At 44.2% G+C, this 72089-nt stretch overlaps 2 protein-coding genes across 4 annotated transcripts in view; both read right to left on the reverse strand.

The window, feature by feature from the left end:
* Nucleotides 1–23255: 23255 nt before the first annotated feature.
* On the reverse strand, nt 23256–57811 carry RBM46 (RNA binding motif protein 46). 3 transcript variants are annotated; one of them, XM_060246612.1, is made up of 6 exons: nt 57550–57811; nt 51895–52052; nt 43486–43657; nt 42726–43193; nt 39680–40459; nt 23256–24097 (listed from the first exon to the last, which is right to left on the reverse strand). In XM_060246612.1, exons 3-6 carry the CDS (start codon nt 43634–43636, stop codon nt 23901–23903), a joined length of 1596 nt encoding a protein of 531 aa, XP_060102595.1. In that variant the 5' UTR covers nt 43637–43657; nt 51895–52052; nt 57550–57811; the 3' UTR covers nt 23256–23900. The 3 variants fall into 3 exon arrangements, with proteins under 3 accessions (XP_060102595.1, XP_060102597.1, XP_060102596.1); XM_060246614.1 differs by having other exon boundaries at nt 42726–42908; nt 57550–57698; XM_060246613.1 differs by lacking the exon at nt 23256–24097 and adding an exon at nt 31319–31420 and having other exon boundaries at nt 57550–57698.
* Nucleotides 57812–71147: 13336 nt separating this feature from the next.
* LRAT (lecithin retinol acyltransferase) overlaps nt 71148–72089 on the reverse strand; it is a 5527-nt gene continuing 4585 nt past the window's right edge. The window contains exon 2 of the mRNA XM_060246622.1: nt 71148–72089. This exon is cut by the window's right edge and continues 484 nt beyond it. The gene's annotated coding sequence lies outside the window, so the exon portion shown is untranslated.

Consider the following 72089-nt stretch of genomic DNA (forward strand, 5'->3'; position numbering starts at 1 on the left):
GGTACGGGCTTGGGTGTCACCAGTATGCAGTCAACACCCAGCTTTATCTGCTAATGGAAGGCCGACCTGACTGCGCCCCAAAGAACTTGGACCCGGCACTGCAGGCTGTGGCAACTTGGTTAAGGCTGAGCGGGCTGAAATTGAATCCGGCGAAGACAGAGGTCCTTTGCCTAGGTCGGGGCGCTTTAGGAGGGGAAATATCTCTTCCGGTCTTTGACGGGGAGCCGCTGAAAGCGGCGCACCGGGTTAGAAGCCTGGGAGTTGTACTGGAGCCTTCATTATCAATGGAGGCCCAGATAGCAGCCGCTGCCAAGTCAGCCTTTTTTCATCTGAGGCGGGCAAGGCAGTTGGCCCCCTTCCTGGAGCGTCAGGACCTGGCAACAGTGATCCACGCAATGGTCACCTCGAGACTGGATTACTGTAATGCCCTCTACATGGGGCTGCCTTTGTGCCGAACCCGGAAGCTGCAGCTAGTGCAGAACGCGGCTGCCAGACTGTTGCTGGGGCTCCCAAAGTGGGAGCACATACAGCCGGGGCTGCGTGAGCTGCACTGGCTGCCAGTTGTATACCGGATTCGCTACAAAATGCTGGTAATTACCTTTAAAGCCCTATATGGCCGAGGACCTGCCTACCTTAGGGACCGCCTCTCCCCGTACGAACCCCAGAGAGCACTGAGGTCAGCAGGGAAGAACCTGCTGACTATCCCCAGGCCAAAGGAGGTAAGACTCCAAAGTACCCATACTCGGGCCTTCTCAGTTCTGGCCCCACAGCTGTGGAATCAGCTCCCAGAGGAAATGCGGGCCCTGCAGGACATTGAACAATTCCGCAGGGCCTGCAAAACCACTCTGTTCCAAATGGCCTTCACCAGCTGATACTACTAAATTGCCAACTAAACTTACTGATGGAATAGCACTAAATGTATTAATGTTTTTAGAATTTTATGGATTTAATTAACTGTTTTTAAATGTTATTTATTACACAATGTATGTATCGAATTTTATGCTGTTAGCCGCCCTGAGCCGCTTGGTCGGGGAGGGCGGGATACAAATAAAATATATCTATCTATCTATCTATCTATCTATCTATCTATCTATCTATCTATCTATCTATCTATCTATCTATCAGCTAGGTGGATCTGCAATACACTCTTCCCTACCCTAAGGACCCAGGTAAAGAGTTTATTTCAGGAAAACCTTTTATTTGCACTTGCTCCTTTCCCTCTTCCTGGTCCTGACTTGATTTGAAATCAGTACTGTCCTTCAGTGGATGTCTGAAGCGCTTAAATGCTCATCTGGTAAGTGATTCAAAAATGGTGGGGGCTGGAATCTATGAATGATTTAATGGTGCCATTCAAAGCAGATTCACTTTCTTTGACTTTGGTGTAACCGGTTAGAATGGCACTGTTAGTAGGTACACCTGCTATATAAAAATGTGATCCAGAAGTACAAAAGAGAAACCGAGAGATAAATACTTCCTTAGGGAAAATGATAGATACCCACACAGTCACTTTTTAAAATTACTGAGTGGGAAGAAAGAAAAATCATCATTTTGACACAATACGTAAATGTAATTTTTGCAAAATTTTCTTCCAATTTGCTCTAACAATATAAGTTATAAATATTCTACAGAAATTTCTTTGCCAGTGTTTGAGCCTATGCTCTTGAAATACATGATTAGTAATCTATGAACTACATTATTAGTAATAAAATATTAAGAGCAGTGGATGTGAAATTAGAAAAGTATTCAATGCTGTGGACTTTTATTTGAGAAGGGGAATTTAGTATACACTTACTTTGAATATTCTCCCCTGCCCTGTTTATCTGTTCCTTAAAACAAGGTACAATTAATGGATTATTACTACCTTATTATTTTCATCAGAGATTACAAAACAATTACATAAAAACCCAATACTGAATCATTCAAAGAATCATGGGAAGAGGGACTGGGCTGATTTCTTCTCCTCTCCTTTTCCTTTTATCTGATGCTTAGCTGAACTCAGCATTCTGCCCTTCAGTGCTCCTCAGACTAGTTTCTGAGAAGGATTTTCTTTAATTCCTTAATGACAAGAACCCCCACCTCATATTAGCCTCTTTAACTAGAAGGATTTCCCCTTGCATGATTCAGTACTGGACAAGTGAGAGCTGCTTATAACATCCCACATTCTGAAGAGGCAGCCATCTTTACTTCCCCTCTTTTCCCATGTTTCCTTCCTTTAGTTGGAAAAGTTCTCTAGACGGCCACATTTCTACAAATCAGGAAGCAGCTTGATGAACTCACCTTGTTTCCACTTCCCTTTCCAAGCACAAGTGAAATTAATCTTTTATTCCCTATTTGAGTCCAAGACCATAACAAAAACCAGAATCTTTCCCAACATTGTTTTTCAATACTAATATTCTGTTGCCTTCTCCCCTGCCATTTGTCCTGAGTTTGACTTCCTTGCTGCACTTTGGTCCTGCCCTGTGTGACAGAGGTCACATTCCTTCTACTTCTCTTCCATTTGGAAAGATTTGGCTTTGGTTTATGCTTCTGACTCTAGCAAAGCACCCCGAAGTCTGACTCCAAACCTTCCTGGTTTGTGTAGATTCAGGTTCACTTTATGTCAGCAGCATAGACCTGGATCTTGTGCTTGGGCACCATGTGGATAGGTAACTATAACAAGTTTTGATTCCCCCACTGTGATAGAACAGCCCAGTGTCCTGCAGGTCTTCTTCTGCATTGCATGCTGAGGCTCCATTGGCCATCCAAGGTCTCCACCTGGCATGTGCCAGCCACCTGGCTTTCCCAGCACCTGGACGGGCTTCTCTCTCCCTCTTGTGGTGCAACCACTGCCACCACTTGGCTTCTTCCTATGTTGCCATTCTAAGGCCTCACCTTGCCCCTGTGTTTTCCACTACCCAGCATCTGGTTACAACAGGGACAGCTTACTGCCTTGTGCACCACTAGGGGAGTAGCCACTTGCCAATTAACTGCTACTCCCCTTCGTCATGGCATTCCTTTAAAAATAGGAACAATGGAGGTCTATGAGGTGCAAAGAACTGCTACCACATCAAAAGTTATAAAGCATTGATTAAAAAGAAAATGTTCACATGCATACAATTAGCACAGCAACAGATGGAGCATGGGATCCAAAGGAAAAAATGTAAAATGTAATTCCTCTGTCCCTCCCTCTGTACATGCCCTATCGGATGCTAACATAAGGCAGGCTTTCAGCTTAAAAGGTTATGTTGGTTCTAAAGGGTTCCCACTATCTTGGAGCCTCTTGTCTAGGACTACAGTCCTGTATATGGCAATGGCAGCCTCCAGCAGACCCCAGGTGAGAGCTCTGTCTGCTGCGATGGAATCAGCCCCAGAGACCCTCCTCATGCCCGGAAGTTTTATCATCTCTCTTTTTCCTCCCACTGCCCAGGTCAGGCCGGGTCAAAGAAGCTTTTCCTGAAGCCTTTCTTGCCCCTTACATCTTCCAAATCTGTGTTCCCTGCTGGGTGTCACCGTTCTATTTGGAGGCTGTGTGTGTGACTTGACTGTCTCACTGTATTCAGCCAGACCTCCCACTTGCATTTGCATTTGCCTTGGAAGTGAGGCTGGCAAACAATTGACTCCCTCCCACCTGTACTCCGCCAGGAGAGAGAAAAACTTCCTAAAACTCAAAGTGAATATTCTGTCCACTCCAACCAACCTCTAATAAAAAATACATTTTTCTATACCCATTTTCTTCCTTCCTTTCCTTTTGAGCAATAGATGTTTCACCAGTGAGTGTAATACTTAACATTTTAATGTGGGGATCCTGCTATTTGGTGTTAGTTCTGTGTGCCTGATATTCTTGTGACTGCATGAATGTATTGATTATTCCCCTCAATAAAACCTCTGTTTCCACTGTATCCAGGTCTCAGTGTCCTTGCCAAGCTTGCCTAGGAGCCTCATCATCGATCCTTTCATTATTATAGTGCCAGGTATAAAGCATAAGCCTGCAACTCATTTGGAACATAAATGAGAAGCAGCAGAGGAAAGATGTTATCATCACACAGTACGATATAAATGGGAATGTGGCTCAGCCTGATGCCTGTACAGACCATGTGCACTTTTCCCATTGTTTATTAACTTTTCTATATTCTGAATACCTAGAGCTTGATCTCTGTACCTGCATCATACCTAATTTGGTCCCACTTCCCTAAGAATGGTAAAGAGGAGAGTCAGTGGTTAAGCTCACTATCCTTAAGTACAAGAGTACAATGGATCAACCTCCAAGAACAAGCTAAGCAGCAGATGCAGCAACTAGGCAGATGCTGTAAACAGTGATCACTCAAGAGTGCTAGAAGAATTAGTAATTTTATCAGAAAATACTCTTTCAAAATAGTTGGTGGCAACCATTGCTACACAGAGAGAAGTTGATAAACCCAGAAGTAAGGACAGAAACAAAGGACTATAGTGGGAATTTTCCCAGATTCCAGGTGAACAGGAATGCGGCTTGTGAGGCTGTTTCCTAACAAAGAACAAGGAGGAACCTTGTAGAATCCCATAGTTCAAAGATTAAAGGATCGATCAACAAACCCTCAGCATTCTCTTCAGAAACCTACCTTCCAGATAAAACTGAAACCACTGCAAAACAAAGTCTCCCAGTCCAAGCCCTGAAAGGCAGACCAGAAGGATACTATAATCAATAGTATCAAAAGCCACTGAGAGGTCCAGGAGAATCAACAGAGTCACACTCCCCCCAGCTTTCTCTTGTGCAGGTCATCTAGCAAGACCAATGCCATTTGTCCCAAAACCTGCCTGAAATCTGATATTACACACATGTGGGGATGGCATCCAGTCAGTTTCAACTGTATACTACAACATCCCATATGGCTTTTAATATGTAAATATCATAATCTGCAGCATAGTGGGGGTAGCACATCTTCCTTTTTCACCAGATATGTTGGTTGGATAAAATCTATGAATTCTAGTCCAAATAATTTTAACTACAATAGGTTGGAAGAAGAGAGAAATCAAAGACTGGGCCATGATGAATTTAAAAAAGACAACCCTATTTTGGTTGATAGCTTATGGAGAGTTTAATACATAACAAGCAGCACATGGTGCAGAGTGGTAAAGCTGCAGTACTGTAGTCCTAAATTCTGCTCATGACCTGAGTTCAATCCCAGCAGAAGCTGGGTTCAGGTAGCCAGCTCAAGGTTAACTCAGCCTACCATCCTTCCAAGGTTGGTAAAATGAGTACCCAGCTTGTGTCAGTATTGAATCTATCTTTACACAGTCTGACAGCTCTATTGTGACAGCAGATGATCTAGTTGGCAAGCTAGGTCACAGTGACCTTACCTACAAGCCGGTTCTAGTCGGCAGAGGACAGGTGAAAAGGACCTGCTGAGTCAGCATGACTGTGGACTGCCAGGATTGGCTGAAGGAACTATATATGGACTGTGCTAGCAATGCACAGGTCTCTCTTCGAGTAGACACATGCTAGCGGAGCACTTTGGTCCTGTATTTGATGTATCTTTCTGCACTAGCGAGCACGTTGTATATATATTGTAAATACACTGTTTTAGCACTAGCTGCCGGTGTCTGGCTCACTTCTGTACTGGGGCTCACCGTTGAACACATCACACCGCTCTCTCTACTAACACCCGCACCGACAGGGTTATGGGCCCAGCACACTTCCGCTGCGCGGAGGAGCAACGTGAGTGTTGAGCTGACCGAGAGTTGTGAAGGAGTCGAAGGCGAGGAATGCCATTGAAGGACAATGCATACCGGCTATCTCGTTCCGAGAGCCAGAGGGAGGATGGCAGCCAGCTGTGTGGAGGAGTCGGCGTCATGGCTCAGCAGCAGCTTGCAGTGGCCGTCGAGAAGCTTAATTCAGCCAACTACGCGGTGTGGAGCCTACGAATGGAACACTATCTCAAGCGTGAGGGGCAATGGCTGTTTGTAAGTAATCCCCCTGCCGTGTTATCTCCTGACGAGACTGTGTTGGCCGAGAAGGCGCTGGCAAACATTGTGCTAGCAGTGGGAGATGACCAGTTGATATATGTGCGTGGGAAGGACACTCCCAAGGCTGCCTGGGACGCGCTCAGTGGGGTTTACGTTAGTACCACTGCAGGCTCCCTAATGGCCTTGACCAGGAAGATGTTACGCACTTTAATGCCGGCTGGAGGGTGTGTGAGGCAGCACATCAAGAAGCTGACAGACTGCTTCGTGGAGCTTGAAGCCCGGGGCAAAACTGTCACTCCTGACGACAGAGTGTATATTTTGTTGTCTTCGTTGCCGCCGGAGTTTACACCACTGATTACCTCCCTGGAGACGGTTGATGTCGCTACTCTGACCATGGAGTATGTGTGTGCCCACCTGCATGATTTCCAGGAGAGGATTGCAGCTGTGAGCCATCCGGGAGTGTCGGCTGGAGAGTGTGTGGCTATCAGCTCGTCTGGGAAGGCATCCAAGCAGGAGCCGGCTTGTGCTGCTGGCAGACAACCAAAGGCTGAAGAGGAGCCGACTGCACTGTCGGTCAGGCGTTGCTTTGGTTGTGGCTCATCCTCGCACCTTTTGCGCGTTTGCCCAGAGAAAGGGAAGCGGCGTGGACGGAGGCAGCGAGAGCAGAGGACCACCAGCAGATGTGAGGAAGAAGCCCGGCTGGTTATTTCTTCAGGAGAGAGTACCGGGTCTGTGTGGATATTAGACTCTGGTGCAACAAGCCATCTCTGCTGCGACAAGGAGCTGCTGAGAGATGTTGACATTCCTGAACTCACTTATGTGAGATTAGCCGACGGTGCTACTGCGGCTATTACATGTACTGGAAGAATAAACTTTCCTGTTTTGAATTGTACATTCCAGCATGTATTGTGTGTCCCCTCGTTAAGGTCTAATTTGCTAAGTGTCAGCATGCTAATTGACGATGGCTATCAGGTAATATTTGAGAAAACCTGTTGTAAGATCTTAGGAGGTGGGGGGAAGCTGCTTGCTACTGGTAAGAGAGATGGGAATGTGTATGTGGTCCAGAGTAATTGTGCCCAGGCTGCACAAGTGTCTAATGTGCCAGTGCACGACCAATGCATCCATCTGTTCCATAGAAGACTTGGGCATTGTGGGTTTCACGCATTGAAAAAGACCCTACAGATGGTGCCAGGTCTGAAGGTGAAGCCCTGTACTTAGACTGCCAGGTCTGTAAAAAGACCACGAGCAGGGCTTGTGCAGTAGCTAGACAAAGCAACAGAGAAAGCAAGCGTGCTTTAGAGCTGATTCACCTCGATGTGATTGGTCCGTTTCCAAAGAGTCTGTCGGGGAGGCAGTATTGCCTAGTGGCTACCGATGACTATACAAGGTATTCCTGGGTGTTTGCCATGAAGCACAAGTCCGAGGTATACAAAATGTTTACTAAATGGGCAAATGCGGTTGAAAGGGAGTTGGGCTTGCATATCAAAGCAGTTCAGAGTGACCGCGGCGGTGAGTTTCTATCAAACGAGTTCAAACGTTGGCTGGAATGCCAGGGCATTGCTCACAGATTAGCTAACCCGGCCACGCCCCAGGAGAATGGGCTGGCCAAGCGGCATGGAGCTGTATTGCAGAACTTGATGTATAGCATGTTGGAGGATGCCAGATTGCCAATTGCTTATTGGGCCGAGGCCATGTACTCCACAGTATATCTGTACAATAGAATTTGGAGCAAGGCTGTGCATGACATGCCTTATAGAAGGCTATATGGTAAAGTCCCTAACTTGCGTTTTCTAAAGGTCTTTGGGGTGAAGGCATGGGTTAACATTCCCTCGGATAATAAAAGGGAGGGAGCTAGCCGGGCAGTACGCCTAACTTTTCTGGGCTACAAGCCAGAAGCTAGGTGTTATCGCTTTTGCGATAAGAGGGCAAAGCTGACTTTCAGTAAAACAGCTAGGTTTAACGAGCGCACCAGCTGGCCTGAGTTACATGCTACTGAAAGAGAAGTTGTATTGCTGCCAAGTACTGATAACAGTGCTGGAGTCCTGCCAAGGGTGATTAAGCAGGAACAACAATCTCCCAGCCGAAAGCTGGCAAGCAGGCAGCCAGAAGAAGGTGAGCCCAATGCTGGCACAGAGCCTCAGGTGCCAAGTCAGGAAGTGGAACTTCCAAGTCAGATGGAGGAACCTCTGAGCCAGGAGGTGGAAGCAGCCCAGGAGGTGGCAAGCAGACAGTCTGGAGAAGACGAGCCGAGTGCTAGTGCAGGGCCTCGAGTATCTGCCAGAGCCACAAAGGGTATCCCTCCTGTCAGGTATAAAGTGCCATATGTAACCCTAATAACTAAACCAGATCCTCCAGGGTTTCAGGAAATGCTCAGGAAAAAGGCTGAAGCGTGGAAGGTCTGGGTTGCAGAGTGTGAGGCACGTAACAAGGAGGCTGAAGCCAAACGCCAGAGGGAACTGGCTGACCAGGACAGCGATGATGGGTTCCTGGATTGGAAAGTGTAAATCTGTAAATGTCAAAGCACAAATGTATAAGTGTATGATACTGCTGTCCAGGAAACAATGTGTAGGCATGTGTGTGTAACATTGCATAACATTGTGTATAATGTAAAGTTGTCAAGTGTGTATGAGAACTATGGACAATACTTAGGTGTACTGTGTATGATAGATTAGGAGGTATGTCAGTATTGAATCTATCTTTACACAGTCTGACAGCTCTATTGTGACAGCAGATGATCTAGTTGGCAAGCTAGGTCACAGTGACCTTATCTACAAGCCAGTTCTAGCCGGCAGAGGACAGGTGAAAAGGACCTGCTGAGTCAGCATGACTGTGGACTGCCAGGATTGGCTGAAGGAACTATATATGGACTGTGCTAGCAATGCACAGGTCTCTCTTCGAGTAGACACATGCTGGCGGAGCACTTTGGTCCTGTATTTGATGTATCTTTCTGCACTAGCGAGCACGTTGTATATATATTGTAAATACACTGTTTTAGTACTAGCTGCAGGTGTCTGGCTCACTTCTGTACTGGGGCTCACCGTTGAACACATCACACCGCTCTCTCTGCTAACACCCGCACCGACAGCTTGCTGGGGGTGGAGAGTGTAAATGAATGGGGAAGGCAATGACAAACCATTCCGTAAAAGTCTGCTGTGAAAACATCATGATGCGACATCACCCCACAGTCAGAAACAACTGGTGCTTTACCTTTACCTTTAATACATAACAAGTCCTAGACAGCAGTATTCTCAGGTAACACAAAAAGCTGTCCAGAGCTTGCTACCCCTTAAATCTCAACAGGCACCAGCCTTCTTGTAAGTCTCTAGGAGGACAGTACACAAATCTTTTGCCTTGTGCACACGTGTTTTAAGTTTCTCAGTTTGTTGTTGTTAACCATTCAGTCATGTCCAATTCTTGATGATTCTGTGGGTCGGTTTTCTCCATGTTTTCTGATCTTGTACTGTTTTTTCAAGTTGTACCATGCTCAGGCTGGTGTTGACTTTTTATGGTGTCTAGCCATAGTGTTCTTTGGCAGCCATGTTTCCTTTTGCCCCATCCAAGCATAATAACATGCCAATGAAGCCACCTAAGGAAAATGGATCCCCTCCTATCCTAGGTATCAACTTGATCAGATGTGCTGACACCCCCGATCTTGTAGGGTTCTCCACAGCTTTTCATGATTGACACATTCTCAGTTTAGGAATGCATTATTGCTTCACCACAAGCAGCTCTCCCCCACCCCAGATTTGTGAGGAAGTGGAGACTGAACTCATAGCAGCTGTTTGAGCTGCATTTTGAAACAGCACTATCAGGCTTGTTCTGGTGCCTGTGCATTAACAACCCTTCCCTCAAATGCTTTGATGAAAGCAAGAAAGCCCAATGCCCACTAGGACCACTTGTGGTATGCGTTGCCCCAATGGAGAGGTTGTCTTCTGGGCAATCAGGTATGTCTTTATGAGTGCAGCCTGTGGCCATGCCACAGGCACATACTGCGGGTGGTGCCAGAAGGTTGCAGGCCTTCTGACTGTTGATGCGCCTGTGCTTAGTGAGGGTGGTCTTTAGTGATGCAAAGCATGAAGGCTTGCACACAGCAGTGTTAAAACCAGCTGGTCGTCAGACACACTCAAGATGATTGTGGCTAGAGCCTTCTGGTCCTGAACGGTCTCTGCCAGCATGGGATCCTCGGGAGGAGCAGACACACAGTCCTATAACCCCTCACGCTTCAGGAAATGCTCGAGCCTTAATGACCAGGTATTATAGTTGGTGGTAGTCAGTTTATCCACCAGCACAGTAGCTGTTGCTGTAGCCATCCTGCTCAGCCTCCGACGTTCAGCCACTGCTGGTCTCACCTCCAAGACAGCTTCTGGAGCACCTCAGCGTCCTTCTTCACCACTTCTCACAGAGCTTACAGGCACAGCGGAAGCATGCTGGGCCCATAACCCTGTTGATGCGCCTGTGCTTAGTGAGGGTGGTCTTTAGTGACGCAAAGAATGAAGGCTTGCACACAGCAGTGTTAAAACCACTATATAAAATTTATTTACACCTCCACTCTCCAAACCAACAGAATGCGCCGCTGCAACTCCACCATACATATCCCACACACAGTAAAGTGTCTTTGTACATTTATACACATCATCCACCCAGGTAACCAATCAGCTTGCTGCTGAGTCATGCTGACATTGCCCAGGCTGATGCAATCTGGCAACCAGCCACCTTCTGTCACTTAGATGATCTACCAGGCAGTTCTGTTACTTTCACTTTCCCAGCATGTGCATAGAAACTGCTTGGCTTTGCATACAATGACAGGTGGCTTCAGCCCATTATGCTGCTGGTTTTATATCTTTAGGACATAACTATTTAGGTGATGTGGAATGTTGTATCAACTATGTAGTTTTGTGGTTCTTAGTTAAGGAAAGTTAAGAGCATAGATCTGATACTAAATTTATTACTTTACTACTACTATCTTGATTGTGTGTCTTATAAAAGAAGCATTCAATTAGTGACAGCTAGTAGGAGAACGTTGAAAGATGCCAAAAAAGAAATATAGTGAAATGTCTCCAAGCCAGCAGCTTGCCTCCAAATACTCCCTTCTTCCTGAAAGATATTAGGGAATTACTTAGTGAATTTAAGAACTTTGAAGCCCTTTAAAAAAAAACCTCTTCTTCTATAACAAACCTCAGAAAGGAAACTTAGATTTCTAAATAAATGCTTAAAAATTAACAAGAAAACAGTAAATAAATTTGCATTAAAGGAACAATTTCTAATCAAGAGTGACCTTTATGTTCCAAATGAAATAAAAACCTTTCTGAGATATTTTGATGAGATCTTGGTAATCAGCAACAGTTTAGATAGATAGATCCAAGCGGACAGCTGTGTTGGTCTGAAGCAGTTGAACAAAGCAGGGGTCAAGTGGCACCTTTAAGACCAACCAATTTTTATTTAGAACATAAGCTTTCGTGTGCTCTTAAGCACACCATCAGATGAGGAATCTAGCAAAGTGAGCAAAGCTATACATAGCTGAGCAGAGCCATACATAGCTGGTAGACAGTGGCCCAGAATGCAACATGGTACAGATTTAAGAACCAATGACAGTGAAGTAAAATTATCTGGTAGGCAGTGGTTTAGAATGTAAAATGGTACAATGACAGAATAGTAAAATTAACAAATTGAGCAAACCTTTGATCTGAGTAGCATGAGCATGCGAAAGCAACAAAACAGCAGTATGCAGTAAAAATAACCAATTGACCAAACCTTTGATCTGAGTAGCATGAGCATGCGAAAGCAACAAAACAGAAGTATGTCAAAATATGAGATTGTCTGTCAATGACAATGGGAGATGGGTTCAATATATGTAATGGGATAAGCAACCAAAGTCCCTGTTTGAGTGTGTCAATACAGCTAAAAGAGAAATACATTGGATAGTGATGTTCCTGTCCACCTAATTTACTTTTTAACATGTAAACATAATTCTAGTTTGCCATAGGAAAAAGGAATACAATAAAATATAGCAAAAATGGGTAAAGCATATGTAATGAGATATGCAAAGAGATCTTCAGGAATTTTTCTTCTAAATAATTCTGATATTTCCTCGATTGCTATATTGGAAGCTGGTAAAGCCTTCTTTAGAGGATTAGCAAAATAAGTACTTCAGCATATTTTAAGAGGAAAGAAGGGATTAGGTGAGGCATAATTATTTAGAACAATTAAAGCTGCTTGAGGCAAAACATACAAAAAAAGACCACAGCTCCCAAACTTACAAAGATATAAAGAAGGTGGGAGGAAAGCTCTGGAAGAACCAGAGACTCAGAAATAAACATTTAGAATTTGTGCCCCAAAGATTTTTTGTATTAGGGAAAAAAGTTAAACATACAGGAAGATGTACAATTTCCTCTATGTATAGTAAGAAGGATAATGTAATATCTCATATTGAAGAAATTGTACAAGAATTCAGATACTTTTACACTAATTTGTACTCTTAAGAGAATTATCCCTAAATTTTTGAGGAAGATAAAAACTTCTTAGACTAACTAATCAGTCTACAAGAAATTAAGAAAGCAATTTCAAAATTATCAAAGCACAACTTTCCTGGGTTTTCTGGTTCTACATCACAGTTCTACCAACTCTTCACCAAAGTGGTTGTAAACCTTTTACATGTTGAAATAGATGAGATTTCTGCTAAAAAAAGGCTCTACCAACTCTCTCTGTGTGTCATGAGCCCTGATGAGGAGGAGCTGGAAGGGTTAAAAGACCTGGAAGAGTTGCCAGCCAGTTCCTCAGCTGAACAAACAGCAGCTGGCTCACTCTCCAGGCACCAGTGTCAGCTGTTGATGATCAATCTCCTCCTCACATCTCAAAAGTTCAAAGCAGGCTCCGGAAAGAACTTTCTGAGCTAAGACGTGATGCTTCAGGTCTCTCAGCCCTGAGTTCTAGCAGAGTCACTGCCACCCAGGGAACAGGCTGATTGAGACTCCCATATAGCTCCCACCCAGGACCTGGTAACCTTATGGAAGCAACAAGTCTATTCTCTGGCTTGCATCCATGCTCCTTCCTGATCCTGACCTGCTTGATTTCCTTGGCACCCTGACCTTTTGGCTTTTGGACATTGACTTCTGATTCTGGTTTGTGATTCTGCATTGGTGACTTGGCTCCTGCTTGACTTCCTGGACTTTGACCTTGGACTGGCTTTGGACTCCTGCCTGCCTGCGCCCTGAGAACTTGACATATCTATCTCTCTCTCTCTCAAACTTAACTCTTTCCTTGAAGTCTCTGGATGAAAGCTAAAGATGTGTGTGTGTATGTATATGTATATATAAAACCAGTGTGAGCTCTTATTATCCCATAAGTTTATTGAACTATTACAAAATAGTGACTTCTGTTCTTGCCAACAGGATTTATCCCAGGCATTCTGCTATGACTAATGTTAGGAAACTTCTCAACTTGACTCATCATGTTAATAAGGAAAAATTAAATAAGTTTTTCTATTTTTTAGACACTGAAAAGGCATTTGGTTCTGCGGAATATCAGTTCTTCTTGAAATATTTAAAGGCTTTTGGTCTTGAGGGGGGAATTTAGACTATGGGCCAATATCATTTATTCAACTTCTATCAGACCCATTTTTTATTAATCAAGGGGCAAAAGCAAGGGTACCCTATCTTAGCCTTGCTATTTAATAGAGATATGAGCAATAGCTGTAAATTAATCTGATCTGATAAACTAGTTTAAAGCTGGGCAATATGAATTATAAATAGATGCTCTGTGTAAGTGACATTGTAATATTTTTACCAGCAATAGTGAATCTATACTTAACTCCTTCCTTGAAGTCTCTGGATATAAGCTAATATGGAAAAAATAGTAATGTTGTCTTTTAACTAGGCTTTGTCTGATCTTGATTCTTTTAATTGAATAAAGATGAAAATGATTGGTAAACACACTGCTTACTTAGGTATTTAAAAAGTCACAGTGATATTGGAGGCTAATTTCAAAATAGTAATATTTGAAGAAAAAAAACTATTGTTATTGAAAACCTTTAATATTTCTGTCTTGGAATGCATTAAGGTCATCAAGGCGACGTTAATAGCCAAACTTGTTTTTGAATATTCCCTTTGTTACTGGGCTGTTAGAAGGCTTTGACAAAACAGAATAATGTAATCTCCTTTGATGGTATAAGCAGAAATAGTGGTCAAATATCATGGTTTGAATGAGGAGTAACTTCCATGTAAAAGACATACAGAAAGACCAGGACTAAGGAAAGTGAATTTGTTTACTGATGCAGCAACATGGGACCAAGTTTTGATTATTTTGAGATCTTTTACCCCACAAGTAGGCTCAGGGTGGCTTACATTATTTTATACAGCAACAATAATTTATAAAAATATTACAGCATTAAAATATTAACCAATTTAAAATTAGATAACCCAATTAAAACCTATTAACAGCTCAGTAATAAGAAACCATTAGTAATTAGAAACCATTCCAATGACCATGTTGCTTATGCCAGGAATGGGGTCATAGATTATAAAGTTAGAGGACATTTGGAAATTTGCTCTATCCTGAGGTTCATCTGCTTTTGTACAATTGAACTTTAAATATTTATAAAATGGTTATATTTATTAATATAACACCATATCTGATGGCTAAGATCTACAATTCATGTTCAGTGGACTGCTGGTATTGTCATACATTAGTGGATTTCATCCATAGGTGGTGGCTTTGTCTGACAGCAGTGAAGTATTGGAATAAGGTAGGAATTTTGTTAAACTCCTGGAGCTTTGTTATTAAATACTATTCCTTTAATCCAGAGTAAATTACAAACTTTTATTAAATCTGATTACAACAACAAGATTGATGTTTGCAAGGCACTAGAAGTCAAAGAATGGAGACATAAACTGAATGACATTTTATTTAATAATTAAACATACGTATCTTTTGAATGGAAATTTTTTTGATGAAATATGGTCCAAATGGTTGTAATTAATTGCATTCAGGCAAAACCTGTTATGTTCATGAGTTTGTGGTTGTTGCATGTTTTTGTACATAGTAAAGAAAAATAAAGGCAAGTTTTTCAGCAATAAATCACATTATCAAATCATGGCCCTGCAACTTTCTGAGGCGATTCAAGTCTTGCACATGCAGGCTGTCTAAGTGATTCAGTCTTGAGCTACCAGTCTGGGATGCCTTCTTCAAATCTGTTGCCTCCTAAATTTCTCATATGTGGGAAAAAGCAGAGCAACAATGACTGTGTGGTTCAGGAAAAACAGAAAAGTGCAGAGGACAGAAGCTAAAGGCAGCCCTAAAAAGAATCCATGTTAAGTATGTATCTTCTTTTCCTGACTAGTGTGAATTGAATGTTGCTGATTTGTGGTGGGAACAGGTACCTTTTATTTCTAGTCATACCTTATTTTTGAAGTTACTAGTTCCAAGCATGACAGCAGGGTAGGATCATTTGCTTTTAGCAGCATCCCCATAGAAAACAATGTCTTCTAGCCTAAGGTGGAGCATACCGAGTACTTCCTCCACTAGCACCAGGACCTCTAAGGAAAGGGAGATGCTATTATAGGGAATCCACGCGACACAGATTCTAAATTACTTATGAAGGCAAGGAACCAGTCACGCCTCCTGTTTTGCAGTTATAATTATGAGCTGAATAGGAAACTGCTATGTAACAGTTTTTCCCAGCACGAGACTAGGTTGAATTTGGATGGCACAGAGAGCTTTGACAAATGATTGCTAACTTTCTTTCCTCATATTGCCAGGCAGCATGCAAGAGGCTTTTATAACCTGCCCGTCTATATTCCCCAGGATCCTGTTGGTAAATGGATGTTTTGTTGTTTTGGATTCAGAATGTGATAAACAGGTTTCTTTCCATGCAGTATATGCTCCAATGTTAAGTTGTGAACTTGCATCACTTAAGTCATCTTTAGTCTTAAAATTCTATGGGTTAAACTGGTCTCCTCTATTTGTGTAAGTTTACAAACACACGGTATGTCACACATTTTTTTAGTTTGTTCTGTTGAAAGGCGGAATATAACTCTAGAATCTATTACCGCAGCATGTTGCTGCCACCTACAGTCCAGAGAAGAAAAATGTCTCAGCTGGAAAGCAACTAAATTCAAAAATCAACTTCAGCAGCACCTTAAAGACCAACAAGATCTCCAGGGTATAAGCTTCCGAGAATCAAAGTTGAATCTTACTGCAGACCCACTTGAAACTGATTTCAAAATATAATTATGCATATAATCATGGGTCATTTCATAGAAAAAGAGGTGCCAGAGCACATTAGCGCAACTTATTTGCATAACTCATTTGCATATGCCACAACACTTGGCAGCCCTAAAGTCAGCAGGTTGGGTAAGGACATCAGCTAGTTGTGAAGAGCACAGCCTTTAGAGTAGCTGGTCCAAAGTGTTGGAATGCCTTCCTAGGTATGGTCCAGAGTTGTTTTTTTATCTTCAGGTGCGGCCAAAATCTTCAAGTGCATGTGAGATGTTTTTCTAAGGAGACAAAGGTAGAAAACTTGCAAAACCACTTAGTTCCCCCCTCCCCTACAAGAACTAATATGCCCAACTGGAAACTGCTGCCTGTGACATATGTTGTTTGTTTTATTGTATCCTAGGGTTTTAGCTTGTAGTTTTTAATTGTTTTAACTTTTGTTGTTTTCCGCCCTGAGTCCACTTGTGGGAAAGGGAGGAATATAAATTAACAAAAATGAAATAAAATAAACTCAGCCCATATACAGAAGAATGACCACACTTTATTCCCCAGCTTTTACCACCTCCATTTTCTCTTCCCTCTGTCACCTTTCTTTGTCTCAGCTTTTAGACTGTAAGCTCCTTTGGACAGGGACTTGCCTTTTTGTTCTTTGCAAAGTATCATGCATATTGACTGTTCTATGTAATGAAAACTCCACCATTTGATTCAGCTGAATGTAAATGAAGTGGGACTAAATTAATGGGTTAGTCATAGTAAATTTGTATAAACAAGAACCCTATCACCCCTGAAAGTCATGTATTACAGCATAAGTCTTTGCAGATTCAATTCTTTTATCTTTAAGCTGATGCTGTAAGGCAGGCCAACTGCTACCAGTAGATTTCTAACTCAGGGGTGTCAAAACATATGGTCCGTGGGCCAGATCAGACCCCCAGAGGGCTTCTATCAGGCTCATGAGCAAATCTGCTTCCTTCTCCCTCTCTCAGGAGCTATAAAGCCTCTATTTTCTCCATTGGCTAAGGATCCTCTCTTGGGGAGAAAGCTGGGGGGGGAGAGGGAAAGCTTGCTTTGATACTGACCACAATACTGCAAGAGAGCTAATATTTTAAGCATATTTTATTTTAGGGTTTTTTTTAATAAAAAACTTTGTTTTTTTGTCCTTTATAAAGTTTATCTCTCTGCTACCTGACACTACATTTTACGACACACATGGCCTGGCCCAACAAGATCTAATTTAAGTCAGTTCCAGCTCTCATACAAATGAGTTTGACACTCCTGATCTAACAAGAAAGGAAGAAAAAAATACCCCAAACTTATTCTTTTCAACTGAAGCATGGGGGGGGGGAAGAGGAACGCGGCTAGCCGGTGGTCCCAATCGCCTTGCACTATCCTTCCCAGGGCCTCTTTTGTTGTTCGGACCATCCGCTCGGCCTGGCCGTTGGTGGCCGGGTGGAAGGGGGCTGACCGGATGTGTCTAATGAGGTACCTCTGGAGGAACGCCTGGAAGTCCCCCGAGGTGAACGCTGCCCCGTTGTCCGAGACTATGGTGTCCGGAATACCGTGGGTGCACAGGACCCTGCGTAATGCTCTAATGGCTGCTGCTGACGAGGTAGACCCTACGGGAACGACCTCTAACCATTTTGTGTATGCATCCACAATGATTAGGAAGATCTGTCCCTGGAACGGCCCGGCAAAATCAATGTGGAGCCGGGACCACGGTTTCCTTGTGGTCTCCCGTGTAGCCGGGGCGCTGGGTGGGTCCGGCCGCGACTCCTGGCATGTGCTGCATCTCCGGACCCAGTTCTCTATCTCCCCGTCCATCCCCGGCCACCATACGTAGCTCCTGGCCAGGGCCTTCATTCTCACTATGCTTGGGTGTGTTTCGTGGAGTGATTCTAAGACCCGTTTCTGTAGAGGGGGGGGGACCACTACCCTGCTCCCCCATAGTAGGCACCCTTTGTGGGCTGTGAGTTCCTCCCTTCGCATTTTGTAGGGTTTGAACTCTTCCCCCATGTTCCCCTCACCACCCAGTCGAGCACCCGTGCTAGGGTTTTGTTTTTCCCGGTGGCTCTAGCCACCTCCGCCGCGTGGAGGGGCTGCTCCGGAAGCGACTCGATCGACATGACCTGGTGTGCTGGGGCTGGATCGGGGCCTGTGTCAGGGAGCGGCAACCGGCTGAGAGCGTCCGCGTGACCCATTGCCTTGCCCGCCCTGTGTACCAGCGTGTAGGTGTACGAGTTGAGGAATTGATTCCACCTCAACACCCTCTGGGACAGGATTTGGGGAGTTTGTCGGTCTGGGGCCAACAGACCCAAAAGCGGCTTATGGTCCGTCGCTATCGTGAACCGGCGCCCATACAAATAATCGTTGAATTTATGGACCCCCGCTACTATGGCCAGGGCCTCCTTGTCGATTTGTGCGTAGTTCCGTTCTGCCGAGGTCAGGGTGCGTGAGTAGTATGCGACCGGAACCTCCCGGCCATCCGGTAACTGGTGCCCCAGGACTGCGCCCACCCCGTACGGCGATGCATCGCAAGCCAAGATGACCGGAAGGCGCTCGTCGAAGTGGTGCAGCACCCCGTTGGAAACCAGAACGTCTTTAACTGCCTGGAAGGCGGCGGCTTGCTTCTTCCCCCACACCCATGGAGCTTTTTTGTCCAGTAATCGGTGTAGGGGTTCGGCGAGAGCCGCCTTGTGGGGTATGAACGTGTGGTAGAAATTGAGGACCCCCAGGAAGCTCTGTAGCTCCGCTTTACACGTGGGGGCTGGGGCTTGAACAATGGCCCTGGTCTTTTCCTCGGTCGGGTGGATTCCCTCCGCGTCCACTGCGAAACCCAGGAACTCCACCCGTGGCACCCCCAGCATACACTTCTCCCTCTTAACTTTTAGTCCAGCGGCTTGGAAACGGCGGAGCACCTCTCGCAGGCGGTTGTGGAATTCCTCAGGGTCCGGGGCGGCGATTAAAACATCGTCGAAAAACGGCTGGACTCCGGGGATCCCTTTAAGGAGAGCATCCATTATACTCTGGAAGATCCCCGGAGCCACGCTGACCCCAAACTGCAACCGGTTAACCCTGAACGCCCCCCTGTGGGTAACTATCGTCTGCGCCTCGGCCGTTTTAGCGTCCACTGGGAGCTGCTGGTAGGCTTGTGCCAGGTCCAGCTTCCCAAAAATCTTTGACCCCGCCAGGGCTGCCAGGACGTGGCTGACTACTGGCACCGGGTATGGGTTGTCTTGGAGCGCTTTGTTAATTGTGCACTTGTAATCGGCACATATCCGCACGTCCCCATTTGGTTTGACCGGGGTCACTATGGGGGTCTCCCACATGGCGTAATCAACTGGCTCCAGGACCCCTTGGGCTACTAGGCGGTCCAGCTCTGCCTCGATCTTGGGCTTCAAGGCGAAGGGGACCCTCCTTGCCTTGAGCCGGATCGGTCTGACCGTCGGGTCGAGCGGTAGGGAGATGGCCGGGCCCTTGTAACTACCCAGCGACCCATCGAATACGTCGGGGAACTCTCCGCACACCTCCCCGAACCCTCCTGCTGTGGCTGTGCGCGCCACCTCTACTCGGATTCCCAAGGGGCCAAACCATGCAAGACCCAACAGGGTGGTAAGCGGCCGCTTGACTACCAGGATGTCTAGGGGCCCTCTGAAGGACCCCCGCTCCACCAGCACCCGTGCCCACCCCGCTATTTGGACCGGGTTTTGCTGGAAGTCCCGCAATATGAAATTTGCCGGTCGCAGCTGCAGCCCCTGGCCGGGGCGTAGCCTTCTCAGGGTCTCCTCCGCAATTATGGAGATGGAGGAGCCTGAGTCCACTTCCATGGTGCAGGGGGCCCCGTCTATGAGGACCGCCATCGTTATCTTGTTGGGGGTGGTCAGGGGTAAATTCAGTACCTGAAGTGAGGTGGAGGCTGTGGAGTGGGACTCGGCGGCCTCGTGGTGCGCGGTCGGCCGCGGGCGGTTGGGCTTGGCTCGGCAAGCTCGCGCGATATGGCCGGTCTTCCCGCAGCTCCTGCAGTCCCAGGTCCGGTACTGGCAGTCCCGCCGATCGTGGGGGTCGCCGCAGCTGGCGCATTTAGCCCTTTCGCTGGTGCGCTGACTCTGCCGTTCGTGGGCTCGGGGGCGCTGTGGAGCTCGGGCGGCGGGTCCTGCGGCGCGTTGCGTCTGGAAGGCTTCTCCCTCGTCCTGGTGCTCGGGGTCCAGCTCCTCGTGGTGAGCGGTCTCGGTCTTGGCCCGGGGAAACGTCCTGGTGGTCCTCTCCCACGCTACCGCCTCGCTGAAGGCGCCCTGGAGGGTGAGCTCTTCTTTGGCGAAGAGCTTCTGCTGGAGCCTTTCATCGCGGAGGCCCCACGTGAATCGGTCGGCCAGGGTTTCCTCCAGCGGGGGAAAGTTGCAGTTCCCGGCGAGTTTGTGGAGGGCCGCCAAGTAGTCCGCTGCTGACTCTCCTGCGGTCTGGTCCCTTCTGTGGAACAGGAATCTGCGAGCCACCCGTGAGGGCTGCGGCAAGAAATGGCCCGTGAGGAGCCGGATGATCTCCTCGTAGGATTTCTCTGCCAGGCGGGCGGGCGCCGAGAGACCCTTCGCGATCTCGAACGTGGCTGGCCCGCAAACGCTCAGGAGAACATCCCTCTTTGCTCCGGCGTCGGTGATCTTGTTGGCCCGGAGGTAGAACTCGACCCGTTCTGAGTAGGACTCCCAGCCCTCTGGATTTGCGGGGTCGAAGGGCTCGAGGTAGCCGGTGATCCCGCCCTGGTTGGCCATGGTGGCGGCGGCGGTCGTGTCCGGTCGTTCGTTGCCCAAGATCTCCGTCGTAGCCGATGAGGCTAGGATCCCATCCTCGTCGCCACTGTAAAGTACCAGACTTGGAGACGAGCGTAGGGCAACATAGTTTATTCCATGGTACTATACAAGATGGAGAGAGCGAGCACGCGGGCCGGATCCCGCATATATACAGTTGCCGGACTATTCTCCCTGCTGGCCGGTCCAATGCCGGCCAGCCGTATTTCCCGCCACGAGCTGTGATTGGCGGATCGTTGCGCCCAGCGCGGAGGCACCTGGATGTTTCTCAGTTGCCTCCGCGGCTGATGTCATTCTGCTGTTGTGGCCCTTATGAACTGGTTGCGTTCTGTGAACGCCATACACTACAAAAACAAAAATAAAAAATAATCCTGTGCATACAAATTAGTACATCGAGCCTGAATATAAAACTACTCACAATCTACTATTTGTGCTCTGAATGATTCTAATACCACTGAAAGTTGGCTTGAAGACAAAGACTTGTTACTTCCTTTCAGGCTAAGTTTCTTAGTCCCCTCTCCAACCCTTGAGGGAAAAATCCTTTACCTTTGCCCATCCCACCCCAAGCCCTGCCTTCAGCTTTCCCCCATCTATAGCAGGAAAGAGCAAAAGTTCCCAGACAAGGCAAAGGACAACCAGCAGTGACTGAGCTCTTCACTAGAAGTTCTGAAGGGCATTGCTTTTTAAGAATTCACTGCCCCTTTCCTTCTCCTCCTTTTAAACATTGTAACAGAGTCTACTGGAGCTTTAGGCGCCCCAAGCAAACTTCAGGTCACAATGGCAACCTGGTACCCAAATTATTGTGGCTTGCCTTAGACAGTAAATACGGACTATTTAATGAAAAAATAATTTTTGAACTCACTTCAATGGAATAGAGTGATGGCCAGTAACTTTGATTTTTTTTAAAGGGGGATTCAACAAACTCATAGCTGACAGATCCATCAACTGCTGTTAGTCATGACTTAATGGGACCTCAGTGTTTGGAGGTAGCATACCAGTTGCTGTAAGACAGTAAGAGGAAGCAGCTTTGGCTTGTGTTGCCCTACTTTTGGACATCTGAATTGCTACTGTGTGAAACAGTATGACTAATTAGGATGGAGGCTCACTGGGTGGCAGAACATCTTCTTTGCATTCAGAAAGTTCCAGTTTCAATCCCCAGTTAAAACAATCAGGCATCATGAACTACACATACCTGAGCCCTACAGAGCTGCTGCCTGTCACAGTAAACAATATTGACCTTTGCAGACCAAGGGTATGTGTGGACCAGATGAACCCTTGGTCTGATCAACAAAGCTACTAGTTATAAGATCTTAATTTACAGAAAATAGAAAATGGAGATGTCTAATCCCTCCTGTGCCCATGCCCCGTCTGCTTCAAAGTCTTCACATGATAGGATAGACACACAAACACTTTCTTCCAATGGGGTTAAAAATGGGCATAATTAAACTATCATGGGTACTTTTTGTAAGAAAAATTAGACTCAAAGATGGATAATATGAAGTAGAAAGACAACTGAAGGACATATATACTTAACTCATCTGGGCCCACTTTTGTAAGCCCAAGTGATCAGAGGAAGAAATTTGCAGAACAGAAGCAACAAGATGTTACTTCTAAAGTTGTTTCTTTTTACAAAAAAATTCCATATTCATTTTTACCCTGCATTTAACATTTAGTGGGGCCCTTATTTTTGAGTAACAGTATTTTGAAGTATACATTCAACAGTATTTTCCGGGATCACTTGTTGCTACTATTCTACTTTTGTACTTGAAGAACTCAAATGAAGCCTGTCATAATAAAAACTGAACAAAGTATGACTCCAGTGGTACCTTTAATACCAACAAAGTTTAATTCTGGGTATACAGAATTAAACTTTATTGGTCTTAAGGTCTGTTCTATTGCTTCAGACCAACAAGGCTACCCACCTGAATCTATCTTCGTACTAAAAATTAGTTTGAAAAAGCAAACTTGAACTCATACCGCAAAGAAGTTCTTGCCATAAGAATCAGTCTCTTGGATACTTGTATGTTAGCAGCAAAGCATACAATTGAACCGCACAGAATCAACTTCCACACCATTCCAGTAATTAAAATAACTGGATTTTAGTGGCTTGACGCTGTATATTGTGGTTTTGCATATTTTGATTTTTTAAAAAAATTGTTTCCATTATGGATAAACTAAGAGGGCAACTTTCTTTTCTTTTTTACACTTCTGCATGTGATTGCTGTAATAAAATTATCTCAACTCTAGTTTTAATAATAGTTCCAATATCCTGACAAATTTGATCTTCCCTGAAATATAGTAATGCATTTTAGTATTAAAGACAAACCTTACTATTTTACACAGTAAGAATTTAATGGCAAAATCTTTGTATTCAATTATGGAATTAAACACATGATATGAACCTTAAAACATGGCAACACCAAATAGAACACCGTTAACAAATGAAGCTGAACAATTTAAACAGTAATAAATTAACACAAAAATAATTTATAATTATTAATAAAACAAATATTTACCATGCAACTAAAATATGCAAAGTGATTTACAAGAATCACAATAAATCTTTCATTTGAAGTTAAAAAGTGTTTGGTTTTAAAATGTTATTTCCATTTCTTTCCTACATAATACACTGCTTATTTTGGCTAAATAATGTTTTTCATCTTAAAAAAAAAGGAGTGATCCTTGGTAACAAGATTACAACCAACATTTGCATGCACTTAAAATATGTTAAAGATCATATTCAGCAAGGTAATTATTTACATTTAGACAAGAAATAATAAAATGCTATCACATTTGGGAAGAATTCCACTCTGGCTAAGTGAAAATACATCTGGAACTTTATCTTCACACGTATTCAGCAAATATATAACCAATCTCTAAAAATGAATATTTAACTCATCGAAACTATGGTGTAGATCCGACTTAAACTTAAAATTTAAAAGAAAATGAATATCATTCACGTTTCCCCCCTGTTCCTCAAAAGAATGAGGCCTGATTGGAGATATACAGACGCTGTCCAACATGGTTGCTATTAGCAAGTGGAACTGTTGATGACAAAGGATAACTTGGATAAGAATAAGGTCTTGATGTATACGGTAGCACACTTGTCCCTGAAGACAGAGTAGCACTAACAGGAGAAATGCTATTTACTGAACTTCGACGGAAATTGTAATCTGTAAAAGTAAATAAACAGGAAAACATTTATTTTAGACACAAAGCTTAAGATACAGGCTGCACTCATATATAACAAAAAGACAAGTTTATTAAGGAAAGGCAACCTAGCTTGTTGTGTTTGGATGCTGTTCCCTACCTCATATTCATAGGATGACTTAAAAATTCCCAAATTTCAGAAGTGTTCAATCTAATTCCATCTTGTAACATGCAAATGAAGCCACCTAGGGAAAACAGACCCCCTCCCATCCTAGGTTTCCTGGTTTATGGGAAAAAATAAACCTCAATTTGACCAGGTACCTGTACTCAAAAATCACAACAAACAGGAGTTAAATGGAAGAATTCCAAAATAAGGAAGTCTTCAATTGAGCTCCACACATAAGGGGGAGGACAAAGGAGGATGTGAGAATGACAACAGGCCAGATTTGTGATTGTCACAAACAAGACAATTTGAAATACCTAACTATACCCTGATTCCAAGCTCTTACTACTCTGCAACAGTGGGAACCACTGGGCTGTTACATGTGCTGTTACTGGAAGCCTCTCCATAATGCACTGAGCAGAAAAATGTCCATACACAACTCTAGTGCTTGTAGTTCTAGCCTGCCAGGGGGATAGATTACTAGATTCCTGCATACCTCAATAGGTATAAGAACCTGGTAGTGCTGGCAATAGGATGATGCTCACCCAGCTGTGGTAATAGTGACTCCTACATAGTTTTCATACCTTGGTTTTCTAGGAGATAATGGCCAGTTCTTTTCAGGACTCAAGAATTATGAAAGCAATGATTTCATAAAGGGTTTTTAATGTATAGATTTGGGGGGAGGTTGCACAAATGAATCTGATCTGCCTTGTTGTCACACTAAGTGTTTTTAAAAGCTGGTTTTCAATAAAGAAGGCCATGATATTAATCACTGCCCTTGAAATCTGATAAGCAAATTACAGTTAAATCAGTCACAGAGGAGGAAAAACTGAGATTAATTACTGAAATATATATTTTAGCCAATAAAAACATACATCCTTGCAACATTTTATTTTGTAACTCAAGTATTCTTATATTCAAATATTAAAACTGCACTACAAAACAACAAGCTTGGTTACACACACACACACACACACACACACATATATATACCTTGCCCTAGTGAATAAAGCTTTAATAAAATTGTACTTGTATACAAGGGAATGTCACACAGTTACAAACATCATTCTTATGACCAGGTACATTTCCAAACTGCATAAAATACACATAAACCAAACAAAACCTTGTAGTAGGAATGATGTGGTGCCAACACAGTCTGGACTACAAATTTATTTATTTGATTTATAGCCCACCCTCCCCTGAACAGCAGGTCTCATGGTGGGTAATACCAGTATCAGAAACATTAAAACAATAAATATGAACTAATAAATTAAAACCCTTTACAACATCAGTTAATACTATTCAACCAGATAGCAGCCAATATTTTAATTAGCGCATCTTCTCTCAAAGTGGGGTTCCAGGTAATGTATGTTGATAGGTAATGAATCAACACTGAAGCAGAGTGGGCAGACTAGAAAAACAGGAAAGACGGGGGGAGGCCAATCTAGATGAAGTACTGCTGCCTCAACCGTAGGCCTGGTGGAACAGCTCCATTTTGTAGGTCCTGCGGAACTGCATTAGGACCCAAAGGGCCTGGATCTCACTTGGGAGAGTGTTTCATCACGTTGGTGCCAGAGGTGAGAAGGCTCTTGCTCTGTTTGAGGCTACATGGATATTTTTTCAGGCTGGGGAATCACCAGTAGTTTTTGCTCTACTGAGCGTAGTGCTCGGGGGGCGGGGGGGGGAGCGGTTAATACATCTCCAAAGCAAGGCCAGACAATGCCATCCAAACATTCTAAAGTAATATCTAATACAGCACCTTAACTGAAACTATACCTCCTGAGAAGTCTGTGTACACCTCTTTTTGTTCCATGACAAGTGGGGGCCCCGCAAGACTCACAGGTGGGAAATCCCATTTATCTCCACTCTCTTGCCAAACCTGGCATGATCCCTGGCCTATGCAGCAATGGCTGTCAGGCCTGGTGCAGTACCCAGGCTGCTTTGTTGCCACTGTGGCTCCTGGGCTTTTCAGCAGCCATCACCAGGCCCAGTGCAGATCCCAGGCTTTCTGACAGCCATTGGCAGGCCCAGTTCCTGGGCTGCTTTGTCACTGACAAAGCCCTTAAGCTCTCATATAACTGTCGCAAGGTCCAGCACAGCTTCTGGGCTGATTCACTGCTGCTGTGGCCCTCAGCCTTTCCAGCAGCCACTGCTATTTTTCTTCTTTTTGGTTATTGGGATTTAAAATGCAACATAAATTAAGAGCTGAAATGTAACATTAGTAAGTTTATAGAAAGTGGTTGTCTACCCTTTCTGCACAACTGCTTGTCTTCCAGTGCTTTAAAGCAAAGACATCTGCCTCCTTTTGTCTAACATTTGAACATCTGCCTATTCTTACTTGCTTTCTTGAGTTGCCAAAGCATGCCACTGTGCTCATTCTCCTATGCTACCTACACCTTGTTAAGTTGCCAAAATCTTTGTAACACCTTTATAGTCCTGGCTGTCATACAGCTGCTAAACGCCTATTTGGCCATCTCTGTTTTTCTACTTATCTTCTAGACTAGCAGATGCAAGCAACAACAAGAAATCCTCTTTTTGCCTGCTTTCTTGGTATTTTCATTGCTGCAATGTGGCTTAGCTTTTTCTTTCAAATACATTTTATTGTAATTTTACATAATATATAGAATACAAATATGAGATGAACTGATGTAGTATAAGATCACATAGTACTTATTGCAGATAACCCAATATCATTTACAAATAATCAATATGTTCTAGTTTTTCCAAGGGTCCCAAATGCATTCTCTGCCTTTTCTCTTAAACTTTGTATATGCTGTAATTTAAAACATAATGTATACAAAGGAAAATATCTGTACCTGAAGAAGAAAAGTAAAGGGATTCTTTGCACTCTCTTATACAGCTGCTGCTATTCCAGCAGGTGGAAGCAAGCCATCTGCCACAGTCTATAACCCTTCCTTGATTCCTTCAAGTTTTCTGAAACCTGGCACTACTGAATCTCCCAAGGGTCAGCTCCACACACAGTACAATCCTGGCATCCTTAGAATGCCAAACAAATTACTTTAAGTGCCTTTCAAATGCCTCCCTGTTTCCACTGTGCAGTATTATCTGCTTTCTTGGGTTGTCAAATGCCTTCATGTCTGCTAATTGCCTATACAATTCAAATCCTTTCTTTTAACCTATTGCAATTTGGCAGGGGAACTCTGGGGAGGAGGGAATAGGGAATATATTCAAAGTATTTAATCCACAATGAACAAGGGGAGAATGCTACATATATGTTTTGCCTTAAAATGTCTATAAATCTGGCATGCTTTTTAGTATCTGCCTGAAATCTGACAGGAATAACCATTTGGGTGGGAATTTCTATCTCTCAATTTAAAATCAAAATTGGATAGAAAATATTAATGTTTATGTGGAAATGTTTTTTACCATGAAACACTGTGGAAGTAAATACCAATGTGATGATGAATTATATATCTAAAGATTGCTGAGAAGAACATTTTTTGAAATTACTTAATGATCAAACCCAGGACGGTGACATAGTTGAACTACCCATGATAATATAACCAACCAGTTCACCTGAGCAGCCAGTGAAATAAAAGCTCTACTTTTGGAAATCAGGAATAAAAAGTTCTAGGGGAAAATTTTACTCCTCTAAATTGCTTAAAGCTTTCCAAGAGTGATGGGCACCTGTTTTAGCTACCTAATTTACTTAAATAGATAAATCCAAGTAGATTCCTATAGGAATAGAGACCTTCTATTGCGCCAGTCCATAAGAAGGAGCATACTAATTCAACTAACTGTAGACCAGTAAATCTGACTGATGTAACAGGAAAGCTTCATTCACGACATCTATTTAAGCTGGAGATGCAAGTAACTAAAAACGACTTTTTAGCTCCACAGAAAATTGAATTTAGACAGAAACATTCAACACTAGACCATAGCCTTCTGTTAAAACATCTTATTAATAAATATCTAAACAGATTTCCAACCCATTAAACATTTTGAAAGAAAATATTTTTAAAATTGCAATCCTTATTTCAAATATGTTCATCTTAGTATTCAAAGTACTTAATACAGCATACAGCATTAATTATCTTTTTTATGATTGATCAACACAACAAAACAATACTCCTAACATTCACTCACACTTTTCAAACTATATTAGTAGGGATGAGCATGAATTAAACCCCAAACCAAAGGCCCCCCACCTGGACCAAACCAGTAAGTTTGGTTTCCCTTTTCTCTCAACCATGGCCATGGCCAGGAGAAAGTGGGGATCACCCAAGAAGGGTTAAATGGATAGCAGGCATTTATCATGTCAATTTCGCTCCTCCCCCCTGCCCCAACTTCGAAGCAAAGGGGAGCAAAGCCAACAGGTTTAATGGCTCACAGTCATTTAAAAGTCACAGCAGGGTGGATTGTCCATCATGGCTGGCACCCATTTAAACCTAACAAGTCAGCAGGATCGGATCTACATGTTTTTTGAGGGGGGGGGGCAAAATTTAAAAATGGCGCCCCCTTATGGGCCATTTCATCTTATGGTCCCATAGAATACAGTGGACTCCATACCCAATTTGGCGCCCCCCCTCTGTCAGTGCCCAGGGCAAGCACCCCCCTCTGCCCCCCCTAGATCCAGCCCTGCAGGTCAGCTACAGACCCACAATGATCAGCTGTTAGGTTTCAACAGCCCCAAACAGCTGAACTGAACTGGACAAAAGTCTGGTAAATGTTCAGGGAAGGCACCTGAATGGTGGATTATTTTCTCTGTGGATTAATATTTGGCTGCCTTCTTCCCCTCCCATCTTTGCTTAGTGGGGGAAAGTGTGCTATGTTAGAGGAGCTATTGTTACTTCCTCGCTCTCAGTGACAAGACAGGAGAAGGATGGGACTCTAAGAGGTTACTGCAACCAAGCCAGCCTCCAATAAATCAAGGAAGCTAGAACCAGATTAGGCTCTCAATTCCAAATAAACACAAAAGCTTGGAATGCTAGAATGAAAACATTTCAAATGCTATTACAATACTGATCTTAAATTTATTCAGCACTCTACATCTGTGCCTAGAATTGTATACCAAAAAACCCCATTATCGTTATTTCTTTTTATTTTTTCCTTTGATTAACATATTAATTAACAACCAAAGTAATTAAGACCACTCATCTCCTTTTGTATTTTGTGACCATATTTTAGCAGTATAAAAAGATCAATTAAAGTTTGGCTTTCATTTCTTGCTACATTGAAATCTCATAGCACCAGATCAGTTGTAAATCATTCTAAATGCCTAAAACTCATAAAATCAATCAATTATCAGTAAGCAACCAGCATATGCATCAACAAATAACTATTAAGAAATTATAAAGAAAATTTCATTAAAAACCGTATCAGACACCCATAGAAAATTCTTCTACAAATCTATTTTGCATCTGAGATACAAATGCAGACTGGAAAACATCCAACTTAAAATAGGGAACAGAGATATAAAAATGAAACACATAGGGCGTTTTCGCACTCACCTTCAGCCGGCGCGACCCCCCTCTTCACCGCGCAGGATCTGCACGGATTTCGCACTAAACGCTGCGGAGCAGCCGGAAGAGCCGGAAACTCCCGGCGCAAAAGCCGCGCAAACGGAAACTGCTTTTTGGCGGTTTCCGTTTGCGCCGCAAAAGCGCCGGGAGTTTCCGGCTCTTTCGGCTGCTCCGCGGCGTTTAGTGCGAAATCCGCGCAGATCCTGCGCGGTGAAGAGGGGGGTCGCGCCGGCTGAAGGTGAGTGCGAAAACGCCCATAGATAGAACCTACTACAGAGTTTACTAATGACAAGTAAGAAGCAGAGAAGCTAAGGTATAAATTTAAATTTTAATACTGTTATAGTACTTCAAAGCTAGCCACAAATAAAACAAGAGATATTCTTTCAAGAGATTCTACTAGGACTTCAACAACTTTTACCCTGCCACCAACCTGAGCATGGACAAATCCACACAACAGGCACATTTCTACAATGACATGATACATAGGCACCATCATGTGCTGGAAATCCATTGACCATTATATATATAATTCATGCTACCAGCTACTACACCATTTACCAAATCCATTTAAAATTATCAAAATAATATGGATCACTCAATATCTTTACTCAAATCAACAAATGACCCCAGAAACACTTTAATGAACCAGTTAACTACAGGAATTCTCACATAATACAAGTTATTCAACTTAAGAAAAGGTAGGAGGCCAAAGAAAGAAACACAGCTACTAATCAGAGAGACTATACAACTATATAAAAGATATGCTTTGGTGCTGGCCAAAAATACACAAGAAGAATACAGAAGACTACAAAGCACAGCAGAGCTTAAGATATGTGAGGATCAATTCTGGTTCCAGTTGTATGACAAGCTACAGAGTTAAAAAAACACAAATAAGATTATTTTATTTCTATGCTTTGATAAAGGCCAAGATGAGGGTTCAGGTATGTACCCTAACTAGCCAAAGAGGCAAAAGGGTCCTGAGAATAATCCCAAGTAAAAAAGTGGACTCCAGATTGGGAGAAGGTATGGTCTGAAGACAATTCTAGCTTGATCAACCACAGTCAGAGTGGACTAGTAGAGTTTCAGATGTGGATCTCAGAGACCTAGGTTTGAATCCTCATTCTGCTGTGCAAGTTCACTGGGAGACTTTGTGATAGCTGCACACTTTCAGCCTAACCTACCTCATATGGTTGTTGCAGGGACAGGATGGAAGACAGGAGAATGGTGTATGCCACACTGGGTCCCTGTTGTGGACAAAATCAGGGTATGAATGAAGTAACTAAATACAGCTAAAGATGGGGAGGTGGACAAAATTTTGGTTGGTTGATTGGAAGAACTGCAACACCTGAACTGGCATAGAATGGCTTATTGGATAGAAATCTTCCTTGCTCGTTCTTAGGCCATCAGATTAATTAAAGATCAGCTTTTAATCAATGTGCTTCTAACACACACAAAACCCAGCCATGTTAGTTCTCTCATTTCAGACCAATCTAATTTATGTTATATGGAACAGCCCACAAAAGCCACACTCACCAATCAGCCCAAGACTGACCCAAGCATACAACATCCTTGCCAGCTTGTATACTTATCGATTTTACCTTATTAAGATGTTATCCCAGGACTCTGAACTGCCATGTTCCTTTTTACCAGTTAGGTGACATATCTGAAATCCTGACATAACTCCTCCCCTATTTCCAAGTCTGGAAAGAAAAGAATTTTCTTTTGGGACCTGCCAACTGGCCACAGTCTTTGAAAAAGTGAGTTTTTGCCTGCTTATAACCACCCTGCCTTGTCAGCTACAGAGCACACATTCTGGGCACATGGCCCCCTAGATTCCCACCAGGAATAGTTTAAAAAATATTTTAGTAAAAGCAATACATATTTTCGGAATAACTGAAAAGTCCTCATATAAAATGTTCTTTTAGAATGATGAATTAACTGTTTTTATTTTAACTGACCTTTAGTCCCTTAATATATTTTAACTATGTAATAAAGGTAAAGGTAGTCCCCCTGTGCAAGCACCAGTCGTTTCCGACTCTGGGGTGACGTTTCATCATGACGTCACATTTTCACAGCAGACTTTTTACAGGGTGGTTTGCCACTGCTTCCCCAGTCCTCTACACTTTTCCCCCAGCAAGCTGGGTACTCATTGTACTGACCTCAGTAGGATGGAAGGCTGAGTCAACTTTGAACCAGCTACCAGAACCCAGTTTCCGCCAGGATCGAACTCAGGTCATGAGCAGAGCTTAGGACAACAGTTCTGCAGCTTAACACTCTGCACCACAAGGCTCTTAACTATGTAATACTGAATACCATATATTGTGCTACATGATTACAATTCTAATAACAATTAAAACAAATGAAACAAATAAACACCAACCCACATAAAACAAAGCTGGAGTCCAGTGGCACCTTTAAGGCCAACAAAGTTTCATTCAAAATGTGAACTTTCATACACACTTTGAATAAAACTTTGTTGGTCTTAAGGGTGCCACTGGACTCCAACTTTGTTCTATTGCTTTAGACCAACATGGCTGCCCACTTGGAGCTGACCAGCATAAGTTTTGGGGTATCCCATCTTCATTGGGCAATGTACAGCTGTATTTGCCTAAGGAACCTTTCTTCTATTTTTATGCTATTTGTCTATTTTCCTTTAAAAAACAATTTTATTTTTAATTGCAATACTGTACTTAGGTTTTATTAATCAACCTCATTTTTAACATAAATTTAATCATGTAGTCACACTTGAGATGGGATTAGCTTGCCCAGCAATTACAGTCTTACTGCTGAGATATGTTATCCCATCATTCCCCAGCCTTTTCTACAGTTTCCCATCTAATGCTGACAGGTAGCTGTTTTTCAAATCCTATACCATATTCTGCATGAACTTAAATTTATCAAAGAAACTGACTCACCAACTGTTTTGTCGGACAAATTGTGTAACATAAAGAGACGATGTATACAGTTTATAAGTAATCATGGTGTGATTTACCAAATTTAACTGCATACCTTAGAGGGATTTATGAGACCTATCACCTGTAATGATAACTAGCAACGTTCTACCAAGATTTTTGTGAGGCTTTGGACCTTGCTTGAGAAAACTAGATGAGGCAAAATGTATAGGCTGGGAAGCAACTCTACCTGCCCACTATTTCTATATTAACTCCAAGCAGGGCTTTTTTTGTAGAAAAAGCCCAGCAAGAACTCATTTCCATATTAGTCCACATTCCTGATGCCAAGCCAGGCAGAATTGCTTTCCTGTATGTTCCTGCTCAAAAAAAGCCCTGCTTCCAGGCAATCGGGGGGGGGGGGTTGACCCAGGAAGTTATGGGGAAAAAACTGGTTTACCCATTTAAAGCTTTCTACAGGTATCAAACTCCTGATGAATCTTCTCCACAATCAACTGCACTGCCCTGAAGTCCCTCTCTACCCTCCCCATTGCCTTTCTTTTTTTATTTTTAGTTTCATCAAAATGGTAAATGGGGTCCATCTGTCCCTCAATAGACTTGGCTTGAAAATGAAAGCATTATGCATAATTGTTACTGGGGTTTCTACTGAAAAAATGCCCCCATGTTTAAATATATGGACCAACACCTACTATCTCCATTTTACTGAAAGGTAGTGAAAGTCATAAAAAACAAACAAAAAATTCTCATAATTTATATCTAGACATTTTTTGGATTTGAGGTATTATACCACTTTTGGAATTGGAAGTTGCAACAATCCCCAAGGGAACCAGTCTTCGCAACCTGAATTGTTGAGTATATAGAAGAAGTAGGTAAAAGCCTTGTGTTTGTGCTGTCAAAGGTTCTCATGCCCATAGCCATATGGAAAAGCTCAAACTGAACTGTATTGCAGTTTTGGAAATGGGGTCGTTCTGTCCCCCAGCAGGCTAAGTCTGGACATGTTTGAAGGCATCCTCTGAACCTCATATTTTCCAGATTTGAAGGAGTCATGAAGCCTGGAATTCTAGATGACTCCTGGCCACCTGTTTTCTGAGAGAATTGTCCTTCAAATTTTGCAAGCCTCAGAAAGATCTCAACTTTACATATCTGTCCACTGAGCTGACCTTTGCACTGAACTGTTCACCTTCAAATTTTTCAACTTCTGATCTGATCATCTCAACTTTACAGGGGGGAGTTACTTTAGATAACCTGTGCACTGAACTGTTCCCCTATGACCCCCAGCCACCTGTTCTCTGAGCTAACGGCTTCCTTTTTTCCTTATTTGTTGTTTCACTATTATCGCATTAAGTTTCAATTTTGTGAGTTAAAAATGATTGTTTTCTAAAAAAATGAACTGTGTCTTCTGCATTAAAAATGGTAGGGTCAATTTGGCCCCATTTACGTTTTTGTATTGTTTAATGTTTTCAATGAGAGGAAGGTATTCTTGAGTCCTGATTTTTTTCTTAGTAGCTAATGCCATGTCTGAGGGAGCTATCAGGTTTCCATTGCTTTTTGCCATAATGTGGGGTCACTTTGACCCCTATGCCAAAGTAGCATAGTTGGGGGGTTTTCCTTGGGATGGTTAAAGTGTATGCCACAGTAACAAGACATTGACAAAAGGTTATCTCAACACAGATTTCTTTATTCCCACAACAAAGTTCTCCACCTATCCCCCTGGGAAGTATCCAGAATTATCAAAGGCAATATCAAAAGTACATAATTCTCACCCAAGTATTTCCCAAAGCATTTATTAAAAAGAAAACGTTTACAAGCATACTTTTGGCAGAGCACCAAATTGAGCAAGGGATTCCAAAAGCAATGGATAAAATGCAAATCCTCTGTCCCTGTCTCAGGGGTGGGGAACCTCCATCCTGAGGATCATATACAGCCCTTAAGGTCACTTGGTGTGGCCCTCGGGGATTGCTGGACAGATACATTGCCATGTGGCAGCCTCCCTGGAGCCTGACTGACCAGTGAGGATCGTGGGGTCCAGCCGCGCCGTGCAGCAGCCTCCCCAGGCCCAGGGATCACAGGGCCCAGATGTACTGTGAGGCAGCCTCCCTGGGGCCTGGCTGGCCAGCCAGAATTGCTGCAGGGCCTGGAAAAATTACTGTCACAGTTCAGTTTGCACTTGATTATCCCATATGGTGTGGCCTAATATGCTAATGAGTGTGTGACCTAATATGCTAATATTAGGGGATGTGGTCTAATATGCTACTGAGAGAAGTTAAGTGCCACCTCAATTGACAGGAGACTTTTATTCCTGATCCAGGCATTAAATTAAATTGTGGAGTGCCCCAGGGAGCGGTTCTCTCCCCGATGTTATTTAACATCTATATGCGACCTCTTGCCCAGATTGCCCGAAGGTATGGGCTGGGGTGTCACCAGTATGCGGATGACACCCAGCTCTATCTACTTATGGACGGCCGACCGGTCTGCGCCCCAGAAAACCTGGACCGGGCACTACAGGCCGTGGCTGAGTGGCTCAGACTGAGTGGACTAAGACTGAATCCTGCGAAGACAGAGGTCCTTTGTTTGGGCCGTCGTGGTCCAGGGGGGGAAATCCCCCTACCAGCTTTTGACGGTGCGCCGCTGATGGCGGCGGACAGGGTCAAAAGCCTGGGGGTGCTACTGGAGCCGTCCCTAAAGATGGAGGCTCAGATAGCAACCACTGCCAAGTCCGCGTTTTTTCATCTTAGGCGGGCAAGGCAGTTGGCCCCCTTCCTGGACCGCGACGACCTAGCAACAGTGATCCATGCTACGGTCACCTCGAGGTTGGATTACTGCAATGCCCTCTACATGGGGCTGCCCCTGTGCCGGACCCGGAAACTGCAGCTGGTGCAGAATGCCGCGGCCCGGCTGTTATTGGGCCTCCCAAGGTGGGAGCACATTCGGCCGGGTCTTCGGGCTCTGCACTGGCTTCCAATAATATACCGGGTCCGGTACAAGGTGCTGGTCATTACCTTTAAAGCCCTATATGGCCTGGGACCTGCCTACCTGAAGGACCGTCTCTCCCCACACGTTCCCCAGAGAGTACTGAGGTCTGGGACGCAAAACCTTCTCACCATCCCCGGGCCCAAAGAAGTCCGTCTCAAGACAACCAGAGACAGGGCCTTTTCTACAATGGCCCCCACATGGTGGAACCAGCTGCCGAAAGAGGTGAGGGCCCTGCGGGATCTTACTCAGTTCCGCAGGGCCTGTAAGACAAGTCTCTTCCGGCTAGCCTACGCCTGACTAGATTAATGTAGCTTATCAGATTTTAGTGAAATATACGGTATAGTTTTAATGTTAAGATTTTAAGGTTTTTAAATGCTTTGACTTTTTAATTGTAATAATTTTGCACTTTGTTTATTGTTTTATCATTTGGTGTGAGCCGCCCTGAGCCATTTTATGGGAAGGGCGGGATATAAGTCATAGAATAAATAAATAAATAAATAATAAATACCAACACGTCTATTAGGGTCAGGTGCAATAAGCAAGGTCTCCTTACTGACCCTATTCCAACTTTAAAAGGAGTCAAGCAAGGCTGCGTGCTGGCCCCTTCCCTTTTTGCCATCTTTATTAATGATATGATCAGCAACCTCCATCTAGTCGATACTCATCCCCCCTCCCTGGCAGATAGGCAACTGGTAGCCTTACTCTTTGCAGATGACACAATCTTGCTGTCTAGAACACCAGTAGGCCTTAGAAGGGCATTAGCTCAATTTGGTCTTTATTGTGATCATAACCTCTTAGAGATTAATTATCAGAAAACAAAAGTAATGGCTTTTGGCCCAAAACCCAGGCTAAGGAGATGGAATATAAATGACCATAGTCTACAACAGGTAACAATTTACAAATATTTGGGGGTCATGATTCAGTCCTCAGGGTCAAAGAAGGCTCACCACGAATATGCTGCCAATTCTGGTAGCAAATCGACCCAGGCCACCATTAGGTTTTTTCTCATGAAAGGGGGGCATTTTATACCAGTTGCATTAAAACTCTACTTGGCCAAAACAATACCCCAACTCACCTATGGAACTATGTTGGGTCCATCCTTATCAAGTTTTGATCCCCTTGAGAAAATTCAGTCCAAATTCTTGAGAGCCATTTTCCACTTTCCAACCTGTGTTTCCAATGCAGTACTACGCTTGGAAACTGGCTTGCTAAGGATAGAGGCTAGGGTGAGCCTACTTTCAATCACCACTTGGCTTAATCTCAGCCATTGCCCCACGAATATCACATCGTTGATTTTAAATTATAGTTATTGTTCCTCTTGGGCTAGAGCCATCCATCAGAAATTGTCTACGCTTGGCTTTTCACCTGAATCTCTCCAGATAATGGCCCTGGATCAAACAGAGACTACAAGACATTGAGAGACAGAATGATATTGCCAAGGTCCCGGATTATCTAGCTCCCCCTCAAAGGAGATATGTGTTAGCTCCAGCCCCTTATCTCTCAACTCTAACAATACCATCCCACAGAAGGGCCTTTTCTATGGCCCGTTGTAATATCTTTCCTTCAGCAGTCATTGATGGCTGCTTTAGAAAGGTGCCTATGGCTGAGCGGGTTTGTCCTTGTGGTGCAGATAAAGTTGAAACGATTGACCATGTTTTGTTTGGGTGTGGCCTATACCCTGGCATACGAGCCAGGTACATTTATTCTTTGTTGGAGGGACGTCTCGGGTTTTCTGATTTCAAAATCAGAAAGACGCTGTTATCAGATTTTAACCCCCAATTCACAATTAATTGTGCCAAATTTATGGCGGCAGTTAGGAGAATTCTTGAGGATTATGTAAAGAAGGAGTCCTGAACTGACTGTTTTTTGAATTTTTCCAAGCTTGTATTTTATTTTTTCTTAAATGCCTGAGTGTTCTGTATACCATCACAAATGCTACTGAAACTGATATAAATACAGAGACCATGCTTAAAGTTGCCAAATTTTGTTCCCATGCAATCAAATTGCATTTTATGGTTCTTACAAGTTAATGTCGAGGTAACAGATTGTAATTTTAACCAGTGTATTCTAGTTAATATTTTTTTCTGGAGCTGTATAACTTTTAAATTTTTTATTATACGTACTATATTTATTAAGCTAGAAGATGTTTGACCACTACTGTATTATTTGTCATATCTCATTATTTATACTAATGTCCTATATTTTATTTTCACATTTATTCTTTAAATATCTTACGTTTTACCTATTTAGGTCCATCTTGATTTTTACAATTTTTATGTGGTTGTTGTTGGCCTGCATTGTGCTGTGTATTTGGTCATGGACCGTAATAAAGCAAACTGAAACTGCTACTGAGTTCCTGCTGGGCTTTTTCTACAAAAAAAGCCTTGCACCTATGCATTTGCCTAGGGCGGCAGGCCTTGTGTATATGTGTGTGTGTGTGTGTGCGCGCGCACCAGATTAGGCTCTCCCCACATGACTACAAATAGAAAAACAATTATTTGTATTCATTTTGCTGGCCTGAATCATTCTCCCTCAGCGGAGCACTGTTTTTTAAGGTGATAATTTTTTATGGCCCACAAATGACATTATAAATATCCATATGGCTCTTGGCAGAAAAAAAGGTTCCCCACCCCTGCTATACATCCCCTTTACATGCTCTGTCCCTTTCTCTACACATGTCCTATACATGTTACAATAGTACAGACTCCTTTAGCTTTGGCTGTTCCAGATCCCTAGACAGTTACCATTACCTTGAAATTGCTCCAGTTCTTGAAGTGAGCACATGATCAATGAATTCCCAGGGGAAAAATCTGTGTACACTTCTGGATGCAGCACCCAAGGAAAAGAGACCTTCTTCCTGGTGTAATGAGTTTTTAATCATTGTTTCCCCACCCATTGACCAGGTCAGGCCAGATGAGAGAAGCATTTTCTCCCACTCCTTCCAATAGACTATTCCTGGAGCGAGCCATTCTAAGCTAAAGTTCTCCAAATTTCTGTTTCTTGCTTGGATAAAGGGGACATTATCTCCTGCTGGATCCATTAGGATATGTATGAAGGTGAGCAAAGGTACATCTGAGAAGCAAGCCTGTTCTCTGCCCAGAGAAAGAAAATAACTCTTAAAATATACAGTGGAGGTTTGGCTCCTTTCAAACCTCCCAGGATAAAATACATTTCTTCACAGCATGTATATAGAAATAAGTAATATTCAAATATAAGCTATGCTTACATTTTCATTTGCATGCCATTTCAATTAAACTAGAATTCTTAAACTGTATATGTTAAGTGGCTTTGAGACAAAACAACCATTTCTAACCTGCATTTTGCAAAAATAGCCCTTTCAAAGTAACTGAAAAAATGACATGTAATAGTCTTTACAATGTAATATATTATTAATATATTAAATAAGTGGGGCCTGCCTGTCATACTCATGGGGAAGGGACTCATCCCCGACACCCAGGTGCCAGACCTACTGACTTCCCCCTGTTCTTGGTAGTTTGTTTGAAGCTGCTCCAGACAGGCTCACCAAGGCTTTCTTTCCTCTTCCTTCCCTTTCTCAGTGGCTTGTCTAGGTCCAGGTGAGCTTACCAAGGCATCCTTCCTCCCCCTTCCTTTGAGACTGTGTCAAGGCCTGGAGCAGGCTCCTGGAGCTGCACCATCATTGTTCGTGAACCCAGCATGGCTCCCCTGTCCCACTGTGAACCGCTTTTTTTAAATTTTCAGATTTTTCTGCACACTGGGGAGTGTTCCAAGCATGCAGAAAAATCTCTTTACTTTCCATGTGCCCCCTATCTGTGAAAAAGTATCCACATATAGGGGGCACAGTTGGGAATTAGATTAAATGTAGACATGTTCACTAGCATGCTTTAGCCTCCTAAAAGTACTGTAAGTGATGCTTTCAAAGGTAAAAATGAACACCAAACACATCTCTGATCATATTTAGACATTTCTATATAGTTGACCTATATGACTACTAGTGATTACCAATAAAGCCTCATTTCTTTTAGATAATGCAGATGACAGTAAAAATATGAAAACCAAGAACCACAGTAAATTAGCATTATAATATTAATAACTTACCCAAATGCAGCAGTGCAAACTGTGCTGCTAATTCTTTTGCATCTTCTACTGTTGTGCACAGTTTGTCGGGCATAAAATAATTCTGGGATCCATTTGCAACAGCAGGAATAACAACCTTATACACTAGCAGTATCTTTCCATCTTGACTTGTGGTTGAATACAAGTAATATTCTGGAGGCACCCAGTTATTCTTGTTGCAGTAATAATCTAATTGCATTACTGCAGAGCTAAAATGGTTAGATTTTAATGAATACATGCTAATTGGAGTAAGTTTTGCTCCTGAAAAAAATGGGTAAGTACACCTTTCCATTTCAGGGGGACTTGGACTGTGCTGTCCATTAAATTGGATTGGAAGACTTGTTGGCTTTGCTAGGGATTTTTGATGATCTTCTTTGTTTGCAAACACTAGAAGATTTTCAGAATTGGGACTAATTTGCCCGTTAAGATGCTGCCTCCAAGTGCCCTCTTTGTTTACTGGTTTTGCCAATGTTACTTCAATACTAGCTCCATCAATACACTTTCCATTCATGACTGACATAGCAGCAACTGCATCATCTCGGTTAAAAAAATGAACAAATGCGTAATCTCGAAGTTTTTTTACACGTTCAACAGCTCCTGGTTTAAATTTGTTGAATTCAGCTTTAATAGTTTCTTCTGTAGTAGAAATCATCAAGTTTCTAACATATAATACTTTGACCCTTTGCATTGTTTCTTCATCAACTTCTTTTTCTGGGTCTGCCCAATCTACCTGAATAGTATGGCCCCATAACTGGAATGTCCCTATAAAAGAAAAGTAAAAAGTAACCATAGTATCAGTTTCTATAGTAGATATTTTATAGTACATTTGTAAGTAATACAGCAGTAGAAAAGAGTAAGAGTCCAGTAGCAACTTAAAGGCAAACAATATTTGTGGTAGGGTATGAGCTTTCATGAATCACTGCTTCCTTCTTCAGGAAGTCTTTAAGGTGTTACTAGACTTTTTTTTGCTCTTTTGCTCTTGCTACAGACAAACATGGCTACCCATCTTGAAATAATGCACCAGTTATAGTTATAACCAAAGGTGGCTTATGCCTAATTTTTGCATTTTCAATCCGTGACTTCTACAATTGCAAATAATTTACACCTTTTTGATTTAGAGAACTGCAACATCTGAGCATCAATTTTTATCTACATTTTACCACTTTTGATAAAAATATATTGATCCATTTTTTCACATAACTATATTGAGAATCTGCAGCATACAAGTGCTCCTAAACACCTACAGAAAAGACAGTTCCACAACTGAACATAAAAGAACATAAGGAGTGCCCTGCTGGATCAGACCAGTGGTCCCTCTAGTCCAGAATCCTGTCTCACACAATGGCCAAAACAGCTGTTAAGAGTTCAAAGCCTTCCCCTAATGTTGCCTCCTGGCACAGGTAGGTATTCAGAGGTTTACTGTCACTAAAGACGGACAGTACCTTTTAGCCACCATGGCTAGCAGCCACTAATGGACCTATTAGAGATGTAAAATTTCTGGAAATGTAGAAGCCACAGTGGAGGGGAATTCCCTGGGAAAAAAATATGGAAATTTGGAGAAAAAAACTGAAATATATTTATTACATTTATGAATTGCCTTATCTCCACAGTTGTGGGGCTCTAGGTGATGTAGTGTAATTTTAAAAAAGCAAGAAAAACACCAAATCAAGATAATAACATATAATACATCAGTTTAAAATCAAGTGGTGAAATTTGCAGTTCCCTCCCATTTCTGGCCTCGTGGATATAGGAATTGCATCAGTCAAAGGAATGCAGACCAAGGGGAGGCGCCAGCCATGATGTAAACCGTTGCTGCCCTCAACCAAATGCCTGGCGGAACATCTCTGCCTTACAGGCCCTACAGAATTGCATAAGATCTCACAGGGTCATGATATTATGCAGTATTTATTTTCCTATCAAACCAAAATGTGTTTTAGTGATTTAATATAAAATGCATCATTTATAGTTTAGCATATAAAGCTGTACTATCTGGCATATTTACGGAATTCAGAAGTATAAAATGTCACCATTTTCTATAAGAAAAACTGCAAATATAGTCAATAGTTGAGAAAGAGTTGCATATTGATTGTTGCCAAAATTATTTACATTAAAACAAAAAATCTTGAAAATTTTATACATGTCATAGTTTTTCCAGTGCTTCCCCAAATTTCCCAATTTTTCCAATGGAAAACCTGAAAAAGTGCCCAAGTTCTGTTCATGTTGTTCATTTGGAATTATGGAAATGTTCTGTAAAACACTATTAGTCAGACGACTCACCTCACTCAACAGAACCTGGCTACCTGTCAAGAAATCATTAATCAAGCTATCCCAAAACACTGTGATGAGCCAGGCCACCTCACACCTGGCATCTAGCAGTGAGAGAAAAAAAAATCAGACTTTGCAGTTAAGAGATGACAACAAGCAGAAGAGAAATATTATCTTGGGTCTGGTCTGATGGCCGCCCCCTCACAGAACTCAAAGCAACTAAAAGGTAATAAATACCAGACTGTAACAAAGATGGAGTTACTGAGGCTATGCAGCCTCTTCCCTTGAAGTCCCTACAAGGTTGCCATAAGTCAGCTACAACTCGATGGCACTGTCCACCACAACCACTAATCAGACCCTTGTTTACTGATTTGGGGGGATTCAGTACAGTAAATATTCAGTCCCTGCATTTTCAGAGGACTGAGGAATGGTTCAGTTTTAAGTTCAAGAAGCATGCATTTGGGAAACAATATCCAGCAAGAAAGAGCTGCAGGTAGACCACAGGTGATGACAGAGCTTGGCAATTTTAATCCACTCTGCCCACTGCTTTTAAAATCAGACTTCTCCATCCCAGGCATCCTCCCATTGATTGGGGCCAATCCAGATTCAAATATATCCATCTGTCACTACCACATCTAGTTCGGTCCTTAGTGAAGCAGAGAACCAGGACCGGAAATTTATCACAAAAATATGATTTTATATGTCCTTTTTAATAAGAGTTTCTTGGTGAAAGAAATGATGTTAATGTAATTAAAAGACTTACCTGGAATTAATTTTCTCCTTGCCATAGCTGCAGCTCTGTGAGATTCATATTCTACAAAGGCAAAACCACGATTCTTTGTTTTGTCTGTTGCACTTGGATACACAATAACATCTATTACACCTTCAGTGACTTTCTTCATTTCATCCAAGATCTCTTCTTTTTTCTTTTCTTTTGGAATAGCTCCTATAAATAGTCTGCAGTTATCCAAGCTTACACAAACACCAATAAATTTCCCAGGACGAATCTCATAATTATTAAGGATCCTGATGGCAAGTTGAGCTTCTTCTTTAGTTGTATACATTACAAATGCATATCCTCTATTCTCACCACTAAACTCCATCATCAGTCTGAATTCATAGATCTTCCCTGCTCTTTCAAATACAGGAACCAATTCATCTTCATACATATCACGTGGAATCTTTCCCACAAAAACTTCACAACCTCGAGGTGGTGGTGGGCCATCCCAGCCTTAAATAAAAATTGTTCAGTACCTCATTATTCCAAATACTTTGAACATCATACTTCGCATTCTGAATTTTAATTTGTCATATCCTTGTTATCACATGATTCTACACATCTTCACATCTCAGAGCAATTTCCTAAGTATTTGGGGGGAAGCAGTCTATTTTTGACAAAACTCTATATAAATTCTGCAAACAAATAAGATCCCCTCACCACACAATGATTTGTATTCCAACAGTGTTAGATTTATGATGTATGTTTAAATCCTAAGTCAAAATGACATTTGGTAGTTTCTTACCTGGTGGAGGCCCACCAAATTTTCGTTGACCATTTTCTTGAACCATGTTGTAACCAGTCTTTTCCATAAGAGCCAATAATGCAGCTTCATTCTGAGTACCAGTTCGAACTTTGCTGCACCCATTTGTTACATCACTGTGTTCTTCAATCATAGCTGTGAAGTCTTCAGAAAACTGACAAAAGTAGTGTTAATTAAATTTCTAGAGCACAATTCCTCATTTTGAACTTCATAAATACAGCCTTCATGTTTGTCGTATAAAAATTTATTACTGAACAGACCTATATGCATAGCACATAAGAATTATACCATATATTTACATCTTTCAAGTTGCAACTGACTTAGGGTGACTCCATACAGTTTTCAAGGCAAGAGCTGATCAGAGGTGATTTACCATTGCCTATCAGGTTTCCTGGGAGGTTTGAGATGAGCAACACCTCCACTGTGCATTTTAAAATTTTTCCCCCCTTCAGGCAGAGAACAGGCATGGGAAGGAGTAGTCTGGGCAACTGCTTTCCAGACTCAACTCCCCTTTGAACTCCATTTGAATGCTAACAGATTTAACGAGAGAGATAATGGGTGGGGCAAGCAGGGAACAGAGATTTAGAGGGATTGAATCCTAGTTTCCAGTTAAAGATTCCTGGAGATCTCCAGGAAACACTTCTTTGATGGCATGTCTGGTCAGTGGGTGGAGAAACATATTTGATAAAAACTCCTTGCCACAGGAAAGTGCACTCTTCTTCTTGGGAGCTGAGGCCATGAGGGGAGACTGGACTCTCAACTGAGTAGGCAGCCATTGACCATGTGACAACTGAGGGGAGCTTCAAGGTAATAGAAATTTGCAGAGATCTGTAGCTTCTTAAAGCTAAAGAGCAGGGATGGCCAAAGTGTGGCTCAGGAGTCACATGTGGCTCTTTTACACATATTGTGTGGCTCTCAAAGTCCCCACCACTGTCAGCTAGCTTGGAGGAGGCATGTATCCCTTGCTCAACTTGGTGTTGAGCTAAAAGCACACTTGTAAACATTTTCTTTTTAATAAATACTTTAATAAGTTTTGAGGCTGGCAGTGGTTTTCTGTACCACACAGACCTCCACCACCTTGGACACACTGTTTTAAAAGGCACATCAGGAGGAAAGCAGGCAGCTGGCAAGTGTCTTTTCCTCCAGAGGCATGCAGGGTAGTAAATTGTCCCCATAGGGACCAGGTGCTGGGCAGCAGGAGACACAAAGGCAAGGCCTCAGTACTTGGAAGGGAAGCTGAGAGCCCTGATCCTCCCAGAGGGGAAATCCTGCAAAGGTCAGGTGGTGGCAGCAAGCTACCCTGAGAGTGAAAGAAAAGCCCCTCCAGGTGTGGAGAAACACCTAGGAGGGCAGGGCAGAATAGGACCTGCAGGCCTGAGCAGGCATGTTCTGCCACAAGGACTAGCTATAGTGACTAAGGGGAACCTTCACATTCAGAGATACTAATCCTCTGAATCCCAGAGCCAGGAGACATCAGTGGAAGGTCTCAGCCTCTGCCCTGTTGTTGGACCCCCAGAGGAAATGGTTGGCCACTGTGTGAGACAGGATGCTGAACTAGATGGACCACTGGTCTGATCCAGCAGGGGCTCTCTTATGTTTTAACATCCATAAATAGTCCCATTTAATTTTTTTTAAAAAAAAATCAGAGGGGAGGGAAAGAATGTACAACTTTCTCTCCTCCCCTGTCCTGTAGCAGCCCAAAATGCTGCTCCTGAAAGAAAGGGACCTCCAAGACATGGATGGGGGGTGGCAAAAATTGCCTTACCTTTCCACATATGAAAATCTTGTGTGACAAAAGCCCCCTCCCCCCTTATACACAGTCTTCTACAATCTCGTGATACTAACCATTTATTCTTCTAGATCTCAGTACAAGAACAGTATGGTGTATTAAACCCACAAAAAACTAGATTGCTAGGTTTTATACTGTTCCCCTCAGTATTAAAACACAAGTAATAAATTATTTCAGCTTGTATCAGCTTTAATAGTATGTGCTTAAAATTTAAGCAGTATGCATGGAAAATGAAGTGCACACTTTCACAAACACATAATTAAATTTTGACATGAACTCAGTAATCATATTGCTATGACCCTCCTTTTGCATGTGGCGTATATAATCCACATTAGAAAGAAGCTTAAAAATGATCCAGCAATTGAAGTTTAACTTGCTGGATAATGACTTGTTGGATAATGACTAAGAGAGCAAAAAAATACTATTTTGGATCAAGGATGATTTAACAAATCCTCTAGGAAGAAATGATACTGCTGAGCCTACTATAAGATGTGGGCCCAGCCTTGCATTGAAATATTGTGGAAAATATGAAATTTCTTTTTAAATGAGTAATTTTCAATACTGGTAGATCTATACTGTACTTTATGTCATAATTCATCAGTGCACTTAAATACACCTTTATTCCTACATCAATGCAATAAGATCATTGTGTACACATAGCACATAACTTTAACAAATAATATAGTATGCATCCATTTCCAGAAATCTGTTTGTTACACTCAAAATTTTTAGTTTTATTTCCAATATAGAACTTGGTACCTCAGAATCATATACACCTTATGACAATTTTGCACAGATATGGCTTTCCTGTTGTGTCTTATGGAAAGCAGAAAATGCTAATGTACCTGAAACCTCATTAGTCAAATTTGGTGAAACGCAATTACAGATTTCATAAGAAGTGCATGATTTAGACCAGGGGTGTCAAACATGCAGTCTGGGGGCCGAATCAGGTCTCCGGAGAGCTCCTATCAGGCCCCCGAGCAACTGTGTCAAGTTCTCAGGGTGCAGGCAGGCAGGAGTCCAAAGCCAGTCTAAAGTCAAAGTCCAGGAAGTCAAGCAGGAGCCAAGTCACCAATGCAGAATCACAAACTGGAATCAGAAGTCAATGTCCAAAAGCCAAAAGGTCAGGGTGCAAAGGAAATCAAGCAGGTCAAGATCAGGAAGGAGCGTGGATGCAAGCCAGAGAATAGACTTGTTGCTTCCACAAGGTTACTAGGTCCTGGGTGGGAGCTATATGAGAGTCTCAATCAGCCTGCTCCCTGGGTAGCAGTGACTCTGCTAGAACTCAGGGCTGAGAGACCTGAAGCATCAGCATGCCTCACGTCTTTGCTCTGAAAGTTCTTTCCGAAGCCTGCTTCGAACTTTTGAGATGGGAGGAAGAGAGCTCAGAGGAGATTGATTGTCAACAGCTGACACTGGTGCCTGGAGAGTGATTGATGGGCCAGCTGCTGTTTGTTCAGGTGAGGAACTGGCTGGCAACTCTTCCAGGTCTGTTAACCCTTCCAGCTCCTCCTTGTCAGGGCTCATGACACTATTCCCCCCCCGCAGACCCCCCTCCCCCACAGACGGGCCAGGCTGGTCAGGGTAGGCCATGTGGAACTGCTGCACGAGGTCAAGGGCGTGTAGGTTGTCCGCGGGTTTCCATGAACGGTCCTCGGGGCCATAGCCTTCCCAGTCCACCAGGTACTGGAGGTCCCCATGGTGGATTCGGGAGTCCAGAAGCTGGTGGACCTCGTATTCCACCTCGTCATCGACCAGGACAGGAGGACACAGCGGTCGGATGGAATCCGGTGGTGTAGCAGGAACAAGGAGGGACCAGTGGAAGATCGGGTGGATGCGAAGGGTGGCCGGCAGCTGCAGCCAGAAAGCAAAGGGTTGATTTGGTCCATGATCAAGTAAGGCCCCGCGAAGTGAGGGTCCTGCTTGTGAGACTGGCCAGGCCGACGCAGGTAACGGGTGAAGAGCCAGATGTGGTCCTCGGGCTTCAGTGGGGGCCCCACTTGTCGCTTTTGGTCAGCGGCTGTCTTATAGGCCTCTTTAGCCTGTTGGAGCTGCTCTCGGAGGTTGGAGCTGCTCTCGGAGTTCCTGCAGGTGCGCATCAACAGCAGGGACTGCTGTGGGGGGCAGGACTGCGGGGAAGAAGCGAGGGTGGTAACCATAGGTGGCAGCAAATGGGGTCTGTTGCGTGGATATATGTGCAGCGTTGTTGAAGGCAAACTCTGCCAGGGGTAGCAAGGCTGCCCAGTCATCCTGCTGGTAGCTGGTGTAACAATGCAGGTATTGTTCCAGCGTGGCGTTGATGCATTCAGTCTGCTCATCCGTTTGGGGATGGTATGAGGACAAATGCACCTGGGTGCCTAAGCTGGAGTGCAGGGCTTGCCAGAATCAGGAGGTGAACTGGGGACCTTGGTCTGAGATCAAGTGTGCCACGAGCCCATGCAGGCAAAAGACATGCTGGAGGTAGAGCTGGGCTGTTTCAGGAGCCGTGGGAGGCTTGGGACATGGAACAAAGTGAGCCATCTTGATGAAGAGGTCCACCATCACCAGGATGCAAGCGGGCCCCTTGGATCTGGGGAGCTCAGTGATAAAGTCCAGGGAGACGGTGTCCCAGGGTCCTGCAGGCATGGGTAGGGGATGCAAAAGCCCTGGGGGCTTGGCCAATACATCCTTGGCCCGCCGGCAGACCTCACAAGAACCGACATAGTGGGCCACGTCAGCAGGGACGCGAGGCCACCAGAACTCCCGTGTGAGCAGGTGCAGTGTCTTATGTTGGCCGAAGTGCCCCGTAGGAGGGGAGTCATGGGTCGGGCGGAGCATGTCGGCCCAGAGGGGCCCCGGAGGCACGTATAGGCGCCCACAGTTCAAGAGGAGACCTCAGCGGGTAGAAAGGTCCCCAGCCAGGCCATATTGCACTTCCAGGAGGCATTGCTGAACCCAGGGGTCTTGGGCCTGGCTGGCCTGGATATCTGCAGCCAAGGTCGGGCAAGTCGTGGTGGCAGTGAAGACCGAGGGTGCAAGGATGAGCCCAGTTGGGGACTCCTCCATTAAAGGCACAGTGTACTCCAATTTTCAGGAGAGGGCATCCGCTTTTCGGTTCTGGTACTGTGGGATATAGGTGATCCTGAAGTCAGACCAGGAAAAGAAGATGGACCACCGGATCTGACGCTGGGTGAGGCGTCGAGCAGTCTGTAGATGCTTCAGGTTCCGGTGGTCAGTCAGGACCTGGACGGGGTGGCAGGCCCCTTCAAGGTGATGCCTCCAAACCTCAAAGGCAGTCTTGATGGCCAGGAGTTCCCTTTCCCAGATGGTGTAGCTGCACTCTGCGGTCGTCAGCTGCCGCGAGTAGTATGTGGAGGGTTGTAGTGGTTGGGAGGGGTCCTCCTGCTGGGATAGCACTGTGCCAATCGCCACGCTAGAGGCGTTGGTCTCTACTTTGAATGGCAGCTGCGGGTCTAGGTAATGCAGGAGTGTCTCAGTGTTGAAGCAGGTTTTCAAGGTGGTGAAGGCATGGTCTGCCTCTGGAGTCCAGTGAAATGGCTCTTTGGGTCAGAGGAACTGGGTCAGAGGCGTGGTTACGTCGGCATAGGCAAGGATGAACTGGCGATAATAACTGGAAAAGCCAAGGAACCGCTGTACGTCCTTGCGGTTCCATGACATCTGCCAGGTCAGGATCGCCTTGACCTTGTTCGGGTCCATCCGAGTCCCATGGGGTGAGGCAATGTGGCTAAAGAACTCGACTGCTGTTAAGTCAAAGGCACACTTCTCTAGCTTGGCATAGAGACCATGCTTGTGCAGGCGTTGCAGGACCTGGCGGACGTGCCCTGCGTGCTGGGCAGGGCTTTGGGAATAAATTAAAATGTCATCTAAATAAATGATCACAAAGTAGTCGAGCAGGTCGTGGAAGATGTCGTTCATCAGCCTTTGGAAGACAGTGGGGGCGTTGGTCAGGCTGAAGGGCATCACGAGATACTCGTACTGACCATAGCAGGTCCCGAAAGCTGTCTTCCATTTGTCTCCTGCACGGATCCGCACCAGGTTGTACGCACCCCGGAGGTCCAGCTTGGTATAGACCTGGGCACCCTTAAGACGATCCAGTAGTTCTGGGATCAGTGGCAAAGGGTAGCAGTTCTGGATGGTGATTTTGTTCAGGGTCCAGTAGTCATTGCAGGACCGGAGCTCACCGCCTTTCTTCTTGACAAAGAGAACAGGGGCAGACAGCGGGGACGTGGATGGCCAGATGAAACCCCATTCCAGGTTTTTGGCGAGGAAGTCCCACAGGGCTACTAGCTCCGGTTTGGACATGGGGTAGAGCTGCCCCATAGGCAGGGGTGCCACTGGTACCAAATTGACGGCGCAGTCATAAGGCTGGTGCAGGGATAGCTGGTCCACCCCCTTTTCCTCAAAGACATCAGCAAAGTCTGTGTAGGCCAGGGGAAGTAGAGGACCAGCAGCCGGGGCGGCGGCCAGGGTGGCAAACCGGGCCTGGTGAGGACAAGGGTCCTTGAAGCTCAGCTTTTCCTGTGCCCAGTCCATGAGGAGATTGTGCTTTACGAGCCAGGCGAGTCCCAGAATGCGGGGAAAGCGGGGCATGCGAGCAACATCGAATTGTACTTGCTCGTAATGGTGTTGGATCTGGAGCGTGAGCGAGTGGGTCTTCTTGGTCACCGGACTGGAGCAGAGGAGGCACCCATTGATGGCTTCGACCAGGGTCGGGGTGTCTTTGTCCTGCACGGGGATCTGGTGTTGCTTCACAAAGGCCACGTTGACGAAGCAGCAGGCGGCCCCGGAGTCAACCACAGTACAGGCAGATATTCTGTGAGCGGCGCCGTGTTTTTTCCTTGGGGGTGAGCTGCGGCCATGCAGCCCCGAGTTGCATGGGCTCGGGGTCATTAGTCTCGGGACTGGTATGCATCGGGGTTGTCACCGTCGCTAGGTGGCGGGGCAGCTGTGAGGAACGGGTGCTGCTTTGCGCTTGGCAGCGGCTTTCCAGGCAGCCATCGATACGGAGACACAGCGTGATTAGGCCTTGCAGTGTGGCCAATTGGTCTACTCATGCCAGCTCATCAAGGACATCAGCTAGCCCCTCTATATACTGGTCCATGAAGGCAGCCTCATTCCAGGCCAGGTCTTGGGCCAGAAGCTTGAACTCGGTGGAATACTGGGAAACCAAATCTCTACGCTGCTTCAGGGTCCAGATCTTCCGATTGGTGGTGGCTGCTTGCTGGGGGTTAGCAAAGGCTACCGCCATATGATCCAGAAAGTCCTGGTAGTCAGTCAGCAGAGGCGATGGAGCTAGAAGCAAGGGGGTAGCCCATTTAGCTGCCTGCCCCTTTAAGGGACTGACAATGAAGCATATCTTGGTCTTGTCGTTGGGGAAGTCTCTGGCATGTAATTCAACATACAGTTTTAACTGTGCCAGGAACGCAGGAAACTCCTCCACCTTCCCAGTGAACTTCTCTGGGGGAAGCACCGGGCACTTGGGTGGGGCAGCGACAGTGGCTTGCTGATGCTGTTGGAGGTGAGCCACCATTTGACTGAGGTGCTGTACCTGAGTGAGCAAGGCTGCTAGCTGCCCAGAGCCTCCACTTGCCTCCTCATCCACCTTGTGGAGTGAGTGTGTGGTGGTGGAAGCAATCTGTCATGTTCGCAGGGTGCAGGCAGGCAGGAGTCCAAAGCCAGTCCAAGGTCAAAGTACAGGAAGTCAAGCAGAAGCCAAGTCACCGATGCAGAATCACAAACCGGAATCAGAAGTCAATGTCCAAAAGCCAAAAGGTCAGGGTGCCAAGGAAATCAAGTAGGTCAAGATCAGGAATCAGGAAGGAGCGTGGATGCAAGCCAGAGAATAGACTTGTTGCTTCCACAAGGTTACCAGGTCCTGGGTGGGAGCTATATGGGAGTCTCAATCAGACTGCTCCCTGGGTGGCAGTGACTCTGCTAGAACTCAGGGCTGAGAGACGTGAAGCATCGGCGTGCCTCACGTCTTCGCTCTGAAAGTTCTTTCCGGAGCCTGCTTCGAACTCTTGAGATGGCAAGATGAGAGCTTGGATAAGATTGATCCTCAACAGCTGACACTGGTGCCTGGAGAGTGATTGATGGGCCAGCTGCTGTTTGTTCAGGTGAGAAACTGGCTGGCAACTCTTCCAGATCCGTTAACCCTTCCAGCTCCTCCTCGTCAAGGCTCATGACAAACTGGCTGTCATCTGCTTCCTTCTCCCTCTCTCTTGCTTCCTCTGCATAACAACTTGAATTGCAAGGCTTGCTCAACTGCACAGGAGCTACAGAGCAAAACCTCTATTTTCTCCATTGGCTGAGGCTCCTCCTTTGAAAAAAAAACCCTTTAATTGTGTTTGTGTCCTTTATAAAGTTTATACCTGTTCTACCTAATCTTAAATAGGTACACGCATGAGACAGGTGGGTTAAAATAATTCAACTATAAAGAGGCTGAAGTACTCAATGAAAAAATTAGCATTTCAAAACTGTGAATATCATAGCAATTTTCTAAACTTGTATAGCAAAAAAGGTTCAGAATATTCGGTGGGGGAATCATTTTGTGGGGCCAGTTACTGCCTGGAAAGAACCAGGATGGCATGACTACTACTTACCAAACAAGACTGTACTTCTCTGCAATTGATTAAAACTGTACCCTTAAGCCTTCAGATTATAATTAAAAAAACCAGACTGAACAGTGCTGTTTGAAAACTTTCAACAGAAATGATGCATTAAAGGAATTCCCCTGTGTTCCAATTGTCCAGTGCAATATCTGAAAGTGAGAATTAAAAAAGGAATCAAAGACTGGCAGGATTTCTTGATTAAATACAAATATGCAGTGAAATCTCATGGACTTCAGATTAGTAATAAAATTTTTCTAAACTCAATGTGCGAATTTACTGAAAGATAAGATTAAATGGGACAGTGGCATCCACATTGTTTACACATAAAGCAAGATGACATGGTCTACCGTATTTTTCGCTCCATAAGACGCACCTGACCAAAAGACGCACTTAGTTTTTAGAGGAGGAAAACAGGAAAAAAATATTCTGAACCAAATAGTGTAATAAAATGGCCTTGGGTCAGCCATCACTATCATAGGAGTTGTCCTCGAAAGGGCGGCTTCTGGGAGAGCTCTCTCAGCCTCGCCTACCTCACAGGGTGTCTGTTGTTGGAGAGGAAGATAAAGGAGACTGTGAGCCCTTCTGAGATTCAGAGTATGGGTTGGGATATAAATCCAATATCACCATTATCTTTTGCTGCTGCTCTTAGGGAAGGGTTCATCCAGTCCATCACTGTGTCACAGTGGCCAAAACCCAGGTGCTATCAGGATGTCCACCAGCAGGGCCAAAACTCCAGAAGCCCTCCCACTGTTGCTTCCAAAAAAAAACCATCTTGGGGGCAAATTTAATGTTTATTTACATACTGTAACTGAAAAAGACGCCTCGGGAGCACTGGCCGCCATCACCGCGTGAAGACTTCCACCCCTCCTAGGCCACGCCCCTTGAAGCCTTCCTTCCTTCAGCACAAACGGGGCTGGCAAAAAAGGCACCAATACTTGTGAATACTACGTGAGGAACACATAGTCTAAGTGCTGCAGACTCAGCGGACCCGGTCGCCAGCCCCAAGCCATGGGGCTCCTCCTCCTCTTCCTCCTGCTGGGGGGGGCGCTCCCAGGGCGGTTCAGCTGTTCCCTCCACCTTGATTGGATGGTGAGCTTGGGGTGGCCCAAAGTGAAAATCATGAGGATTCATGAGCATCCGTGGTCCAAAACCGAGTTTTTGTTCCACAGTGCTGACACGAAGCCATGGATCCACAATTTCTGGGGTGCAAACTGCCCATGGATATGATATGTGACTGCATGGTGATCTTGGGGGTGTCCAAGGCAAAAATCATGTGGATCCATGAGGATCCGTGGTCCAAAAACAAGTTTTTGGTCTTTGGCGCTGCCACGAAGCCGTGGATCCATGATTTCTGTGGTGCAAACTCTGCCCATGGACATGATATGTGACTGGATGGAGGGCTTGGGGGGATCCAAAGCAAAAATCATGAGGATCCATAAGGATCCGTGGTTCAAAACCAAGTTTTTGGTCCATGGTGCTGCCACGAAGCCGTGGATCCATGATTTCTGGGGTGCAACCTCTGCCCATGGACATGATATAAGAATAGATGGTGAGCTTTGAGGGATCCATAAGGATCCGTGGTTCTAAACCAAGTTTTTGGTCCATGGTGCTGCCACGAAGCCTTCGATCCACGATTTCTGGGGTGCAAACTCTGCCCATGGACACGATATAAGAATAGATGGTGAGCTTTGGGGGATCCAAAGCAAAAATCATGAGGATCCATAAGGATCCGTGGTTCAAAACCAAGTTTTTGGTCCATGGTGCTGCCACGAAGCCGTGGATCCATGATTTTTGGGGTGCAACCTCTGCCCATGGACATGATATAAGAATAGATGGTGAGCTTTGAGGGATCCAAAGCAAAAATCATGAGGATCCATAAGGATCCGTGGTTCAAAACCAAGTTTTTGGTCCCTCGCACTGCCACGAAGCCGTGGATCCACGATTTCTGGGGTGCAAACTCTGCCCATGGACACGATATAAGAATAGATGGTGAGCTTTGGGGGATCCAAAGCAAAAATCATGAGGATCTGTGGTTTGGAAACATGTTTTTTCAGTGCTGTGGTGCCACAAATTCGTGGAGGCATGATTTTTGTGGTCCTGCCTATAGTCTAAGAGAGGATCTACAACATGATGTTGGTTTGATTTCATTTCACCATAAAATCATATGAATTCATGAGGATCCCTGCTTTGGAACCCTGTTTTTGCATTGCTGAAGCGCCACAAATCCGTGGAAGCATGATTTTTGTGGTCCTGCCTATAGTCTAAGACAGGATCTATAGAATTACAGTGGTTTTATTTCATTTCAATGTAAAAAATCATATGAGTTCATGAAGATCCAACTTTTCCCCTTTTCCTTCTTGAAGTCTCCCCCCCCCCTCTCACTTGCCGGCTCTGGCTCTGGCTGAACGTTTGCAACTGCCACTCATTCATCAGTTCCTTGGAGCACAGGAACTTGGAGATGAAGCCCACAGCCGCGGCGATCTCGCGTATCATGCTGGCCCGGGTGTAAAGGGAAGGATGCATGGGGGCAAGGGGCAGCCAGCTCTGGTGGTTGAGTGAGAGGGCAGAGGGCGGAGGGGAGCGTGAGTGCCAGGGGTCAGGGAAAAAGAGAATTAGGGAAAGCACTGAGCGTGTTCAGAGAACTGAATTGAAAAGCTCTGCCCAACTCATCTGCCTCCCGCTGATGCAGGAGGGCAGCAGCGACGTTGACAAACACTTCAACCATCTCCCGTCTACGGCACAAAGGGGAGTGAGGGCGGAGGGAGGGGGCTCGGGCAGGAGTGATGTCATCTGATTGTAAACAAATAGAAAGAGGGAGAAGTTGGAGCTGCGTCGTCTGTCGAGGGTGGGAAACAGCTGCAGCCTCAGTTTGGGAATGGAGTGTTTGGCGTTGGTAGAAAGAAGAGGCAGCAGCGCGAACTTCGTTGGAGTCTAGATGTTGTTTAGCTCCATACCAAGCGATGCTGTCTCTGCTCCACCGGCTCGTCTTCCCGCCCCCTCAAAGAGGCGGAGGCTGGGCGAGGGCACTGAGGCAGCGCTAGAAGCCACGGAGCTGGGAAGTGGGGGGGGGGGAATTGGAGCTGGGAGAGAAGCACGTCGGAAGTGCAGGGGGTGGGGGGTGGGCTGTCAGTATTCGCTCCATAAGACGCACACACTTTCCCCCCCACTTTTTGGGGAGGGAAAAGTGCGTCTTTTGGAGCAAAAAATACGGTAATTTTATATGTACAAGACTGCACAAGTGAACAGAACTGAACCATCCTCTCCTCCACCTCCTCTTCATATTCTCTCACCCACAAACAGTTCTACCATGCAGTTTTAGCTGCTTCTAATAATGGATGAAGCGCTTACATCATCAAAGCACAGGATGATGGATGAGAGGTTCAGGACCACTAAACCAGGCACCATTTTTGATGCTAAAATTGTATGAAACACATGTAGTGTCTGCCATCATGATTAGATTAACCTTTAAAGGACTTACTCCTAAAATATGCAAATCAAAACAACTCCTAAAAATTACTACAATACTATCCTAAGTCTCATGGTGTCTAAAACAATTAGCTTTTGTCACGAAATAAAATACCTAAGGTTAAAGGAGGCATTCAAGTGTGTTAAGTGATATGCTCTAATTAACTCCAGCAAAGTATTTATAATACAATGGCCAACAGGGTTGTAAACCTATCTGTTAGAACTGAACAATACCAAACCAGAAAACAAAACAGGTAATTATTTTTGTTAGTGCACACATAAACTGTCATTGTGCACACATATGCAGTAATATGCATACATTTGAAAGGCTGTACACTGAATAGAACACATGTACACAGGGGGAAGTGTAGATGACTGGGGAAGGCAATGGCAAGCCACCCTGTAAAAAGTCTGCCATGAAAACGTCATGATGCGACATCACCCGAGTCGGAAAAAACTGGTGCTTGCACAGGCGACTACCTTTACCTTTTTACACAGTGCTGCAACTTTTAAGATCACTGAAGTGGCTAGGACCATTTTGTAGAAGGCATTATGCAAAATTGCAGACATTTGTTGCTCTTCCAAGATTCATACAAGCACCAGAGCAATAAAAGAAGAGTTCAAAACTACTCTGATCAAGCACTGCCTGCCACCTCTGGCAACATCGCATCTACCAATTTTTATAAAACACTCTGGCAATCTCTGGATAAGGAAAGAGGCATTCCCTTCCTGAAGGATGCTCTTTTCATACACTATGGAATTCCAAGACAGCAGAACTACTGCAAAAAAAGGTGGCAATCCTAATGACAAAAGCTATCTTTGTTTAAAGAGGGGCAAGCTTTCCAAGTGGAGAAGGGCTGAAGTTTTCTTTACACGCAGATCAAATGAGAGGGAAACATAGCAGCTTTCTCTGTATAGTAACATGCTGAAAGGGTAAACTTTCTCCGTCAATGCACTATTTTTGGAAATACCACCCAAGGCAAGACGCTGTTCCTTCTCAGAAACAGACCCCACAGGGCAAAGAAAACAGACAAAAATACAAGTTGCCCCTTGCTGCCAAAGACCACAGGTTTGCTGATACCTCTTCAGAGATCTTAAACACTGTGAGGAAAGCTGGTAGTTAAGAAACCAACTCCCCTTCACATGATCTTGGAATGACTGAAAATCGAGTTGTGCCCCAAAACCTAGTTATATTCAACTCATGCCTGCTACACAACTTATTAGGAAACCTGCATCTAGGCTCATATTTGAGTTGAAGTCCACATTGTCTTTTAGTTTTGCTTTTAACTGTACTTGCAGTCCATCTTTTCGGGGGAAATGTACCAGCAAAGTATCTATAATACACCTATTCCAACTCGTTTTTGAAGACAGTAAACGACCATTGGATACTACAATGTTGAGTAAAATTAACTACCTGCTTCGGGACACGCACGTGAGGGGGCGAGGTAGGCTTCCGGGTCAGAGGAGCTCCCCCCCACCACCCCGAAACTAATTCCTGGGCTTCCTTCCCCCTTCGCCTGAAACAAGCCTTCGAGTATAAGCAGGGAGATTGGAGATCTTCAATAGGCCCCGGCTGGGGCGACCCTTGGCCAACCCGACGCCTAGCCGCCTGGCAACTAAGGTCTCTCCGCTCCTCCGTCTCTTCGGTCCCTTTTTACTTGCCCCCCCCCCCCCGGTTCATCGGTGCCTCCGCTGATCTTCCGCGCCCCCCCCCCACCTTTCTTTCTCAGTCACCCACTCCTCCTCCTCCCCCAACTGCTTCTTCTCCCTTCCTTGCCGCCGCATTTACAATGTTTGGTCCTCCTCCATCCCCCAAGAGTGTTCTTCGGGCTTCCCGTTCTTTCCTTGCGACTTCTGAACGGCATTTTACAGATTTTTTTTTTTTTTGAAGCTTTCGAACACATAATTTCAGCGCTCAGGCGAGTCGGGAAATACCCTTTCCCATTTCATGCGGTCATTCCGCCGCTGCCTCCAGCTAACCTCCAGCCCCCCCACCCCCGTTCACTTTTCTAACACTTTTAACAACCGTCTCCGTGTCAGACGTTTAGGCAGCGACCGTACACACAGGAGAAGCGAGCCTCGATGCCGGAATTCAAACCTCTCCCCCCGAGGTAATTAAGTCTAGCCTCCCTGAATGAGCAGGGCAGGGAAGATGAGAACAGCACACGGCGAGAAGCCTACCGCTTCGGGGGTAAAAGCCACGCTCGGCAAAACAGCCAGTCTAAAGAACGAGGCGACTACCACACCCTCTCACTGCGACCGGCACGAGGCGCTTGGGCTCTACCGCGTTTGCGCCGGTTGTAAACTGTGCTTTGGGAAGAGTGACGGCCACCTTCGACCAATCAGGAACGGCAGAAGTCGAAGCACGAGGAGAAGGGAGTGAAGGGTCTCCTCCCTCTTCCTGCGACTCCTTCGGGGAGTTGTCGGTTAGTTGAGAGAGAACGCGGAATGGCCAGAGAAGGGAGCTGAAGGAAACGTTTGTTCCAACGGACGTGGCAACCGACCAATGCTTGTCAATGAAAGAAGGAGCCAATGGGAAGGCAGCTATTATGTCACTTAGAGAATACAGTAAAGGGTAGTGGTGGTGTCTATAAAACCAGCGAAGTTTTATTCTGAGTATAAGCTGTTGTGGAGACTTACTTCTTATCTGATAAGTGTGGGTCCACAAGGGCGAAAATAAAAGTCGAATCTACACGAATCTTCATGATTTTTACATTGAAATGAAATAAAACCACCATTATACTGTAAAAGTTGTCAGGCAGCACCAAAAAAATCAAATTCATGGCACCTCAGCAGTGGGAAAACATGGTTCCAAAGCCCAGATCCTCATGAATTCATATGATATTTATGCTGAAATGAAATAAAACTACGATGTAGACTATGTCTTAGTCTGTAGGCAGCATCACAAGAACATGGTTTTGAATCATGAAACCTAAGTGTCTCTGCATTGGATCACCCCAAGCTCACCATCAAATCACATATGGCCATGGCCATGGCCACAGCTTGCACAAGAAGCATGGATCCACAGCTTAATGGTGACACCATCCCGCAAAAGCATAGTTCAGAAGCATGGATCCTCAGGGTTTTTGTGTTGGGTCACTCCAAACTCACCATCAAATCACATATCATGTTCATGGGCAGAGCTTGCACCACCAAAATAATGGACCTACAGCTTCGTGGTGACATCATGAAGCAAAAACATGATTATGAAGCACACATTCTCATAGATCCTCATGACTGATGCTTTGGATCACCCCAATATCAACATCAAATCACCTATCATGTCTACAGGCATTGCTTACACTACAGAAATCATGGATCCTTGGCTTTGTAGCAACATCATGCAACAAAAACATGGTTCCTGACCACCAATCCTCATGGATCCTTAGGATGTTTGCTTTTCAGCACCCCAGGCTCACCATCAAATCACATATCATGCCCATGGGTGGAGCTTGCATCACAGAAATCTCAGATCCATGACTTTGTGGCGACATAATGCAGGAAAAACCTCATGAATCCTTTGGCTTGTTGCTTTAGATTACCCAAAGCTCACCCTGAAATCACAAATCATGTCCATGGCCACACCGTATACTAAAAAAAATGCTGATCCACAGCTTCACTGCAACACTATGGAGCAGAAACGTGGTTCCATGCCATGGATTCTCATGGATCCTTGTGATTTTTGTGTTGGGTCACCCCAAATTCACCATCAAATCACATATCACACCCATGGCAACAGCTTGCACCCAAAAGTCATGGATCCACAGCTTTGTGGCAAAATCATATAACAAAAACACCGTTCCAAACCACGGATCCTCACAAATCCTCAGGATTTTTGCATTGGGTCACCCCAACATCACCATCAAATCATATATCATGTCCTTGGGCAGAGCTTGCACCATGAAAGTCACTGATCCATGGCTTCATGATCACACCATGCTACAAAAACATGGTTCTGAAGCACGAATCCTCACAGTTTTTGCATTGGGTCAGCCCAAACTCACCATGAAATCACATTTCCTGTCCATGGCCACAGCTTGAACCACAAAAGTCATGGATCCATGGCTTTGTCACAACAACATGCTGCCAAAAAAATTGGTTCCAGACCATGGATCCTAATAGATTCTTAGAATTTTGCTTTGGATCACCTCAAGTTCACCATCAAATCACATATCATGTCCATGGGGAGAGTTTGCACAACAAAAGTAATCAAACCATGGCTTTATGGTGACACTATGCTGCAAAAACATGGTTTTGAAGCAGGGATCCTCATGTCACCCCATGTTTTTGCTGTATGGTGTCACCATGAAGCCATGGATCTGTGATTGTTTTGGGCCATGGATTGTGTGACTATGGACATGATATATGATTTGAGCATGAGCTTTGGGTAATCTAAAGCAAAAATTACAAGGATTCGTACTTCAAAATCATGTTTTTGTTGCATAGTGTCACCACAGCACCATGGATCTGTGACTTTAGTGATGCAAGCTGAACAAGATGCAATTTAACAAGGATAAGGAAGTGAACAAGATGCAATTTAACAAGGACAAGTGCTGAGTTGTACATTTGGGTAACAAAAATGAGAAACACACACACTGGATGGGGGATACACTTCTGGGTAGCAGTGTGTGTGAACAAGGTCTTGGGGTGCAGGTATACTGTAAGTTAAATATGAGCGGCCAGTATGCTGCAGCGACAAAAAAGGCTAATATGATTTTGGAGTGTATCAACAGAAGCATAACATCCAACTTGCAAGATGTCATAGTGACATAGTCCATTGGTCAGGCTGAAGAAGAAGATATTGGATTTATATCCCACCCTCCACTCCGAAGAGTCTCAGAGCGGCTCACAATCTCCTTTACCTTCCTCCCCCACAACAGTCACCCTGTGAGGTGGGTGGGGCTGGAGAGGGCTCTCACAGCAGCTGCCCTTTCAAGGACAACCTCTGCCAGAGCTATGGCTGACCCAAGGCCATGCTAGCAGGTGCAAGTGGAGGAGTGGGGAATCAAACCCGGTTCTCCCAGATAAAAGTCCGCACACTTAACCACTACACCAAACTGGCTGCACCTGGAATACTGTGTGCAATTCTGGAGACCTCATGTCAATGTGAACAGAATGTAGCGGGTTCAGAGGGGAGCAACAATGATGATCAGGAGTCTGGAGACCATGCCCTATGAAGAAAGGCTGAGGGACTTGAATATCTTGCCCTCCCTGCCGAAGCAGGCTCAGGGAATGTTCAATCTGAAGAAAAGGAGGTTGAGTAGGGACATAAGTATTTGAAAGGCTGTGGCTTAGAGGAGGGCAAGGAGCTGTTCCTGTTGGCAGCAGAGGAGAAGACTTGTAATCAGGGGTCATTTTGTAGAAAAATAGGTGGTGGAGCTAATCCAGGGATTGTTATGCAGCTGCACCTACTGTTCAATAGACAAGGTGGGAAGGAAGAGGTGGAACTGTCAGAAAGGTTCAGAAGCTCCGCTCCTGTGAGCTCCCACTGAATCCGAGGCCTGCTGATAATGAGTTTAAATTAAGGGTGGGAATGTATCAACTGGATATTAGGAAAACCTTTTTTACAGTAAGAGTTGTTCAACAGTGGAATCAGCTACTGAGGGAGGTGGTGAGCCCCCTCTCATAGGCACTCTTTAAGCAGTGGCTGGACAAACACTTGTCAGGGATGCTATACACTGATCCTGCATTGAGCAGGGCGTTGGACTAGATGGGCTGTATTACCCCTTCCAACTCTATGATTGTATGATTCTATAAAGTAAAAAAACCCAAGAATCCATGGTCCAGAACCATTGTGTGTTGCCACAAAGCTGTAGATTCGTGATTTCTGTGATGCAAACTGTGCCCATGTACACAATATGTTTTTTGATGGTGATGCTGGGTGATCCAAAGTGAAAATTATGAGGAGCCATGCCTTAGAATCATGTTTTGTTGCATGGTTTCACCACAAGCCATGGATCTGTGACTTTTGTCGTACAAGCTGTAGCCATGGACATGATACGTGATGTTATGGTTGGTTCAGGGTGATCCAATGCAAAAACATGGAGGATCCTTGAGGATTTGTGCTTTGGAACCATGTTTTTGCATTATGGTATTGCCACAAAGCTGTGGATGCATGATTTCTGTGCTGCAAGCTGTGTCGATAATCATGATATATAATTTGATTGTGAGTCTGGGGTGACCCAATGCAAAAACCATGAGGCTCAAAGAAGATTCGTGCCTTGAAACCGGGTTTTTGCAGCATGGTTTCGCCACAAAGCACCAGTGACTTTTTACAGTGTAAGCTCTGCCCATGGACAGGAAAGAAGAGATGGAGAAGGAGGAGGAGAAGATTGGATTTACACCCCACTCTTCACTACCTGAAGGGGTCTCAGACCAGTTTACAATCTGCTTTGATTCCCCACTCCTCCACTTACATCTGCTGGAATGGCCTTGGGTCAGCCATAGCTCTTGTAGGAGTTGTCCTTGAAAGGGCAGCTGCTGTAAGAGCTCTCTTAGCCCCACCTACCTCACAGGGTGTCTGTTGTGGGGTGGGGGAGGTAAAGGGGATTGTGACCACTTTGAGACTCTGAGATTCAGAGTATAGGATGGGATATAAATCCAATATTTTCTTCTTCTTTCCCTCCCCACAATACATACCCTGTGGGGTAGGTGGGGCTGAGAGAACTCTAACAGGAACTGCTCTTGAGCAAAACAGCTCCGAGAGAACTTGTGGCTGACCCAAGGTCACCTTTTTATTTATTTATTATTATTTTATTACATTTGTATCCTGCCCTCCCCTGATGGGCTCAGGGCAGCTAACAACAATAAAAGCAGCATAGTGCCAAATAAAATCACAATGAAATCATTAAACATTTCATATAATTATACAATTTAAAACAATCCTTTTTTCAATTTCATTCCCTAGAATCCAACGGCGTGGTTAGTTCTTATTGAGCACTATATGTAACAATGATGTTAGGTGTTCTTTAGTGCTCTACATTTATAGTGAGATGGATTCAAATACCAATGCTGTGGGATGGTGGAATAGTGGTCACCTCCCCATTAGATGTTAAATGCTAACCTAAACAATTCTGTCTTGCAGACCCTGTGGAATTGTGGCAAGTCCTGCAAGGCCCTGATGTTTTCAGGGAAGGCATTCCACAGGGCAGGGGCTGCCACCAAAAAGGCTCTTGCTCTAGTGGTGGTCAGCCAAGCTGCTTTTGACCCAGGGATCATGAGGAGATTTTGTGAGCTTGATTAAAGTGTTCTCTGAGGCTCATATGGGGAAAGGCGGTCCTGGAGGTAGGCAGGTCCCAGGCCATACAGGGCTTTAAAGGTCATAACCAGTACCTTGAAGCGAACCTGGAACGCCACAGGCAACCAGTGCAACGATTCCAGTACAGGTTGAATGTGCTCCCATAAAGGTCCATTAACAGCCTAGCTGACACATTTTGCACCAGTTGCAGCTTCTGAATTTGCATCAAGGGCAGCCCCATGTAGAAGGTGTTACATTAATCTATTCTTGAGGTGACTGTTGCATCAGCAGGTACATGTGGAGTAGCGGGGAATCAAACCTGGTTCTCCCAGATAAGAGTCTGCATTTAACCACTACACCAAACTGTCAGTCAATATGTGATTTGATGGTGGTCTTGGGGTGATAAAAAGCAACAATTCTAGGGATTCATGGTCCAGAACCAATTTTTTTGAAGCATGGTGTCCTCATGAGACAATGAATCCACGATTTTTGTGATGCAAGCTGTGGCCATGGACATGATATGTGATTTGATGGTGAGCTTCAAAACCATGTTTTTGCAGAATGGTGTTGCCACAAATCTGTCTAAAATTTCCCAGTATTGTTTTCTATCACGTATGTATCTGACAAAATGGACTGTGATTCATTAAACATTATATTGAAATAAATGATGTTAGTCTCTAAAGTGTCACTGGACTTTTCTTTTGCTTCCTACATAGCCAGTAGGTGGCAATGTTATATAGTGTAAAATAGATGGCTGTGCAATAACTGATTTCTCTCAAGGGGGAATCACTTAGTAAAGATGCCAACTTTAAAGATCTATATAGAACCAGTGCAGCCCCACATCTCCACTCATAAAGTCTATTAATTATGCCTTTGTACCATACCCCAAAGTAGACCTGTCCAGGATATTACTTCAGAAATTAATTTGGCAACATTATAGAATCATAGAGTTAGAAGAGACCTCCAGGGTCATCTAGTCCAACCCGCTGCACAATGCAAGAAACTCACAAATACCTTCCCCCAAATTCACAGGATCCTCATTGCTATCAGATAGCCATCTAGCCTCTGTTTAAAAACCTCCAAAGAAGGAGAGCCCACCGCCTCCTGAGGAAGCCTGTTGAGCTGGAAACTCTTTTGATTTAATTTCAACCCATTAGTTCTGGTCCTACTTTCTGGGGCCACAGAAAACTATTCCACACCATCCTCTATATGACAGCCCTTTAAGTACTTGAAGATGGTGATCATATCACCTCTCAGCTGCCTCCTCTCCAGGCTAAACATGTCTAGCCTCTTCAACCTTTCTTCATAGGACTTGGTCTCCAGACCCCTCACCATCTTTGCTGCCCTTCTCTGGACCCATTCCAGCTTGTCTATATCCTTTTAAAATGTGGTGTCCAAAACTGAACACAATACTCCAGGTGAGGTCTTACCAGAGCAGAGCAAAGCAATACCATCAATTCACATGATCTGGACACTATACTTCTGTTGATACAGCACAAAATTGTATTTGCCTTTTTAGCCACCACATCACACTGTTGACTCATGTTCAGCATATGGTCCGCTAAGACCCTAGATCCTTTTCGCACATACTACAGATAAGACAAGTCTCCCCCATCCTATAACCATGCATTGGATTTTTCCTACCTAAATGCAGAATTTTACATTTATCCCTGTTAAAATTCATTTTATTGGTTTTCGCCCAGTTTTCCAGATCATCCTGTATCCTGTTTCTGTCTTCTGCTGTATTTGCAACCCCTCTCAATTTAGTATCATCTGCAAATTTAATAAGCATTCCCTCTATTCCTTCATCCAAATCATTTATAAAGCTGTTGAACAAAACAGGCCCCAGGACAGATCCTTGAGGCACTACACTGTCACTCCTCTCCAAGAGAATGAGGAACCATTCACAAGCACTCTTTGGGTGTGATATGTCAACCAGTTACATATCCACCTAACTGTAACAAGATCCAAGCCACATTTTACCAACTTGTCAACAAGGATAGTATGTGGAACTTTATCAAAAACCTTACTGAAATCAAGATAAACCATGTCTACAGCATTCCCTTGATCCAGCAAGGTAGTAACTTTCTCAAAAAAGAGAGATCAGGTTAGTCTGACATGACTTGTTCTTGAGAAATCCATGCTGGCTCTTAGTAATCATAGCAATCCTTTCTAAATGTTCCAGGATGAGTGATAATTTGTTCTAAAACTTTTTCCAGGCGTCAAGCTGAAGGGTCGGTAGTTACCCAGATCCTCCTTTTTTCCCTTCTTGAAGATGGGGATAACATTCGTCCACCTTCAATCTTCTGGCACCTCTCCTGTTCTCCAAGAATTCTCAAAAATAATAGTTTTAGATTCCGGTGGTGCCACGGATAGAATGGAAGCTTTAAAGCAGTTAGTAAAGCCTTTCATCAGAATCTTATGAATTCTTCCTTTGTACTGGAAACAAGAAAGTGTCACTGTTCTGTAGCAACATGGCACCACTTGCCAGGTAGCTAAGGAACCTATTTTCCAGGTTGCACCAATAGTGCCATTTTCTTGTTTCCAGTACAAAGGAGGAGTTCATAAGCTTCTGATGAAAGGCTTTACTAACTGCTTTAGAGCTTCCTTTCCATCTGTGGCACCACTGGAATCCAAAAGATCCTTGGCTGGCCCAAAGCAAAACACATTTTTGAACTCTAGCAGGAGAATGAGTAGGAGACAGTTGAGGGAATCCAATTCAAGATAGCCAGTAGGAACCACACAGCAAAGGACTGGACCTTTGGGCTGAGGCCCTGTTAAGGCTAAGAGCAGAACGTGTGCTACCCCAAAAGAAATGCTTCGGCCTGGGTACTGTAGTGTTTTTGTTTTGTGAAGATCCAAAGAAGAAGCAAAGGCAGTGAATCAGTGCCTGAACATTCAATTCGATGAGCATCACAAAACCATTCAGGGAAATATTTGCAGATAAGAATTATCACTGAGAGAACTAAAGGAGAGTTAGTTTGCTCCTTGAGTTAAGAATCACATGGCATTGTTTCTTACAGAACTTTCATTCAAATAGTTCAAAATATGGAGAAGAATGCATGGATTTTACCATATATTGAAAGGGAAATAGTAGGTGCTGTGGTTCCACACTTGTTTGCTTTTATAAACTTATTTTGATTTCGCTTGGGCAGGCAGATTACCTGTTTATCCCAAAGAACTCATCAAGTCTGTTAAGGGGGCATAGCTGAGTTCTGTGGAACATACTAAGCCATTATGCAAATATCTAAATCCTAGCAACTCATCCACAAAAGATTGCCTCTGTCTGGTCAACAATATCCCCCAGTTGGAGGCAAATAATGTTTCAGAAGCCAAGCAGACCCCCAACTTCTCTAAGGACTGCAGGAGGGGAGGGGTGATTGATGGAGGCAATTTATCTTATCTAGAAGATGACAGCACTACAGAGCCTGGGAAAGAAGGGGGGTACAGTCTCCCCTTTATTCTCAGGCCTGCAGTCATTCTCCCAGCCTCTGCCCTTATTGCACTTCTCTATACCCCAATCTCCCGCCAACAGTTTCTGCTCACTTCACACATCCTTCTGAATCAAACGTTTTGTTTCACTGGGAAAGTAGTTTTGTTTCCTCCTCAGTGCGTGTCTGTACCTCCCATTGCCATTTTTGGCCTTGTCCCTACCACATCTTCTTCCACTGCTGATTTAGGACTAGAATGCTAAAGAGAAAGTAGGGGAAGGAAGTGGGCCGCTGTGCCAGATGTGCCCTACTGACGTGGTTCCAGAGGTTTTAAACTGAGCCACCCGCTATTTGATCGTTCTACTCTTTGTTCTGATATTCAGAGGCCCAACGCTCAGTGCAGCTCATGCATGTTGTGTGGGTAAGCAGTGCACTGTATCAGTGCCTTATGTGTTTTTTATGATGAGAGTCACACTGTTGAATAAAGAGGTGGCAGCAGTAGCTAGGGATGCCTTTCACCAGCTTTGGGTAGGGGGCCATCTGTGGCCATTCCTGGCAGGAAACAGCTTGCCACTGTGATGCATCATGCCCTTGTAACATCCAGATTAGATTGCTGCAATGTGGTCTACATGGGGCTACCCTTGAAGACTCCGCAGAAGCTACAGTTGGTACAAAATACTGTAGAATATTGCAGCCAGAGTGCTCACTTGAGTGGGTTGTAGGGATCATATCAATCCAGTTTTGTGTCATCCACACTGACTCCCAGTTTATTTCCAGGCTCAATTTAAGGTGCTGGTATTTTCCTTTAAAGTCGTATGTGGTTTGTGATCACTATACCTTTAGAACCACCTTAGAATCATAGACTCATAGAGGTAGAACAGACCATCTCTTTTCTCAATGCAGGATCACCCTAAAGCATCCCTGACAAGCCTTCATCCAGCTATTGCTTGAAGACTGCCAGAGAGCGAAAGCTCACTGCCTCCCTTGGCAGCTGATTCCTCTGCCACTTGAAACAAGGCTGGTCTGGCAGGACCCATTGGGGACAAAACTATGCTGACTTTCCCAGGTCACCAAGTTGCCCTTCAGATGCTCACAGATTGTCTGATTTAAAATCTGCTCTAATATCTTCCCTGAGACAGAGGTCAGACTGACTGGCCTGTGGTTTCCTGGATCATCCTTCATCCCTTTTTTGAAAATTGGGATAACATTCACCCTCCTCCAGTTTTGTGGCACATCTCCCATCTGCCAAGAGGTCCTGAAGACTTTTTTCCCATATGAACCTACCCAAGCACTCAGGTCATCTTTGGAAGCCCTGTTTCAAGTACCTCTGCCATCTGGGGCTGGGCAGCAACCCAACAAAGAGCTTTCTCAGTTGTACTGCCAAAACTTTGAAATTCCCTCAGAGAATGTCTGTGTCTATCGCTATATGTCCTTTGGCTTATCCCCAATAACTATTATTGGTCCACACCCATAGCTTTGGTGTTGTGTATATGCTTTTACTGAATTGTTTTATATATTATTTCAAACACTACTTTAATGTTCACTGCCTTGAGGACCCCATTTGGATGGAAAGGCACCAGAAAAATGTTTAAATAAATAAACACAAGATGCACCATGCTGGATCAGATTAAAGGTCCACTTTCTTAGGCATGCTGTACCTCACAGGAGTTAACAAGGTGTCTATGGGAAGTCCATAACCAAAGCATGAAGCCTTCCTGTTATTGTTCCCCAGAGACCACTATTCAGTAACACACTGCCTCTGGACAGGGAGATTCCACTGAATTACTGTGGTTGACAGGTCATCCTACCAGAGACCATGGTCATCTGTGGCAGCAAATGCTTATAAATTCTACACTGTGAGGAAGCACTGTTTCCTGAATCTATTGCCAGTTTATTAGGGTGTCTCTGAGTTCTAGTATTATGAGAGAGGAAGATAAAGTTCTCTCTCTCCCCCCATCCCTATACCATGTATTATATAAACTAATATCATGAACTTCCTTAGACATCATTCTTCTAAACTGAAACACCCCAAATTCTTTAGCCTTTTCTCTTATATAAGGTACTCTAATTCTTTGATCACTTTGTTTATTCCTTTCTGCAGCTTTTTGTGTTCTAGTTTTTGGAAATGGGGCAACCAGAACCATACTCAGAAACCCGAATGGGGTCACACCTTTCATATATATATATATATATATATATATATATATATATATATATATATATATATATATATATATATGGTGTTATGATATTGACAGATCTAGTTTTCTAGTAATTCCTAACATGGAATTTCTCACACCACTTAAACACCCTATTTTAAATTGCCTGAGGCTTGCACACAGATTTTCCTGCTTACTGGATCATGGCTTTAACACAGCTACTCTGGAGCTCAGGATAAAAGTTGTACATGGGGGAAGCAATACCCATATGGATATAACTTCAATTGAAATGTGGTATAGTAGTTAAAGTGTTAGATTAAGAACCAGAAACCCATGTTCAAATCCGGACACTGCCATGGAAGCTTCCTGGGTGACCTTGGGCCATGTGGGTTTTGATTTCCCAGCTGCATTTTACCCATGCACAACTTTCATCCAATGCACATACTCTCAGTCTAACCTATCTCACAGGGTTGTTGTGAAGATAAAATGGAGGACTTTGAGTCACCACAGTAGAGAAACATGGGCGAAGTAAATAAACATTTACATTATGCTGACGCTACCATGACAATTCAGAACTCTGGGTAACTCTCTTGTGCTTGAATGAATGGTTTGGCACAATTGCAGCTATGCATGGGAAACATTTCCCCTTTGAAGAATTTTCCATGGGAAACATTTCCCCTTTGAAGAATTTACCCCCTTTTCAGTGCACTTGAGGCAGCATTTCAATAAATCAACAAATGCCTATAATAAAATGCACATAGCTATAACAGATAGGTCCAGTTATGCAAGTGCCTATAAGTAGCTATCTGCATTGAGAATCACCTATGCCATCCAAGGTCATGGCAGAAGCTGTGTTTTAGCACAATAAATAAACTGGGCCTGAGGATCAAACCACAGGGCATTGAGTGAGTTCAGATGTGTATCTGAGTGGCAAAAATTGGTGGGGGGGGGGGGAGTAGGGATAGATGTGAGGGTCCTGGTACTAGTGAAAGGCACATTTAACTCCTTCTGTGACACATTCCTTCTCCAATCAGAATCACAATCCCCCCCACCATCACTGGGGCCTACAGCAGCTGGCATGAGAACATATCCAATGGGGAAACTGCACAGGGTAGGGGAAGAGTTATAGCTCAAATACATGGTTGGAAATCCATTCACAGTTACTAACCGTATGTGGTTTGGCCCCGAGAACTAATTCATGCATTAAATCCATGTAGGCCTCATTTGGGTTTATACAGACACGTTTTCAGAGCTCCCCACTGTGAACTTAATTCCCAGTTGTGTACAGGCCCAATTTGAATCAGGACAGTAGCATGTCAAGTAGGGTTGCCAACTCCCAGTTGGTGGCTGAAGATCTCCCACTATTACAACTGATTTCCAGGCAACCACCTGGAGAAAATGGCTGTTTTATAAGTTGGACTCTATGGCATTGTGCCCCAAACCCTGCCCCCTCAAGCTCCACTCCCAAAATCTCCAGGTATTTCCCAACCCAGAGTTGGCAACCCTAAGTACATGGAAAGAAGAGGCTTCAGCCACACACACACAGCCATTTTCCAGTCCAAAACAACCGAAGGGAGCCACTATCTGCTTAATGGGGACACTTATATGTACTGACTAGCCTGAAACCCGTGCTGCAGCATTTAACTACCTTTAAATTTTGTTTTAGGTAGGAAGGGTATTTTGGTTTTGGAAGATTTAGAAACTCAATTGCTATGCTGAATGTTATAAAAAATGCCTGTTCTGGTTTAGAGCTGACTTCCCCTTTTGGTCTGCACAACAACCCTGTGAGGTGGGTTAGGCTGAAAGTCTGTGAGTGGTCTGAACCAAACCAGGAGGCAAGCAACCTCAGCACGGTATACTGACAAAGAGTCCAGCCTGCAAAGCAGCCATTTTCTCCAGGAGAGCTGATCTCTACCATCTGGAGAGCAGCTGTAATTCTGAGTGATCTCCAGCCCTCACCTGGAGAGTGGCAACAGTGTTTCCCAGGAGGAAGTGCCTGGTCTGGAGGATGGAGTCTATGACATTGCATCTGTCTGAGATTCCAGTCCTACTCAAACCTCACTCTTTCCATGCTCCACTCCTCAAATCTCCAGAAATTTTCCAACATGGAGTTGGCAACCATATGTCCTTCCAGCAGCAGTAGCCGCAGCAGCAATGTTATTACACAGGTCCAGAGCTTTGGGCTGGGCACTGATGAGTCAGTCCTGACACCTGTTCAACTGTCTGCAGTCTCCTTTAACTGATTTCTACCTCAGAATACAGAGCTTCATACCTGACCAATCAGCGAGGGAAGGAGGTGGAAGCAACTCACAGCAAAGCTTTACCCCATTGGGAAAACTTATTTTACCCTTTTCACCCACTTAAGGGTCAAATTTCTAAAAAAAACCCTTCTTAGTGGGCATTGATGTCATGGAAGGAATGCACTCCCCGAATTTTGGGTTTCTAGGTCCTGTGGTTTGGACTGGGCGTTGATGATCTGTCAGGACAGACAGACAGATAGATGTAAGTTTCTCCAAGACGACAAAAAACTGGTACCCCAGGATATAGAGGAGCAGGTTGAATTAGGCCCACACATTTCTTAGTTCCCAGCATGGAACTCCAAGAAGACATCTGACTCAAAGTCCTTCTGGCAGTCACATCTCCGCCATGCGGACTTTGTGAATCAGCCGTGAGACAGGGGGACAAAAGGCAACAGAGTCTTAAGGCTTTCACCTTGTCTCCCTCTTTTTAAAAAAGGGTTATTGGGCAAGGACATTTTTTTAACATCACTTCCTGCCATTGCATTTCCTTGATTTTTTTAAAAGCCCCTGCTGAAGTGGATTGGATGGAAAGCACACAAAACCTGTCAATGCATTTCTTTAAGCAAACCAAAAGAGGGTTAAAGCAAATATGTGCATAATCTCATTGCTTTATAAGGGCTGGAAAACATTCCGAAATTTATCATAGACTACACACGTTTAATTTTTTTTATTACAAAAAGAAAGCAAATAATGTGACATGCAAGTATGCAAGTAATCAATATGCTAAACTGGCCAAAAGGCATTGTAGAAATTAATCAGATTCACACAGTCAAAAACACATCTGTATTTTAGAGATAGGCACAGAATTTTGATTGATTTTGTAATTCCAAGAGACACACAAGACATCATAAAACAGTTTTGTGTCTCAGACAGAAATTCTCACCCCATCAAAATTCAAGAATTTACCATAAATTCCTGTGTGGTTATTCCAGAACAAGCCAATTGAAATTAACTGGTTTAGACTGGAATGGGTAACTCCATGAGTGATGGGTAGTTTGCTGCCCTTTAGTGGTACCCTGACCTCCACCCCTGAGGTGGATTGCTTTCACTGTGCAACAAAGTATGCCTAGTCCACTATAGTAATCAACCACTGTGTTGATTGTCTTTAGGCTTTATGTTTTCCATACTGCCTGGTCCCACCAAGAGAAACAAAGATCTTCACTAGCACACTTACTAGTTTGTGCCTTCGCCACTTATGCCATCCAAATGGCTTAATCTTGAGGCTTCTAAAGGCTGCCAATGTGGTTTGTATTGGATTCATTGTCATTTAACAGCAAGGACAACCCTGAGCAACTGCAGATTTTGCTGCACCTAAACCCAGGCAGTAAGGAAGGCATGAGAGAGAGAGAAGGGTGTGTGATGAAAAGGAATAAGCGCTTATTACATTTAACTTCCTGCTTTATGGGAATGGAAAACAGCAGATGGGAGGCAGCTAGGAATGGTTAAACAAGCAAAAATAAAACCACATCTTGGTTGACTTTATCCCCAGCAATAACACTGGAGTTGGTTCAGAAACAGCTAGAAGAGAAACTGCCATAGAAGTAGCATGTTGGCTTCAGCCACTATTCTTTTTCATCCATCCTCTTTTGCATAT

Source organism: Heteronotia binoei, chromosome 9 (genome assembly GCF_032191835.1).
Source record: "Heteronotia binoei isolate CCM8104 ecotype False Entrance Well chromosome 9, APGP_CSIRO_Hbin_v1, whole genome shotgun sequence".
Taxonomy (NCBI): domain Eukaryota; kingdom Metazoa; phylum Chordata; class Lepidosauria; order Squamata; family Gekkonidae; genus Heteronotia; species Heteronotia binoei.

Bases quoted from the DNA above. Each gene is read 5' to 3' on its own strand.
- RBM46 (XM_060246612.1), bottom strand. From the start codon at position 43,636: ATGATTGAAGAACACAGTGATGTAACAAATGGGTGCAGCAAAGTTCGA. The intron at 43,194-43,485 runs GTAAGAAACTAC...TTTTTATTTAAG, and splicing joins ATTTGGTGGGCCTCCACCAG to GCTGGGATGGCCCACCACCA. The intron at 40,460-42,725 runs GTAAGTCTTTTA...TTTCTTTTATAG, and splicing joins AAGGAGAAAATTAATTCCAG to GGACATTCCAGTTATGGGGC.